The 61,657-nt window shown below is 50.7% G+C and overlaps 3 protein-coding genes across 6 annotated transcripts in view; 1 reads left to right on the forward strand and 2 right to left on the reverse strand.

Moving 5' to 3' along the window:
* Window positions 1–3,793, forward strand: part of Dazap2 (DAZ associated protein 2) — a 4,855-nt gene extending 1,062 nt beyond the window's left edge. The window contains exons 2-4 of one of the 2 annotated variants that reach the window (XM_052748986.1): window positions 303–421; window positions 987–1,155; window positions 2,399–3,793. In XM_052748986.1, coding sequence (XP_052604946.1) covers window positions 303–421; window positions 987–1,155; window positions 2,399–2,721 — 611 coding nt within the window. In that variant the 3' untranslated portion in view covers window positions 2,722–3,793. Of the gene's footprint in view, window positions 1–302; window positions 422–986; window positions 1,233–2,398 lie in introns of both variants that reach the window. The other variant, XM_052748985.1, reaches the window with a different exon arrangement.
* A 1,077-nt stretch (window positions 3,794–4,870) lies between these two features.
* Smagp (small cell adhesion glycoprotein) lies at window positions 4,871–21,751 on the reverse strand. 2 transcript variants are annotated; one of them, XM_052748988.1, is made up of 4 exons: window positions 21,092–21,751; window positions 20,200–20,268; window positions 6,061–6,141; window positions 4,871–5,502 (listed from the first exon to the last, which is right to left on the reverse strand). In XM_052748988.1, exons 2-4 carry the CDS (start codon window positions 20,231–20,233, stop codon window positions 5,321–5,323), a joined length of 297 nt encoding a protein of 98 aa, XP_052604948.1. In that variant the 5' UTR covers window positions 20,234–20,268; window positions 21,092–21,751; the 3' UTR covers window positions 4,871–5,320. The 2 variants fall into 2 exon arrangements, with proteins under 2 accessions (XP_052604948.1, XP_052604949.1); XM_052748989.1 differs by lacking the exon at window positions 21,092–21,751 and adding an exon at window positions 20,786–21,082.
* Window positions 21,752–29,775: 8,024 nt separating this feature from the next.
* On the reverse strand, window positions 29,776–59,881 carry Bin2 (bridging integrator 2). 2 transcript variants are annotated; one of them, XM_052748991.1, is made up of 12 exons: window positions 59,756–59,881; window positions 51,595–51,675; window positions 46,608–46,662; window positions 46,267–46,361; window positions 45,716–45,811; window positions 42,561–42,668; window positions 42,256–42,341; window positions 40,254–40,329; window positions 39,439–39,521; window positions 35,744–36,458; window positions 30,759–30,833; window positions 29,776–30,127 (listed from the first exon to the last, which is right to left on the reverse strand). In XM_052748991.1, exons 1-12 carry the CDS (start codon window positions 59,834–59,836, stop codon window positions 30,098–30,100), a joined length of 1,581 nt encoding a protein of 526 aa, XP_052604951.1. In that variant the 5' UTR covers window positions 59,837–59,881; the 3' UTR covers window positions 29,776–30,097. The 2 variants fall into 2 exon arrangements, with proteins under 2 accessions (XP_052604951.1, XP_052604950.1); XM_052748990.1 differs by having other exon boundaries at window positions 35,744–36,461.
* Window positions 59,882–61,657: the final 1,776 nt, after the last annotated feature.

Consider the following 61,657-nt stretch of genomic DNA (forward strand, 5'->3'; position numbering starts at 1 on the left):
CATTGGGGCAGTCTGGCTGTAGTCCCCTGCCCCGATTGGTGGCCCTGTTTACAGATTTGTTTTTATTTAAGTTTGTGCCTGTGTGGGGGTACGTGAGTGTGAGTGCAGGTGTTCACGGAGGCAGGGGCTAGAGTTGAAAGGAGGCTGTGAGTGTCGTATGTGGAGGCTGGGAACAGAACTTGGGTCCTCAGGAAGAGCAGCACTGAGCCATCTCTCCTGAGCCATCTCTCCTGAGCCATCTCTTCTGCCACCCCCGCTTCCAGTTTGATAGACAGCACCCCTCGCCCCCTCTTGTATTCCAGGTCAATATCCAACACAGCCTACCTACCCTGTGCAACCTCCTGGGAATCCAGTGTATCCTCAGACCTTACATCTTCCTCAGGCTCCACCCTATACTGATGCTCCGCCTGCGTACTCAGAGGTACTGCAGTTTCTAGAGTTTTAACTAGTTGACAGCACTCTTGGACCCCCTTGTCAGTCTTTAAACCTGACTCCACAGACAGGAGGATGTCTGAAACATAAGTTGGGAATTAGTATTGGAGTTGAGTGTGTTACCTGCTTATGTTATGTGACACATGTGAAGTTAAGCTGAGTTTGGGTCCCTTGGGCCCAGTGTGGCAGCAGATGACCCACGAGACTATTGTATGCCCGTGACTGTAACATAGTGTGTAATCTACACAAAGAACTGCAAATGGGCCGTGCATGGTGGTACAGGCTGGTAGTCCCAGCACTTGGGAGGCTGAGGCAGGAAGATCCTGACTTCAGGGCTGGGGGTGTAGCTGGTTTGGTGGGTGCTTGCTTAGCATGCACTAGGCCCTGGATTTGATCCCCAGCACTGTGTGAACTGGGTTTGGTGGCATGGACTTGCCATTCCACCAGTCAGGAGTTCAAGGTCACCCTCCACTACATAGTAGTCGAAGGTACAGGAGATGGTTTCAACAGGACTCGATAAAATAACATTCTGTCTTCTCTTCTGCTTCCTTTAGCTCTATCGTCCAAGCTTTGTTCATCCAGGGGCTGCCACAGTCCCCACCATGTCCGCTGCGTTTCCTGGCGCCTCTCTGTATCTGCCTATGGCCCAGTCTGTGGCTGTCGGGCCCTTAGGCTCCACAATCCCCATGGCTTACTATCCGGTTGGTCCCATCTATCCACCTGGCTCAGCCGTGCTGGTGGATGGAGGGTATGATGCAGGTGCCAGATTTGGAGCTGGCGCTACCGCTGGCAACATTCCCGTGAGTATGGCCTACCTGGGAGCTCAGCCCTTGTGTTCTTGGACTTTTTGAAGTCTTCATTCTCCGCCATCCCTGGAGAGCGGTGGTCAGGGTTGGCACAGCACCTGCCATCTCCTAGGCAGAAAGTGGGTGAGGGCAGAACTGTGGCCGGTCAGGGCATTCACCGGACAGGTCCTTTGGTCTCGAGGTCAGTCGCTCGTTTGTTTTCTTGCCTTATTAAGATACTGCTAGCTAGCCGGGTGGTGGCGGCACACGGCGCCTTTAATCCTACTAGGTGGATCTCTGTGAGTTCAAGGCCAGCCTGGTCTACAGAGTGAGTTCCAGGACAGCCAGCACAGAGAAACCCTGTCTTGAAAAACAAACAAACAACCCCTGCTAGCTCCTTTTTCATTGCTGCGGGCACAGTGAAGGCACAGGACTCCTTATTGAGTCCATACATACTAATGTCTGCCACAAGGGTGAAATTTACTAGGAACCCGGGTGATTCCAAAGGTAGAATCAAAGCCCTAGTAAGTGGGTACTAGTTACCAGGTCCTCCTGCTCATGCTCCAGTGTGTGTGGTTTGTAGTTAGCTGGTTCTAACAAAGACCATCTTCTCAGGAGCCACATTCTAGGTGAAGTGGAGTGGTGTCAACAGTGGCTCTTCAGTATTAGTGTTGTTGAGGTGTAACCCCCACAGTGGTAGAGCATATGCTCAGATGTAGAGTGCTCTCCCTCTCCTGGACGGCCCACAAGAGATCCTGTGGGCTGTTTTTGGCCATTTTGGAAATGTGGGGTGAAGTGGTTCTCCCCTGAGAAGGACGGGTCTGGTGTTCCAGGCTGCCTCTTAGGGCAGGAACCCTCTGGTTAGTGACAGGCTCCTTTCCTGTCTGTGTCTGGATTCAGAGATGTTGACCTGCTCTAGAACTCAAGCTGTCGCAGAATTAGCTCCTTAAAATGCTGGTTGCTCGGTGTGGTGGCACATGCCTATCATCCCACAGTGGGAGGCTAAGGCAGGGGTCAGCCTGGGCTACACAGCAAGAAGCAGGCAAGTCAGGGTTGCACACGGAGACCCTGGGTCAGCCCACCCTACCCCCTGCAAAAAAAAAAAGTGGCCAGTTGGCACACTGCCACCCTCTGGGCGTCTGTTTCCCCTGTGCCCACTGTACCCTGTGCTTGTCTTCTAGCCTCCGCCTCCTGGATGCCCTCCCAACGCTGCCCAGCTTGCAGTCATGCAGGGAGCCAACGTCCTTGTAACTCAGCGCAAGGGAAACTTCTTCATGGGTGGCTCGGATGGTGGCTACACCATCTGGTGAAGAACCGTGGCCACTCCTGTGCCGGGAAAGACATCACATACCTTCAGCACTTCTCACGATGTAACTGCTTTAGTCATATTAACCTGAAGTTGCAGTTTAGACACATGTTTTTGGGGTGTCTTTCTGGTGTCCAAACTTTGAGGCACTTTTCAAATTTAATAAAGAACCATGTAAGGGTAGCAGTCCCTCCCTAAAGCATTTTGAGGTAGGGAGGCATCCATTCTTCAAGTGAATGTGAGTGAAGCAGCCCGAGGCTCTTCGTTAATTCCTCTGGAGTAATACTGTACCATACTGGTCTTCGCTTTTAGTAATAAAACATCAAATTAGGTTTGGAGGGAACTTTGATCTTCCTAAGAATTAAAGTTGCCAAATTATTCTGATTGGTCTTTAATCTCCTTTAAGTCTTTGATTTATAGTAGTTGTTAAATGAACCGCACTAGCTGTTGGCCTTTTCCTTCCCAGTATCTGCCCACCGGCCCGCCCTGTCCTTGGTCTCCGTCCCTCCCATCAGTCTCCATTGAATCAGTGGTGCAGGACAGAAAGCCAGTCACCCACCCTTCTCGCCTCACACCTGTCCCACTTGCCATTTTTAACTTGTCTTTCATAAGGATCCTCTGAAGCCCTCTGTGCCCTGAGCACAGACCCCATTTCTTTGGGTTTTGTATAGCTCCAGGAGAAGGTGAGGTACCTTTAAGACCCGCCTCATAGACCGACTCTGCATCACCACGAACCCAGATTTGCTGTGGTACCAGAACCTGAACTTAAACAACAGTTCTCAGTGCAAACTGTCCCAGAAAAGTTTCTTTAAAAGTGACGGGCAGAGGAGATGCATATCACAAGCTTGGCTTTGAAGCCAAACTAAGGGCGTTTCAGATCAAAACCTGGTTTTCATTTTCTGAGTGTCTAATGCAGCCACGCAGGTTCCCAGAAGTTTCCTGTGAGGGGTTAGTTAGTCGGGTCACGTGAATGCCTCGCTATGAAATGACTTGAGTCCAGTGAGATCTCATTAGGATTAATATTTCAGGGATCCTTAATATTTTGATTTGTTTTCTGAGATTGGGTTTTATTTTATTTTATCTGATATTTCAGTTCATCTAAATCTTGTGTTCTGTACATGTGATGTTTGACTGTACCATCGACTGTTATGGAAGTTCAGCGTTGTCTGTCTCTCTACACTGTGGTGCACTTAACTTGTGGATTTTTTATACTAAAAATGTAGAATAAAGACTATTTTGAAGATTTGAATAAAGTGATGAAGTTGCATTACACCGCACTCTAGGTATTCTTTACTTAGCATGTGTTCACATGTCTTCATGTATGTCAGGTCTTCATACCCCACCCAGGAACCAGCGAGGTGCTGCCGGGGCTCTATTTTAGTGGCGTCTGTGAAGTGAATGGAGATGTGCAAGGCTAGGTTTCAGGTTCGACTGTTCTCATGAGCTCCATTAGAGGGACTCTGGGATTCCAAACATAAATTTAGAAATCAAAGAGCCATGCTGGTCATGTTGGCACTTGACTTTAATCCCAGCACTGAGGAGGCAGAGCCAGGTGGCCCCTGTGAGCTCGAAAGCCACCCTAGTCTACACAGTTCTCTTGCTCTTAAGTTTTCATCAAGGACAGTATCTTAGTGTAGCAATCTGTACACTTCAGGGTAATTCCCCGATAGTAGCTCCAGAGTTCTATGTGGAGAAATATGAAAACAAGCTAGCCAGTCTAGAGACTGAGGAAAGGTCTGCCTATAGTTTTTGTCAGCCTGGGATAACTAGCAAGACCATGTCTCCAACTCACAAAGCAAAAGCCAACCAACCTCCACTGCAGCTTCTGCAATCTACACTAGAATTTAATACCTCAGAATGGAGGCTAGCTTAATTCCAGAGTATTCGGGGAGCTTGGGTTGAAAAGAGCCTGGCCAGGCAGTGGTGGCGCACGCCTTTAATCCCAGAACTCTGGAGGCAGAGGCAGGTGGATCTCTGAGTTTGAGGCCAATGTGGTCTACAGAGTGAATTCTAGGACAGGCACTATACAGAGAAACCCTGTCTTTCTAAAGAAAGAGCTTTACTGGTGGGAAATGTAGGTGGCCAGGTTTTTCCTGGTTCCCTTTGTAGATACACAGGGATCTGGGAAATTGTGGACCTTGCCAGGATTAAGGTCAAACCCACTTAGTTCTCATGTGTTTCTGATGGGACAGTTGATGCTTCTCTGGGACAAACCCCTGAGATAGTTCTGGGAACTTGAGAGTTCTTACTGAGAGACAACACATAACAGACGTTAAATAAGCAAAGAAAATGCTGTAAAAAGTTTAAGCAAAAACAAGTCAAAATTTAGTTCTTGTAAATGAAAATCTGACTTTCATAAATTTAATCTGGATAAAAAAACAGTAAGTTTGAGGCTGTTGGGGGAAATGGTAGGGCTGAGATCAAAGGAGTAACATTCAGAAGCCTACCCCTCCTGCCCCATCCCTTCCTGTGGTGTCTAGCCTCCAGGAAGCTACACTGAGGCTATCACTAGGCAACCAGGAGGGGACAAAGTGGACCAGCCTGTGACCTCCCTCTACATCTCCCAACTCAGGCACGACCTCGCGATGTTGGCCAGTTGTGAGCACTGTCCTTATCAAGGTCCAGCTATGGGTGTCATAAGCAGCTTTCTCCATGTCCCTGGACCCTGGAGTCAGTGATGCTGGTGTTGGGGGCTGTGTCCAGGGAGGTGACTGGATTTGCCATCTCACTTAGTGCCACTCACTGGCTTCAGAGCAACGTTCCCTAATTACAGAGCGAGTGTTAGTGCTGGGGGCCATTAGATGAAGTACTCTTCCTTCTCTCGGCCCTTAGCTGAGTCAGTCTCCATCTGGAGGACGGCGCTGGGCTCACCGCCTTCAGCAGGCTCGTAGGTCACGTAGCTGCCTTTGTTCTTGTACAGGTAAAAGAAGATCAAGGTCACCACCGAGAGCAGGGTGAGGAACACCACAGTGATAACGACTGGGAAGGGAGAGGGAGACATGTTTCAGCACATCACTGGGTCACCTGAGTTAGGCCATCACTTCCAGCCGGGTCCCCTCAAATCCAGCTTCCCCAGGACATGGCATTCCAGAGTCTCTTGGTATTTAGTTACCGACACACAGTGTATGGATTTCTGACAAAACTCAACTCCCTCCCAAACCAGTTCCTGATGATCAGGCTAGAAACCAGGGAAATACATAACTCACGCCAACAGGAAGGGTGTTTTAAATACCCAGCTTCCTATGAGAGTTTCTCTGGTTTGCCCCGCTCTTCCTCACCCACGCAACAAACCACATGTACCCTCCTTCCAACCCACACGCTCCAGCTGAGCGTCCACATGCACCAGAGTCTGCTCATGGCCACTCCCAGCCTGTCATTGGTCATGTCTCTGCAGCTTGCACAGCTCTGCATGTGTGAGACCTACATGCCAGAATGAGCCCCATAATGGAGTTGGTCCCTGATGTGGTTTTTGGGGAAATCGTAGCTGTCACACTGGGTTCCAGGGTGCCCCTTGGGTTGGCACGCTGACTTTGTTACCTGCAATGAGTGCTGTACTGGCCTCTTCAGCTTGTGGGGACATGGTCTCATGGGCCTGGAGGACTGGCGTGGTCATCAGTTCTGGGAAGTCAGGGGGCAAAGGAAACAGTGAGGCCCTTGTCTTGCCATTCTGTTACTTCACCTTCGCTGTTCAAAAGCTCAGCTAGTCTCAGAGAGATGGCCCAGTGGTTAAGAGCACTGGCTGCTCCTCCAGGGGACCTAGATTTTATCCCCAGCACCCACACGGTGGCTCATCATCATCTGTAACTCCAGTTCGAGAGCATCTGAACTTCCAGCCTCTGGGCAGCAAGCACACAAGTAATATACAAACAGACACACAGGCAAAACATTCATATACATACAGATAAAAAAAGTTCATCAACCAGTGTCTACAGAAACTCCAAACAGAAAATCCTGGACACAGAGATGAAAACAAACCATTTCCAAAAGACAACATCTTGATGAATTTCTCTCTGCCTAATACAATGGTTAAAAACAGGTTTGAGCTGGGCGTAGTGGCACACACCTTTAATACCAACACCTGAGAGGCAGAGGCAGGTGGACCTCTGTGAGTTCAAGGCCAGCCTGGTCTACAGAGTGAGTTCTAGGACAGCCAGGGCTACATAGTAAGACAATGTCTTGAAAATCAATCAATCAATGGGTTGCTGGGAGTGGTGGCGCATGCCTTTAATACCAGCACTCAGGAGGCAGAGGCAGGCGGAGTTCAGAGTTCAAGGCCAGCCAGCGTTACACAGGAGAGGGGGTTAGTTCCTGCCAGGTGTGGTGACACATCTGTAATCCCAGCACTCAGGGCTAAGAATGACTGTTCAAAGGCCTCCTGTGCGACACGGAGTTCCAGGCTAGCCCGTCCTGGACAGGGAAATCCTGTCTCAAATACAAAACAAAGAGAATAGGGGCTTTTGAGCCTGGACTGATTTTCAAATGTGATCTCTGTCCTTAACAAGCTGTACACCCTTGGGTAAAAAAAATAATCACCTCTGCCGGCACCACTTGGGAGACTACAGTACCTAGTTTATAGGGTTGTAACGTAGTGACCTAAGGATATAGCAGTCCAAGGAATGCATCAAATCTTGTGTGTATATGCATATATTTATATCATGCATTATCAGTGTATCTATGTGTCCTACAGACTCTTTAATCTTGTGTGTGGGGTGTACTTGTCTGTATGTGTGCACATCTGTGAACTTTAGCACATGCATAGCACGGTGCCCTTATGACAGTTGACGGACAAGTTCTGGTATCCGTTCTCCCTTTCCTCTTTGTTTGGTACAGTCTCTTGTTGCCTGCTGCCTAGGCCAGGCTAGCTGGCCTCCTGAGGATTCGGTCTCCATTTCCCATCTCACAACAGGAGTGCTGAGACACCAGGTCAACGCCACAGCCAGGAGGCATGGTGGCGCTCACTCTTAATCCCAAAATTTAGGAGACGGAGGCAGGTGAACCTCTGTTAGTTCCAGCCAGCCAACGCTAGTGAGGACCTGTCTAAAGCAAAAGAAATATTCGCTGTGCACCTGGCTTTACCCGGGTTTTTGGGTTCTGGGGATCTGGACTCGGATGCTGATGCTTGTACAGCAAACACCTTGCCCACCAAACCATCTCCTCAGCCCTACATACCTGTTTAATAAACATTATTTTTAAGTAAAATACTACTACCCTGCCCCAAACCTTTTTGTTGTGGAATATTACTTTAACTATGTAAAGGTGTGTTACATTTGTTTATACTGCATTTGTTTAATCATGTAAAGATGTGTTGCTGTTTCACCTTGCCTGCCTAAGGCACCTGATTGGTCTAATAAAAAGCTGAACAGCCAGGCCGGGCGGTGGTGGCGCACGCCTTTAATCCCAGCACTTGGGAGGCAGAGGCAGGCGAATCTCTGTGATTTCGAGGCCAGCCTGGTCTACAGAGCGAGATCCAGGAAAGGCGCAAAACTACACAGAGAAACCCTGTCTCGAAAAACCAAAAAAAAAAAAAAAAAAAGAAGCTGAACAGCCAATAGTTAGGCAGTAGAGGGATAGGCGGGGCTGGTGGGCAGAGAGAATAAGTAGGAGGAGGAATCTAGGTTGGAGGGAAGAGAAGGGGAGGAGAGAACAAGGGAGGAAGAGAGGGAGACGCCCACGGCCAGCCAGGCAGCCTCCAGCCAGCAAAACACAGAGTAGGACATACAGAATGAAAGAAAGGTAAAAAGTCCCGAGGCAAAACATAGGTGAAGAGAAACAGGTTAAATTAAGTTATTAGAGCTAGTGGGAGAGGTGTAAGGTAAGGCTGTGCATTCATTCATAACTAACACTAAGTCTCAGTGTCTTTATTTGGAAGCTGGTTGGTGGCCCAAAAGCAAGCCTGCTACACCTTGTATTTCTAGGAGAGGCTCTGCACTTGGAACGGGGCTGTTCCCCAACACTGTGTCCTGTACCCTACCCTGTATCTGTCTGCATGGCCCTTAAGCTCCAAGGCCCAAGTCATTACTCAGGGTCAGGACATTACTAAACTGTGGTCTGAAAACTTATGGACAAGTCTTTTTAAAGGTCTAGGTCACTAGGTAGCCCCGGCTGGCCTGGATTTGTTCCACAGTCCAGGCTGACCTTGAACTCGCAGAGATCTGCCTGCTTCTCTTTCCCCAGTGCTGGGATTCAAGGCTCGTGAAACCACATAATCTTTTCCTAATTAGCATTTTGATGGAACTGCTGGAAGAAGTAACTTGGTAAAGGTCACTGCAGGAGAGAGGTATCCAGGGGAGGACAGGCTGGTCAACTCTGGAACCGCCATTTTCTTCAACAAATAGTTTATTGATCCTGGCTAGTGCTTGAACCTATAATCACAACCCTCAAGAGCCCAAGACATGGGGTTCCTAGTGAGTAGGGGCGGGGGGGGGGGGGGGGGGGGGGGGGGGGGGGGGGAGGAGAGAACGCAGAAGGATGGGCAGGTACAAGCAAACCAGCAGTACTGTCCCATCTGGCTTTGCCGGAAACCACGCTAGGCATGCTGGGAACAGAGCAGAGCAGGACCAGCTCCACAGTGCTCACACTCTACCATACCCCATTGGGTCACATCGTTGTTCTGAACTGCAGAAAGTCCAACAAAAGAGCACACCCCAGGAGCACAGGAGCACCAGCAGGAAGGGGCTGATCCGGTGTTCCTGCCGGGGAGACCTCCAAGGAAGCAATCAATATTTGACAGCACCAGGATTGGGACTGAAGTGACTATTCTCAGCAGAGCCCAGGTTCAAGGAACAGGCAGGAACAGGATTCCTGTTTAGAGCCTGATGTGGTACCACTGTGCACGGGGAAGTGACATCAGCCGCTGTGAGCTGGGCCAAAACAGGTCCAGAGTGCTGAGGGTTCTTTTTTCACAGAGGCTAACAAGAGCCTCACGAATTGCCCTTCCAAGGCCAGGCCAACCCTTCACTTTTTTGGGGGGAGGTCAGGTTGGGATGGGGGCAGGTGGAGTGAGACAGGGTGTTTCTACAAAGCCCTGGCTGTCCTGGAACTCACAGAGGTCTGCCTGCCTCTGCCTCCCGAGTGCTGGGATTAAAGGCGTGCGCCACCACCGCCCGAGATCCGCCTAATTTATGAGAGGTCAAAGACAACTTGAGGGAGTTGGCTCTCCTACCACAGGGATCCAGGAGACTGAACTCGGGTCACTGGGTCTGGCAGCAAATGCTGTCATCCCCATGGGAACACCTAAAGAGCTGGGATGAAGCTCAGTTGTAGTGTGCACACGTGTGCGTGTGTCTGTAACTCCAGCTCCAGGGGATCCAACACCTGATTCTAGTCTCTACAGACACTCATAAGTGCACACACATGAAAGTGTGCATGCATACACACATGCACATACATTTTAAAAAAATCATGTTAATAGCGTTCTTAAACTATGGCAGCCAACAAAATGGCTCAGCAGGAAAAGTCAGCCTGGTGACCTGAGTTCAAAGCCTGGGACCCTGTAAAGGCTTTGAGAGCAGTTCTTTATTCTCACCCTCCTGCCTCCACCTCTGGAGTACTGGGATTGAGGCACCATTCCATGCTTGTTTTTATGGAGTGCTGGGGGGCGAAGTGGGGTGGGTAAAACTCAGGGTTTGTAAAGACTCTACCAACTAAGTAAGTACGTGCCCTGCCGTAAGGTTTTTAAATGTACTTTTTGTTAAAACTTTATTTATTGATTTAGAGGCAGGGTCTCACTATGTAGTCGCTGTGGGCCTGGAACTCAAGAGTTCCTCCTAGCACGTTAGGATTAAAGGCGTGTGCCACCATGACTGACAGATTCCTTTTTTAAATGAAGATGGTCTCTATTAGAAGTGAAACAGGCCGGGCGGTGGGAGGCAGAGCCAGGCGGATCTCTGTGAGTTCGAGGCCAGCCTGGTCTCCAAAGCGAGTTCCAGGAAAGGCGCAAAGCTACACAGAGAAACCCTGTCTCGAAAAACCAAAAAAAAAAAAAAAAAAAAAAAAAAAAAAAGAAGTGAAACAGCAGAGCAAGGTATTGTATGCCTTTAAGAGAGGCAGGGGCAGGAGGATCCCTGTGAGTTCAAGGCTAGCCTGATCTACGTAGCCAAGGCTAAATAAGGAGACTGATTTCAAACAAACGAAACAAAAACAGAAAGTGAAAGCTCTAAGATGAGGGGTCTCTCAGCCCAAGGGAGCGCTGGGAAGGACTGACCAGGACTCAAGGTTCAATGCTAGTCAACGTCTGTACGGAGGTTGCTACCGTACTTATTTGGAGCCTATTATAAAGGTCCAGAAGTGTTAATGGTCTACCCATTCCTGTGTTTCCTGTAATGCTCTCATTTCCAGTGTGATTTCAAAATGTGAGTCATTTAAAAAAAAATGCACATCAAGCTTTCTAGCAGAAATGTCCAGGTTAGAAGCTTCCAGAGACTCGAACAACAGCATCAGGAAGCTCCATGCAGCTCAAGGTGGCAGGCACATTACAAGGACAGTCTCAAAAGTGTTATGTGTGGACTTGAAGGTATCAGGTTAGAGAGAGAAAGCAGGATCCCGAGGCGGGTCTGTCTATCTCCAAATAGAGAATGGCTTTTTCAGCAGGGAGCAGCAGGAGTCACAGGACATGAGGAAGTGGACTGAGGAGAAGAGAAGCTGGGCGGGGTGTGGTGGCGCACGGGACAGTAATTCCAGCAACTGGGAGAAGGGCTGTGAGACGGGTGAGGCCAGTGTGGGCTACATAATGAGACCTTGTCTCCAAGTCAGGAAGAGGAGAAAGGAAACGGCCCAGGAAGCACAGACACAAAGGCTGAACGACAGCCGGGAGGCACTTACAGAACTCCTAACCGATCTCTGTCCCTGATGCAGGGGTTCTGAGGCGCCTGCGCAGACAGAGGCTGCAAACCAGCTAGCTTGGTGGGGTCAAGTTCCCAAGGCCTGCCTGCTTTGGGGGTCTGGAGGCAGCAGACACCAAGTCAGCATGGAGACCTCACCAGGAAGCTATTACAGACTTCTTAGGTTCAGAGTCCAGGTTGACAGAGAAATTAAAAAATTAAGCCAGGAGTGATGAGGCAGCACACTTAGAATCCATGCTGAGGCAGGAGGATTGCCATGAGCCCAAGGCCAGCTGAGGCTCCACAGAGAGGTTTTGTCTCCATGCCTAAAAAACGTGAATTCAATAACCAGGAGTAGTGGTGTATGCCTTTAATCCCAGAACTCAGGAGGCAACAGAGCTACGTAGTGAGACCTTGTCTCAAAGACATTAAATAAATAGAATAGAATAGAATAAAAAGTTAATTCAGTAAGAATTGAGTGATTGAGTGTGTACTCTGTGCTAGGTTCTGGTCACGGATCAATGAACAAAACAGGCGAATTCACCTAGCCTGTAAATCCACTGAGGAGCCGGTGACAGACGGCTTGGCGGGTAAAGGTGCTCGCTGCAGGGTGACAGAAATCTGATGACCAGAGTTTGATTTCTGGAACATGTATAAGAGGGCAGGAAAGAGCTGATTCTACAAAGTTGTCCTCTGACCTCCACAGGTGTGCATGGCACATGTGCCCACACACACTCATCATATACACACATACACACACACACACAATTAAGGTTTTCAAAAATGAAAATAAATCCATTGAAGTCCCAGTGCTCAGAAAACTAAGGCAAGAAGATTGAGAGTTCAAAACTAGCCTGGGCTAGATAGCAAAACCCTGTTTCCAAAAAACAGAAACAAATAACAATAATATCCCCCCCCCAAAAAAAAAACCCACCACAACAAAAAGCCCACCTCCAAACCATCACCTTCACAGGTCTCCTAAAATTTGAAAAGAGCTCTGACATGCAGTCTGGCTTCTGAGTATGCACTGATAGGAACAAGTGAATGATGTCACCGGATGCTCACAGTAGCGCTGCCTCCCAACCCCAGGGTGGAAACAACATCCATCAGCAAACAGATAAACAAAATGCAGCCAATGCAGACCTGGAGCTTTATCCCGACTTAAAAAATGCAAAGGGGGGGGGGAAGGGGGACGGGGACGGGACCTCTCAGTGCTTAAGAGCACTTGCTACTTTTGCAAGGGACCAGGGTGTAGTTCCCAGCACCCACATGGTGGCCCACAACCACCTGGAACTCTAGTTCTAGCTTCTGAAGGCGCGCACACACACATAAAATAAAAATTAAAAATAAAGGAAGGGAGGAAGGAAATCCCGTGTGTGGGACAACACAGATAGACCCGGACAACATGCTGATAAGCAAGCAAGGCACAAGGACAAACACTGGACAGGCCTGGTGGCGCACAGACTTTAATCCCAGCACTTGGGAGGCAGAGGGATCTCAGAGACAGAGGCCAGTCTGGTCTACAGAGTCCACGACAGCCAGGGCTGCACACAGGGGACCCTATTTGTTTTAAAGACAAATATTGTATGATTGCATTTATATTATTGATTTTGATGACCTGGAGTAATCAAACTCCAGAGGCAAAGAGACAGAACATTTAACAGGTAGAGTTTCAGTTTGGGATGTTGAAATGTCAATGGTAAACGTCCTTAAATGGCACAGACTGTAAGTTTAGAATAGGCTGAGGACAGAGTGCTCGCCCAGTGTGTGCAGGCTCTGTGTGCAGTTCCCAGCAACACACAGATACACACAGAACATTTTGTTACTACGATCTTATCACAGTTTAAAAACCCTCTCTTTGACGGGCTATGGTGGCGCACACCTTTAATTCCAGCAGAGCCAGGCAGATCTCTGTGAGTTTGAGGCCAGCCTGGTCTACAGAGCGATATCCAGGACAAGAACCAAAAACTACACAGAGAAACCCTGTCTCAAAAAGCCCAAAACAAACCAACCAAACCAACCAAACCCTCTCTTCATCAAATGTATGCTTTGTAAGGGTATGCGTAGGTGTAGTGTCTATCTGTGCACCATGTGCATGCCCAGTACCCATGGAGGCCTGAAGAGGGCTCTGGATCCAAGACTAGAGTTACAGAAGGTTGTGAGCCTCCATGTGGGTTCTGGGAATTGAACTCGGGTCCTTTAGAACGGCAGCCAGTGCTCTTAACCACGGATCCATCTCTCTAGTCCCCTTCCCTCACTTAAGGACAGGATGCATAGCCCAGGCTGGTTTCAAACTCATGATTCTCCTGCCAGCACAGCCTGCACAGGTGGTGTTCTGAGAAGCGCCGCGCCCCGCCCCGCCCCGCCCTGCATGTACAGACTACAAGGGAAGACCAGAGGGAGGCCCCAGGCTTTGTAAAGCACAGGTGAGCCCATGGGATTGGGGAAAGACAGAACACACCCTCAGGAAAGAAGTTAAAGGAATACGTGGTGGTTGCTGGTTCGAGGTATGTGGAAAAACAAGCTCGAAGAGGGTAGGGTGTGATGTGGGGAGGAGCTGCAACTTTAAATAAGATAGTTGGGGAATTTTCCCCAGAGGCGGCCTGAATAAAGACATGGAAGACAGTGAAGGGGCAACCATGCAGGCAGCTGAGACAGCAAGGTCAAGGTGAGGCTGTCTGTAGTGATGGAGGGCTGGAGTGTACACAGCATCTTAAAAGGGGCCACGGGGAGGGCCACGGGAGGGCCACGGGGAGGGCCACGGGAGGGCCACGGGGAAGGCCCAGCAGGGTGAAAGAGATGAAGGCACGGACCGACAGCACCTGGGCCTGTGGAAGCTGTTGCAGGGTCATTCCATGCCATGTGTGTTAAACGTTCATCTTCCACAGATCTTGTTAAAATCAGACTGCAGGGGCTGGAGATAGCTCAGCTGCTGAAGCACTGACTGTTCTTCCAGAGGACCCGGGTTTGAGTCCCAGCACCCACAAGGAACTTTCCGGAACTCCAGTTCCTGGGAGGTCTGACGCCCTCTTCTGGCCTGTGCAGGCACTGTGTGCACGTGGTACACACACTCATGAAATGCAGCAGAACATTCATATACAAGACACAAAGGTGAGAAAAATCTCCATTGTTTAAAAATGTAGACTATGCTGCAGTATATGGGGTGGAGGACCTTGGAATTCCAAACACTGCACTTTTGAAATCCTAAGAGTATCATATCCTGAAGAAGTTCAATCTGGTCCACTGGAAGATGTGCGTGTGTGTGAGCGTGAGTGAGTGAGTGAGTGAGTGAGTGAGAGAGAGAGAGAGAGAGAGAGAGAGAGAGAGAGAGAGAGAGAGAGAGAGAAGGGAAACCAAGTTCCCAGGCTCAGCTGACAGCCACTGTGGACTTTCCAGTCCACTGCAGCTCCATGCATGAGTGAGTGCAGGAGACACCATCACCAGAGCTGTGAGGAATTATAACCTGTTCGGATTTGTTTCGCCCGCCAGGTGACCGTTCTCTATTCCGGGTGTCAGGTGCTCGGCCCAACTCTTCCAAACCCCAAGCGGCTGCTGCCGTTCTAAGCAAATGAATGTCGGGCTGAGTTAGGAGGCAACACATAATCCAAACAGATTGATTCTAAGGGATCCCTTTGACTGCGGCTCGGAGGACAGGCTGGAAGTGAAGGTGAACGCAGACGCTGATGCCCACAGAACACCCAAATGGGGGAGCCTGTTCCTATCACCAGAAATCCTTGACTGGGTCTGCCAGGAACTCGGTGAGAAAGCGGCCAGATCTGTTTGGAAGCAAAACCCGACAGGATTGGAGGTGGGGTGGAGCTACACATCTGTGGTCTGAGTAACAGGAGGAGAGAGATGCTGTTACCTGGGATGGGGGCACTCTCAGGAGGTGCAGAGCGGGGACAGGACATGACTGCCTATCAGATATCCAAGATATCAAGACTAAATCTGGACTAGGTAAGAAGTGAAAAAAAAGCGGGCTGGGGATGTGGCTCAGTGGTAGAGGACTAGCCTACACTGTGTATGCCCCTTGGTCTGATCCCCAGCACTGTGAGAAACACATATATAAAATTTAAAAAGTCAGGGCTGGAGAGATGGCTCAGTGGTGAAGAGGACACAGGTTCAATTCCCAGCACAGCATCCACACGGCAGGCAGCTCACAACGGTGACTCCTGTTCCAGGGGATCCGACACCCTCACACAGACATACACGCAGACAAAATACCAATGCACTTAAAAATAAATTATAAAAAAATTAAAGTCATTAGCACACTCAGGACAGGAGGCTGGGGGAGGTCGGTGCACAGCAGCCTGATCAATCAAGCACCTGGACCTTCACAAGACCAGTGCTGGGTGAATGCAAAGCTGTGGTTTAGGGTAGGTTCAAGAAAAATGGAAGAAGGAACTGAAGGGAGAATATAAACTCTGTGTGTGCGTGTGTGTATTGCCAAAGGTCAACGTAGGTATATAACCCTATCTTATTTTCTGAGACAAGGTCTCTCACTGAACCTGATCTTAGGATTCAGCGGGACTGACTGACTAGCGAGCCCCAGCCCCAGGGATCCCATCTCCACCTCCCCAGCACCAGAATGACAGGCCCGCTTTTCTGGCTGTATCTGCTTTTTTCTGTGAGTGCTGGGGATCTGTTAGTGCTGGGGATCTGAACTTGGGTACTCATGCATGGTGACTGAGGCACCCCCACTCTCACCCCATGACTAAACTTTTTTTTTTTTTAAATAGCATTTTACTATGCAGCCTTGGCTGGCCTCAAACTCAGAGAGATCTGCCTGTCTCTGCCTCCCAAGTGCTGGGTTTTCTTTTTTCTTTTCTTTTTTTTTCTCGGAGCTGAGGACCGAACCCAGGGCCTTGTGCTTGCTAGGCAAGCGCTCTACCACTGAGCTAAATCCCCAATCCCAAGCATATACTCTTACACAGGTTTTCTGTAAAGGTGAATAAAGACATGGAGCTGCTGCGGGAGCCTGAGGGAGTTGATTGTTTTGCTTTTAGAATGGGGAAATGCCAGCAGGTCTCTGTATGGACTCAGGAATGACTCAGACAGAGCAAACAATTCATAATGCACAGTCAATGGGGTGTCTACAGCCATGTCCTTGAAGGGATAGAGAGGGATTGGCTGCAGACTAATCCACTGTCACAGAAAGCAGACAGCCTGGACAGGAAACAGGAAACAGGGAGATGGTGGAGGTGGACACCTTCAGCAGGAAACAGGGAGATGGTGGAGGTTCCTTTCTGGGAACTTTTATTTGTTCAAGATCATCCTTATGAGTGAGGATGGGGAGGGCTTATGGAGATTCAAAGGTTTGGCACAAGGTTTATCCATGATGGGTTGACCTAAGGTGCCCTGTTGACCTTAGTTGCCTTTGAAACAATATTGCAAACCAGGGCAGGTCTGTGGAGCCGCCTCTGAGTGCTGGTGGTACATGCACGCTCCATCACAACTGAGTGCTGGTGGTACATGCACGCTCCATCACAACTGAGTGCTGGTGGTACATGCACGCTCCATCACAACTGGCTATTTACGACTTTTAAGATGAAAACATCAACAACAAAAGTAATCTAAATCCAGAACGCCTGGCACCCAACGGAGGCACGTGGGCTGTGGGTGTGCCGGTGCCAGTGTGGGTTCTGCACCTGTCAGGCCCTTAACTTGGATCCCTAGTTCCTGTCAAGTTTTCCCAAAGAAAGAAACATGCCACTCTCCATCTCCCCTTCATAGTAGGCAGGCAGCCAGGGCAGAGGGCCACGAGCTCCAAGGCTCCACCCAGATCCGCTCACACACCTTTCTTTTTGTTGACCCAGATACTAGCTGATTTCTTTGTGCGTCTCGTCTCCAGGCTAGGCCAAGTCTCTTATCAAGGAGGTATCAGATCCGCCGCCACCTAAAGCTGCCAACCTGCTTATTTGCTCTAGACCTGCCCGGACAGGGGCCACTCCCACAATCCTCCTTTCCATGGGAACCCACTCTGGAATTCTGCCCCTCTCCCCTGTGCTCTGGTGGCCGGCTGGGTGAAGGAGGCCTGGGGAGCAGTAGACCATGAGGAAAGGACAGGACTTGGGAGCAGCTCCGACTTGGCACAAAGCTCTGTGCCTTCTGATCTGATGAGCTGCACCATGGGAAATCTTCTTTCTTTTAAACTGGGAAGTGTTCTTAATTGCTGAAAATTTCTTAAGTTCCTCAAACTCAGTTTCTGCTTTGATAAAATAATAAAGCCTGCTTGGTGCGTCGAGAAATAAGTTTGGTGAAGAGTGCTAAGTGTCTAGTACATTGTGAGGACCACCTGGGGGGAAGTGGACCACGAGGTGGCAAGGCTTTCCCGGTGGGGTGGGCAGGGCTCCCACAGCAGGGCTCCGTTCTGCCCTACTTGCCAGGGCTGACATGTGGTCCAGCACCTTGGTCCACAATCATCTCATGATTTCATTTTAATGACTTAAATTTCCTTTAAAATCAAGATAATGAGCTTTTAAATACTATTAAGATTGCTATATCAGCCAATTAATTATTCATTACAATATCTTCATCCATAAGTACTCATTATAAACATTATTATATTTTTGAGGGATGGTGGTTATTGAGACAGAGTTTCTCTGTGTACCCTTAACTGTCTTGGAACTCGGTCTGTAGACCAAGCTGACCTTGAACTCACAGAGATCCTCCTGCCTCTGCCTCCCAAGTGCTGGGATTAAAGGCAAACATTATTATATTAATGCTACCATAGTCTTATCCTGGTAAGGTTGAAAAACACACATTTTAAACTTTTTTTTTAAAACAGAGGAAAGAGTCCACGGGACAGAGGAAGAGCCTCATGGTGCAGTGCGGTCCAGCATTCCTGAAGGACTCCTTAGGGAATCCTGCCTGAGGAGGAGGGATGTGAAGGGAACACCACAGGAAGGTCGGGTGCCCCGGACTGGACCCTTGCGTCCGTCCCTGCAGGGAATCCTGCTCATTCTTCTTCTCTCTACTCCTGTGCTTGGATGCCTGTTTGCTCTGACGCAGTGAGCAGGGAATTGGTTCGTCCTAAAATTCCACCCCGCTCAGTTCACTTGTTGAACCAAGAACACAAATACACAACTCAACAACAACTCAATTAAAAACTGGGCAAGGAGCCAGCTCAGCAGGAGAGGGCACCAGCTGCCAACCCTGACAACCTGCGTCCCTGGAACCCACACGGTGGAAGGAGAGACCTGACTCTAGAAAGTTGTCCTCTGACCTCCACATGTGTGTTACAGCTTGTGTGAGCTGAGGAGGGGGGACATACATGAGCACATGCACACACATGTGCACAACATGAACAAATAAATGCTTAAAAAGGGGCGTAGTCTTGAGCAGACACTTCTCCAAAGACATCCGGGTGATCGCCAAGCATGGACATCACTAGTCATCAGGGAAACAGTCAAAACCACAATGAGATACAGCTTCACACACACTTGAGACAGCCAGTATCACACTCTCCTCAAGTAACAAGTGTCGGAGAGGACAAGGGAAAATCGAAAGCTTTGCACGCTGCTTGTGAGGATATAAACGCGGCTATGAAAACTGTTATGATGGTTCTTTTTTAAAAATATATATATATATATATATATATAATTGCCATATAACAACAACTCCACGTCTGGATGTACATCCAACAGGATGGAAAGCACACAGCAACCAGATAATCACTTATGCGCGGCTAAACAAAATATACACATACATGATGGCATGTTACTTAAGACTTAAAACGGAGGAGAGTCTGACACACGCTACATCATGGAGGACCCTTGCAGGCATTGCACTGAGTGAACTAGACACAAAAGGGCTGAACCGACCCTCATCTGGAGAATTTGGTGCACAGCTCCCGCCCCACTCGGTAGCCTTTGCCCACCCATCTAGAAGTCTGTTCTGTCTCTCTGCTCACCTCTTCTCACCAGATATGTCTGAATCGTGTGCCTCAGATTTACTAACCCCAGGAGAAACTGCCTTAGATTTGCCTTCCCTGGGGTTCTCCTTCCTGTCTTCAGATCAACAAAAGCAGTATCCCTCGAAGTGAACGTTTGTTCTCATGAAAAATGAGACTACATACAAGAAAACAAAGGGATATAGATCAAGGTGTGTTCCTCCCACGCCCTGGCTAGCACAAGGTGGAAACAATATGTAAATATCAGCCGTGGGCCAGACTCAGCCTGATTAGAAAAGAAAGGTAAGAATCAACTCACCACCTAAGATCCCTGCCCAACACACCTGAATTGTGCTAGAAGTGAATTATAAGGTAGGATCTCTTTTCCAGGGCTACAGGCCACCACCACCTGGCTCCCAGCATTTTAAACACTCCCCCACCCCACCCCTCTTTCTGACAAGGTCTTATGTAGCCCAGGCTGGACTTGAACTCACTACGTAGCTGAGGACAACTTGAATTTCTGGTACTCCTGCCACAGGCGGAAGCCATCACAATGGGTTCCATCTTGCAAGATTGATTCCATACAGGGGACTGAACCATGCTTGGCAAGCACTCTACCAAACTATATCCAAGCCCTCCCAGTTACCTTTACAAGATCCTTTTCCACCTTTAGCTACAGGGGTGAATGTAAAAAGGGCTCCTTTGGGCTTAAAAGAACGTATTAAGTCCAGGTTACTGTCAGAGCCTGGAACTGGCCAGGCCCAAACCTTAGAATAAAGCCGCACTAAAGGGCACACAACAGCTGAATCCTGCTTCCTCCGGGGGCCTTTTCCTGTATGAGCCCAGGAAGAAGGGAGGACAGTCTTCCAGTCTACACTGGAGCCTCGCGGAATTCCGGGACTGGTTCAGGGGTGGGGTGGGGTGGGGAATGAACAGTTCTCTTATCCCATTTATTCCATCGCTTACCTCCAGGAGAAGGCGTAGCCGGTAGGCTGGTCATCGCTGCCGAGGGGAGAGTATGTCGCAGGGTCAGCTCTGTGGGAAGAGCAGAAAAGAACGCGGTGGATGGGGTCCTGGGGTTGCGTGGCCTGGAGATCCCAGGAGGGCCTTTGGCGCCAGCTTTTCCCGAGTCCCTTCCCCCTGGATGTGTCCCCATTTTTCCTTTTGGTTCTCCCCGAGGATCTAATCAATTTCCATAAGCAAATCCCTCCCCGCGAGCAGATCCCCACCCAGGTGTATCTGGGACGTGTCACGTTGGCGACCCTTTCCCCAGGCCTGGGAACGTTAGCGAGGGTCGGCAACGGAGCAGCCCAGCGGGTTCCGCGCCGACGCGATCCGGGCACCTCGGCCACCTGTATGACCTAAGGCTTCCAGGGCCGGGAGCCCCGCAGAGCCGGCCACTGGGTCCGCCCCGCTCCCCGGGGACCCCGCGCGCCCCGGGCCCGCGCCCTCGCGGCCGTCGAGGGTCCCCGCAGCCGTGCGCTCCCCGGCCCGGGTCCGGTTCCAGGCGCGGCGGCTCCGGGGCTCCCCAGCTCCCCGGCCGCGCGCTCACCTTTCCAGTCCGACGGGCGGCGGGGCAGGGCCGGGCGCCGCGCGTCCTTTTGAACTCGCCGGGGTGGGAGCGGCCGAGATTCGCCCAGGCCGCGCCCGGGACCCCGCGCCGAGCGGCCGCCGAGCCCGGGCCGCGGTGGGTGGGACAGGAAGGAGCGCGGGGCCGCCCTCGGCAGGTTCCCCCGGGAGGAAAGGCCACTGTCCGGAGCCGCCCCTCCCGCGTGCCGGGCTCGGCGGGGGTCGGCACCGCCCGCGGGCTGGGGGCGGGGGGCGGCCCGCAGGAGTGCGGTCGGTCCCCCGCGGTTACCTGCGGTGGCAGGTCCCCCCGCGCGGATCCGCCGGTGTCCCCGACTGCAGGGTGGCTTCCCGGGAGCGCCTCCCGGGGCCGAGGCGCGCGGGCGAGCCCAGCGGGGCGAGCAGCCAGGCCCCACCTGCGCCTTCCGCGTGCGACCTTCGTGGGAGGCCGCGGAGCGCGGAGAGGGCGAGAGGTGTGGCCCAGGTCTGGGTAAGGATTAAAAGCCCCAGCGCAGCCGCTTGCCAGCTGAGTGGCTGTGGGCAAATTCCTGAACACCACGATAGTCGGGCTTCCTCATCCCTGAAATGGGGACTGAAAGTGGTCATTCCTGTCAAGCCATTTCACAAACCCTGGTTCTAGCCCAGGGCAAGCGTCTGCATTTAAATATTCATCCGTGCTGCGCTTAGCGGCCGCTTGACTCAACACCAGTGGCAGGAAATGCTCCAAAATTAACTAGAGGAACTGAGTGACTAAGAGGACGTAATTCTATATAACACGGGCTCTGGAGCTGGCCCCGCTGTGTAAGCTAAAACAAGTTACTTCTGATTCTCTTCTGGGGCAAAGCTGTGTGAATCCGCAGTGTTACTGTGGGGCTGGAACGAGTTGATGGAAGCCTCCCCTGGCACGTAATTATGTGCGCAATCAACATTGGCTACCCACTGAGGGTCGGACCTGACCAGTCACACCTGGCTCTCGTAAGCGTCTTTATTCTTTTTAAAATATAACCTTAAAATGTTTGTTTGGGGGCGGAGGGTAACTGGAGAAAGTCTGGGCGCTCAGCTTCCAGCATCCACAGGGCGGCTCACAACCATCTGAAATTCCAGCGCCCGGGAATCTGACGCCCTCTTCTGGCCTCCACCGGCAATGCAGGCACGCATAAAACACTGTTTGCTGGGGCTGATGGGGCACCGGCCTTGTAAGCTTGACAGCTGAGTTCCATCTTGGAAACCACGTAACTATGGAGGACAGAACCAGCTCCACAAAGTTGACCTCTAATCCCCACATGCATGTTTTGCCTGTGCGCACACATACATCGTGCACACACAAATGCTATTTTTCTTTTTTTGTTACTTTGTTTTTCGAGACAGGGTGTCTCTGTGTAGCTCATAATAAATAATTTTCAAAGGTTTACTGATACATGATTTTCCCGTAGGCATTTAAATATATTAAAAAGCATAAGACTGCAGGAAGAAAGAAGCATTCGATACGCACATGTTGAGCGCCATCAGACTTAGCATAGGGTGAGGAATTTGGTAAGTACTTGTGTGTTACGCTCTTGGATGTACCCTGTCCATCCAACTGTGTCATGGCTGTTGGTTCTCTGTGTCACAGGCTGGCCTCAGTGTCTGTCCTGCTGCCTCAGCTGTGGCAGTGCTGGGGTTACAGGTTGGCACATCACACCCAGCTCTAGTCCTCTTACCCAGACCGTCAGGGACTGGGGCATCTGTCGTCAGTCCTCTGTGGAGAGGCGTGGGGACAGATAATGGCTGTAGCCTCATGTGGACCTCCAGTGTTCTCCAAGGATGAAATGTAAGCTTCAGAAACTGGAGCAACCAGCCTTTTGTCCCTAGACCTCCAGGGACCTCGGGGCAGACAGGAGACAAGTGATATTCATCTTCACCTCATTTGATTGGCTTTTGTGTGCGGCTGCTGGGGTGGTGGTCTTCCGTGCGCTCGCCTTTTTCCAGGACAATGTCTGGATAAATAGTTTGCTTCCCAGCTGAGACTATCCACCCTTGCTAAACATATGGGCCTTTTCCCTGGCCTCCTTGGAGACTCTAGTTGGGTCACATGCCAATAAAGTGCCACGTTCACAACTGAGTGCATTTTCCACTCCAGCTGTGCCTCTGCTGTAGCAGCTCTAGACTTCTCCCTCCCAACAGACTGGAAATCCTACAACTTGGCTGTGGCCCACTCCCTGAAAGAGTTCCCATTGTCTGGGGAGGAGCCAGCCAGCAAGCAAGCAAAACCAAAACAAAAGCAAAAAGCAAAAGCCCTGTAACAGAAGGCTTGAGCTGGATTTTGCAGATGTTTTGTTTCTTTTTTTAAAGACAGGTCTCATGTTTCCCACAGTGGCCTCACACCTTACTACAGAGCATGTAGCAAAGGATGACTTGAATCTCCGACCTTCTTACCTTCATCTCCTGAGGACTGGGCTGACCTGTGTGCCACCATGTCTGGTTTATGTGGTGCTGGGGACCAAATCCAGAGCTTTGTGTGTGCTGGACAAGCACTCTACCAACTGAGCTCCATCTGCTGCCCCGAGGGTTTAGCCAGATGGTGTCTATGGAGGAACATAGGAGGAGCCTGCATCCCCAGCCTCTTTACCCTCCGATGGCCCCCCAGGTACACCTCGAAGTGGTGATTCGGAATGCCACAGGAGGCATGTTTTCTAGGGAAGCAAGTACAAGCCGGCAGTGGGGTCATTTGAAAACCTCTCTGCTGGGAAGCACACACACTCCCCCGACCCCTGGAGTACAGTACAGATTAGAGAGAGCCTGTGAAGGACATGGTTTTTAAACAAAAATAACAGGGCTTGATTTCAGAAAAATGATTCCTAAGGGTTTGGGTCCAGGAAACTGTGCCCAGATGGGGTTTTGACTCTCCCCGGACTCGCTTGCTCATCCTGGTGGCCACTGTGTACGTCCACAAGTTCATCACAGGGCAAGGAAGAACTGGCCACCACCCTGCAGGGGTGTCTGCAGGCTGATGGAGAAAGCCCGGCATATCTCTGCGCCCAGTCCTCTGGGTACCAAAGGGTTTGCAAGGCACTGATTAGGGAAGCATTTTCCTGATTGATGAAAAAATAACTCAGTTACCAGCCTCTCCCTTTGCTAGATTATACACTATACATGTAAGTAAAATGGAAACAATCACTCCCAAATAGAAACACAGACACACCTACTGGGAAATCCTGTACATACCTAAAATTCTGTGTCCTGTGTAGGGGACTGTGGGCCCCCTAGAACTAGTGTTAATAGCTCAGGACATAATTGATGTATAATAAACAGTCCATAATAGTCCTGTAGAGTTGGATAAGCCTCAACCCACATACATGCCCATTAAACCGCCATGACAGTAAAAATCACAGTGGTTTGTAATTACTATCATCTGTAAAAGGCTGGCCTCACCAACCCCACCACTTTCCTTATCATCATCGAAATCGTGATGTCATGCCATCCCCCGCCATTGCAGTGGCAGTCATGGTTCTTGTTTCCTTGCTGTGGAAAGGCACACTGTGCAGAAGGAACCAGCCCGGGTCCTTTCTCCACTGTACTGGAGGATCTGGAGAGGACATGGTCCAGGTAGGCGCCTGGTAGCTGCAGCCGCGGCCAGGCCAGCAGACCCCACCCTCTATGGATTCCATGGGCTGGGCTGGTCTTTCTTGCACCTACCTGTTCTTTCAGCCCTGTGAACTGCCCACCTGTCAAGGTATCCTCCATTGCTTCATTTTGTCCATTTCTTGCAACCGGAGGATCCAGATAAGCAAGCTTCCTTCTGTAGTCAGCTTCAGAAAGTGAAACTGCCAGACTCGCTTCTCAAGATTAACCTTGAATAACTTCTCAAAACTAGTGTTCACGTGTGTCCTCCTGTGACCACTGTTAACCTGCAGGTCTGCTCATGATCACCGTGTGACCTCCTGTGACCACTGTTAACCTGCAGGTCTGCTCATGTTCACCGTGTGACCTCCTGTGACCACTGTTAACCTGCAGGTCTGCTCATGATCACCGTGTGACCTCCTGTGACCACTGTTAACCTGCAGGTCTGCTCATGATCACCGTGTGGCCTCCTGTGACCACTGTTCACCTGCAGGTCTGCTCATGATCACCGTGTGGCCTCCTGTGACCACTGTTCACCTGCAGGTCTGCTCATGATCACCGTGTGACCTCCTGTGACCACTGTTAACCTGCAGGTCTGCTCATGTTCACCGTGTGACCTCCTGTGACCACTGTTAACCTGCAGGTCTGCTCATGTTCACCGTGTGACCTCCTGTGACCACTGTTAACCTGCAGGTCTGCTCATGTTCACCGTGTGGCCTCCTGTGACCACTGTTAACCTGCAGGTCTGCTCATGTTCACCGTGTGACCTCCTGTGACCACTGTTCACCTGCAGGTCTGCTCATGTTCACGTGTGGCCTGTGACCACTGTTAACCTGCAGGTCTGCTCATGTTCACTGTGTGGCCTCCTGTGACCACTGTTAACCTGCAAGTCTGCTCATGATCACCGTGTGACCTCCTGTGACCACTGTTAACCTGCAGGTCTGCTCATGTTCACCGTGTGACCTCCTGTGACCACTGTTAACCTGCAGATCTGCTCATGATCACCGTGTGGCCTCCTGTGACCACTGTTCACCTGCAGATCTGCTCATGTTCACCGTGTGGCCTGTGACCACTGTTCACCTGCAGGTCTGCTCATGTTCACCGTGTGGCCTCCTGTGACCACTGTTAACCTGCAGGTCTGCTCATGTTCACGTGTGGCCTCCTGTGACCACTGTTAACCTGCAGGTCTGCTCATGTTCACCGTGTGGCCTCCTGTGACCACTGTTAACCTGCAGGTCTGCTCATGTTCACCGTGTGACCTCCTGTGACCACTGTTAACCTGCAGGTCTGCTCATGTTCACCGTGTGACCTCCTGTGACCACTGTTAACCTGCAGGTCTGCTCATGTTCACCGTGTGACCTCCTGTGACCACTGTTAACCTGCAGATCTGCTCATGATCACCGTGTGGCCTCCTGTGACCACTGTTCACCTGCAGATCTGCTCATGATCACCGTGTGACCTCCTGTGACCACTGTTAACCTGCAGGTCTGCTCATGTTCACTGTGTGGCCTGTGACCACTGTTAACCTGCAGGTCTGCTCATGATCACCGTGTGGCCTGTGACCACTGTTAACCTGCAGGTCTGCTCATGATCACCGTGTGGCCTCCTGTGACCACTGTTAACCTGCAGGTCTGCTCATGATCACCGTGTGGCCTGTGACCACTGTTCACCTGCAGGTCTGCTCATGATCACCGTGTGGCCTCCTGTGACCACTGTTAACCTGCAGGTCTGCTCATGTTCACTGTGTGGCCTGTGACCACTGTTCACCTGCAGGTCTGCTCATGTTCACCGTGTGTCCTGTGACCACTGTTCACCTGCAGGTCTGCTCATGTTCACTGTGTGGCCTGTGACCACTGTTAACCTGCAGGTCTGCTCATGATCACCGTGTGTCCTGTGACCACTGTTCACCTGCAGGTCTGCTCATGATCACCGTGTGGCCTCCTGTGACCACTGTTCACCTGCAGGTCTGCTCATGTTCACCGTGTGGCCTGTGACCACTGTTAACCTGCAGGTCTGCTCATGATCACCGTGTGGCCTCCTGTGACCACTGTTCACCTGCAGGTCTGCTCATGTTCACCGTGTGGCCTCCTGTGACCACTGTTCACCTGCAGATCTGCTCATGATCACCGTGTGGCCTCCTGTGACCACTGTTAACCTGCAGGTCTGCTCATGTTCACCGTGTGGCCTGTGACCACTGTTCACCTGCAGATCTGCTCATGATCACCGTGTGGCCTCCTGTGACCACTGTTAACCTGCAGGTCTGCTCATGTTCACCGTGTGGCCTGTGACCACTGTTAACCTGCAGATCTGCTCATGTTCACCGTGTGGCCTCCTGTGACCACTGTTAACCTGCAGGTCTGCTCATGATCACCGTGTGGCCTGTGACCACTGTTCACCTGCAGGTCTGCTCATGATCACCGTGTGTCCTCCTGTGACCACTGTTCACCTGCAGGTCTGCTCATGTTCACGTGTGGCCTCCTGTGACCACTGTTAACCTGCAGGTCTGCTCATGTTCACCGTGTGGCCTCCTGTGACCACTGTTAACCTGCAGGTCTGCTCATGTTCACCGTGTGACCTCCTGTGACCACTGTTAACCTGCAGGTCTGCTCATGTTCACCGTGTGACCTCCTGTGACCACTGTTAACCTGCAGGTCTGCTCATGTTCACCGTGTGACCTCCTGTGACCACTGTTAACCTGCAGATCTGCTCATGATCACCGTGTGGCCTCCTGTGACCACTGTTCACCTGCAGATCTGCTCATGATCACCGTGTGACCTCCTGTGACCACTGTTAACCTGCAGGTCTGCTCATGTTCACTGTGTGGCCTGTGACCACTGTTAACCTGCAGGTCTGCTCATGATCACCGTGTGGCCTGTGACCACTGTTAACCTGCAGGTCTGCTCATGATCACCGTGTGGCCTCCTGTGACCACTGTTAACCTGCAGGTCTGCTCATGATCACCGTGTGGCCTGTGACCACTGTTCACCTGCAGGTCTGCTCATGATCACCGTGTGGCCTCCTGTGACCACTGTTAACCTGCAGGTCTGCTCATGTTCACTGTGTGGCCTGTGACCACTGTTCACCTGCAGGTCTGCTCATGTTCACCGTGTGTCCTGTGACCACTGTTCACCTGCAGGTCTGCTCATGTTCACTGTGTGGCCTGTGACCACTGTTAACCTGCAGGTCTGCTCATGATCACCGTGTGTCCTGTGACCACTGTTCACCTGCAGGTCTGCTCATGATCACCGTGTGGCCTCCTGTGACCACTGTTCACCTGCAGGTCTGCTCATGTTCACCGTGTGGCCTGTGACCACTGTTAACCTGCAGGTCTGCTCATGATCACCGTGTGGCCTCCTGTGACCACTGTTCACCTGCAGGTCTGCTCATGTTCACCGTGTGGCCTCCTGTGACCACTGTTCACCTGCAGATCTGCTCATGATCACCGTGTGGCCTCCTGTGACCACTGTTAACCTGCAGGTCTGCTCATGTTCACCGTGTGGCCTGTGACCACTGTTCACCTGCAGATCTGCTCATGATCACCGTGTGGCCTCCTGTGACCACTGTTAACCTGCAGGTCTGCTCATGTTCACCGTGTGGCCTGTGACCACTGTTAACCTGCAGATCTGCTCATGTTCACCGTGTGTCCTCCTGTGACCACTGTTCACCTGCAGGTCTGCTCATGTTCACTGTGTGGCCTGTGACCACTGTTAACCTGCAGGTCTGCTCATGATCACCGTGTGTCCTGTGACCACTGTTCACCTGCAGGTCTGCTCATGATCACCGTGTGGCCTCCTGTGACCACTGTTCACCTGCAGGTCTGCTCATGTTCACCGTGTGGCCTGTGACCACTGTTAACCTGCAGGTCTGCTCATGATCACCGTGTGGCCTCCTGTGACCACTGTTCACCTGCAGGTCTGCTCATGTTCACCGTGTGGCCTCCTGTGACCACTGTTCACCTGCAGATCTGCTCATGATCACCGTGTGGCCTCCTGTGACCACTGTTAACCTGCAGGTCTGCTCATGTTCACCGTGTGGCCTGTGACCACTGTTCACCTGCAGATCTGCTCATGATCACCGTGTGGCCTCCTGTGACCACTGTTAACCTGCAGGTCTGCTCATGTTCACCGTGTGGCCTGTGACCACTGTTAACCTGCAGATCTGCTCATGTTCACCGTGTGGCCTCCTGTGACCACTGTTAACCTGCAGGTCTGCTCATGATCACCGTGTGGCCTGTGACCACTGTTCACCTGCAGGTCTGCTCATGTTCACCGTGTGGCCTCCTGTGACCACTGTTCACCTGCAGGTCTGCTCATGTTCACCGTGTGACCTCCTGTGACCACTGTTCACCTGCAGGTCTGCTCATGTTCACCGTGTGACCTGTGACCACTGTTCACCTGCAGGTCTGCTCATGATCACCGTGTGACCTGTGACCACTGTTAACCTGCAGGTCTGCTCATGATCACCGTGTGACCTCCTGTGACCACTGTTCACCTGCAGGTCTGCTCATGATCACCGTGTGGCCTCCTGTGACCACTGTTCACCTGCAGGTCTGCTCATGATCACCGTGTGGCCTCCTGTGACCACTGTTCACCTGCAGGTCTGCTCATGTTCACCGTGTGGCCTCCTGTGACCACTGTTAACCTGCAGGTCTGCTCATGATCACCGTGTGGCCTCCTGTGACCACTGTTAACCTGCAGGTCTGCTCAGCACTCTCACGGCTGTTTTAAGCTCCTCCTCCCTCGCTGTGTTTCTCTGGTACCTAGCACTGTCACTCTGTCCTTGGCCGAGGAGGTCCTTATTCCATGCTCAGGAATGACCGTCCATGGGACCAAGAACAGAGGCAGGCTGGGCATGACAGCACACACCTGTAATCTTAGAATGTGGAGGTAGAGGCAGAAGAGCAGAGGTTCAGGGCCAACCTGGGCTACAGGAGACCCTGTTTCAAAAGATCAAGAGGAGGAAAAAAAGGCGAGCGAGAACAAAGGTAGCCGGGTGACAGGAAGGACGTGAGGGTCACTGTGTTCACACGAAGTTTGCACTGAAAGCAGGTGACAGGAGGACTGGACTCTGACTCCGCATCAGTGTCGTCCCCACCACGGTCCTGTCCGCACCTCCCCTCCTGTGTTCGCAGCTGCTTCCATCTGGCCCCGACTCTCCCGCACTGGACGGCACAGGTGACACCCAGCTCTGGAGGAGGGCCCTTTCCCGGTGTCTGCTCCTGGAGGAATTCGCCGGCATGGAGAGGCACTTAGACAAGCCTTCGGCCAGGAGGTTAGCGAACAGGGGTCAGATGTATGACTAAACCCTTCTGAACCCGGGGCAGGAATCATTACCCGAGTCTAAGTGGAAAACAGTGCTCAGGGCAAGACTCCACACTTAGTCATAATCACACTTTATTCAGTAATCTGAAAACCTTTCAGCTTTAAGTCTTTGCCAAGTGAGTGGATAGCTGGACATATGTCCTCCTCTGAGAATGTGTGGATATGCCTATAGATGCTTGGCGTTAGCATTATTACAGCCCTGCTTTTATTAATGCTCAAACCTTGAGTCAAGTGTTCCCTCTCCCTATGGCTGCTCCTCAGACTCCAGCGATGACAGGTCCGAGGCTAAGCAATCACACTGCCTGAGAACACAGAGTGGGTGTGGCTTGCGTCCTTGACTTCTCTGGGCAGATGGGGTTAGGTAGCTTAGTTTCTCTTCAGAGTTTTGCATTTTCACTTGTCAGTGCCTGGGAGGTAAATGAGGTTGCATTAGATGCTGCCCTACTCAGGAGGAGTAGAAACTCCACTTCTTTCTTTCTCTCTCTCTCTCTCTTTTTTTTTTTGGTTTTTTTCAAGACAGGGTTTCTCTGTGTAGTCTTGGTGCCAGTCCTGGAACTCTCTCTGTAGACCAGGCTGGCCTCGAACTCACAGAGATCCGCCTGGCTCTGCCTCCCCAGTGCTGGGACTAAAGGCGTGCGCCACCGCCGCCCTGCCCCACCTCTTTCTCTTGAACTCTACTTCATGCAGCACTGATGGCCTCTGCACAGGGTGGCGCTGTGGTGCTGGCTGCTGGGACACCCCAGGAAGGAGCCTCTGTGGTAAGACGTGCAGAGGAACCTGCCCACTACATGGACACCATTTACTGCGAGAACTGCTCGGGTGTTTCTTGGGACTTATAGAATCTGAGGCTCCATGTTATGTCGCCATTTCGGCTCACATTCCGAGTTACTGTGCTGCACTGTATATGTGAGTAAGTCTACGTCTGTTTTTGTATATTCTGTATAACATCACTTTTAAAGGAAGTGCTGAGGAGTGAACCCAGGGCTTCTGCATGCTGGGAAAGCACACCACTGCCTCGCTGTCCCCAGACCTCCTTACCTCTTCCTGAGGCTCGGGTGCTGTGATGCTGTTTTCTCCTGGATCCGCACAGAGGTGAGGCTCGGGGCCTTGGTCCTACGAAAGCAACGCTTCTGTCAGTGAGCGAGAGTTCAGTGTCCCCAGTCTCCCATGGAAGGTCCCCTGTGTCTTACACTTTACAACACATAAACAACCCAAAGGCCGTGCATCTGATTCCATTTCCCCGAGCCTGGAGCATCAGGATGAGCTTTTATCTGTGCTCTTGTACAGATTAAAAAAAAAAAAAAAAAAAGATTTGAAGGGCGTCATGACTTGCTGGCCAGAAAGTCAGGTCTTTGGTTCTAGATTTTGTTCCCACGACTAGACACACCTTGCAATTGTGACCTGTGTGGCTGCTCTTGCACATGAGGGAGTCTTCCAACCACTACGGTCACTTTGAGACCATCTTCAGGACCACACTGCAGTGCTCACTCGTAAGTGATCCTAACAAGTGGTCACAGATCAGCAGAGGCAAGAGGCTTAATAGTTTCTTTAGTGTGTCTGCACGTGTGTGTGTGTACATGCAATGGTGTGTAGAGATCAGAGGACTGGGTTCTCTCCTTCCTCCATGTGACCCTAGGTATCTAGGTCATTAGCCTCAGTGGCAGGCATCTTCACCTGCTAAGCGATCCTCCTGGTTCCTTGACATACTCCTTGAGGCAGGGTCTCTCTGAACTTGGAGCTCACTAATTTGGTAGACTGAGTGGTCACCAAGCACCAGGGCTTTTCTTGTCTCCAATTCCCATATGTCACCAGGTCCAGATTCACATGGTGCTGGGATCCCAACTCAGGTCCTCAGGCTTTACTTACCACAGAGCCACTGATAATGGGGACAGTGAGGAACCCGGGCCACAGACAGAACCGTAAAGAACTGTGTCAGGAGGATCTTCACACTTTAATGTCAGAACATGCTTTCTCCTCTGAGTGGGACACAGGTCACTGAGTGCTAGAGTACTTGCCTAACATGTATAAGTTCTGAGTTTGAGTCCATCAACTGAGTAATACACCACTATAAAACCCTCCTTTGAAGGACAGAGACAGCTCGGAGGTTAAGAGCACTGGCTGTTCTTCCAGAGGTCCTGAGTTCAATTCCCAGCACCCACATGGTGGCTCACAACCTTCTGTAATGAGATCTGGTGCCCTCTTCTGGCCTGCAGGTATACACGCAGACAGAGTACTGCATAATAAAACAAACAAGCAAAAAAGACCCCAAACACCCTCCTTTGAAAAACAGATGCAATTACTAGCCCCATGGTAGCTCACAACCTTCTACAACTCACTCCACAGGAGCTGACAGCCTCTTCTGGCTTGCATGGACACCAGGCGTACAAGTGGGGAATACCAGATATACATGTGGGGAAAACATCGGTTCACATGAAATACCTTTAAAAACTGTTTAAAAGGCTAGCCTGGACCACATGACATGCTGTCTCAACACTAATACTAATTACAGTAATTTTGAATCTTTCTTCTTCTCACGCACCGTGGATCACACCCGGAACCTTGCCTATGCTTAGGACGGTTTTCCACCAGTGAGTTGCACACACTCTCGTCTCGGAGTGGTATTTTTCAAAGTAGAGAAGTGAGACATGGCCATACTTCACCTGCTCAAACCTTGTTCTAACCCTACTATTTAGAACTGTCCAGTGTCCTGCACCTTTGTTACCCGGCACACTGCCACAGAAAAGCTTCCTATCTTGCCCTGTTGGGGCCTTCAGTGCTTCCTAAAGCCCAGGCTGAAGGCACAATCTGCTGCTGACTGAGTCAGCTGAGAGGAATTTATGTCCTCATCTTTGTTCTCACTTCACTGGGTTCTGAAAAAACCTGCAGGTCACAGTAAACGATGCAGGACGTGGCCCCTGCCACCCCGGATGACAGAGCCCCACAACGGCCCACCCCGGATGACAGAGCCCCACAACGGCCCACCCCGGATGACAGAGCCCCACAACGGCCCACCCCGGATGACAGGGCCCCACAACGGCCCACCCCAGATGACAGAGCCCCACAACGGCCCACCCCAGATGACAGGGCCCCACAACGGCCCACCCTGAATGCTAACCTGGACCCTGTCTCAGACAAAAGAGGCTCCCAAGGCAGCCTGGCCAAACTGCAGTGGAAGATGGGATTACTGAAGGAGTATCAGGAATCTCATTCTCTCCTCCCAGATATCCACGTGGCCCATGTCCTGGCCTTTTTCATGGTTCAAATGTCACCTTCTCTGGCCCACTCTCTTTAAAACTGCAATTTAGGCCCCATTTCCTATGTCCTTTCCCACTTAACATTTCTTCCTATCTTTTTTTGGGGGGGTTGTTTTTTTGTTTGTTTGTTTATTTATTTTTCTTCTGGAGCTGAGGACCAAACCCAGGGCCTTGCGCTTGCTAGGTAAATGCTCTACCACTGAGCTAAATCCCCAACCTCTTCCTATCTTTTTTTTTTTTTTTTTTTTTTTTTTTTTTGGTTTTTCGAGACAGGGTTTCTCTGTGTAGCTTTGCGCCTCTCCTGGAACTCACTTGGTAGCCCAGGCTGGCCTCGAACTCACAGAGATCCGCCTGGCTCTGCCTCCCGAGTGCTGGGATTAAAGGCGTGTGCCACCACCGCCCGGCCTCTTCCTATCTTTTATCACCACTAAATTTTATTAATTTCTTTCTGTTTTTTTGCCATTTAAAAACGTGCGTGCATGTGCGTGCGTGCGTGCGTGTGTGTGCGTGCGCGCGCGCGCGCGCGCGCGCGTGCGCTCCTGTATAAAGCCAGAAGGGCTGCAGACACCCTTCTCTATCAGCTCACTGTCTTCAGAGAGCCTTTCCTTAGACCCAAGTCTCACTGCTTTTAGGTTTGGCTGGAAGCCCCAGGGATCTTCCCATCATGCCCCACTTCCCCTCCCCTGTAGCTGGTCACAGGCTACATTTGATGCCCAGCCTGTTGTGTGGATGAGGTAGGTATCTGAACTCCAGTCTTCATGATTATACAGCAAGTGCTTTTAATTGCTGAGATGTTTCTCCAGCCCCTGATTTGTTTAGACGGGGTCTCACATAGTCCAGGGTGGCTCCAAACTCACCACAGAGCTGAGGGTGACCTTGAACTTCTGATCCCACTGCCTCTGCCCATGAAATACTGGGATTATAGGCCTGTGCCACCATGCCTGGTTAATGGAGCGCTAGGTACCAAATCCAGGGCTTATGTATGCCAGGCAAGCATCTAACTTAGCTAAATACCAAACCACTGTTCACTGTCTTAACCCATCTTCCAGAAAAGTGCCTGGACTGTCGTATGGGCTTGCTTGGTGACTGCGGCTGACCACAGACCACTTTTTCAAGGCAGCCCATCCTATTCTGTTTTCCTGTCAGCCTTTGTGTACCTCCCTTTCCAACATTTTTTCTTAATTTTTTTTTTCTCAGCCTCATTGCTTGCTTGCTTAGACTTTTTGAGGCAGGATCTTGTTATATGAAACCATCTGGCCTTGAACTGTGGAGCACTCTGCCTTAATCTTTCAGGTATCGTCACCGGGATCCAGGCATGTGCCAACATGCCCAGCTCCATCCTACTTTTCCATTTTTTATTACATTTGTTTACATGTGTATGTAGCACACAGGTGTCATGTTGGAGATGACTTCAGGAAGTCAATTCTCTCCCTCCACAGCAGGTCCCAGGGATTAAACTCCAGCTTTCAGAGCAAACACTTTACCTGCTAGTCCATCTTGTCAGCCCAGTTCTCTCTTCATTACGATAAGCTTTCCATGTGATTTAAATAGAGGCTGGAGAGACGGCTCAGTGGTTGAGAACACTGGCTGCTCTTCCAGAGGACCTGGGTTCAATTCCAGCACCCATATGGCAGCACACAGCTGTCTGTTACTCCAGTTCCAGGGAATCCAATGCTCTCTCTGGCACACAGGCACACACAAGTGGTATACAGACTTATAAGGGGGCATCTCTCTCTCTCTCTCTCTGAGACCATAAAAGGAGTCTCTATCCAGAGGATGTCAGCACCCCCTAGTCAGCCTCCACCACCCAAAGCCCCTCCGATCCCCTCCCTCCCTCCCTCTCTCCCTTCCTTCCTCTCCACATATGTGCACACCAGACAAGCACTTACATGTCCTACAGACTAACCTGTGTCCCCAGCCCATCTAGAATGTGGAGACCATGAAATAATGACTTTCCTTGGCTCTGGAGCAGTCTGACTGTAGCAAAGGAACGAAGACCCAATAGAAGCCAGGCCTGGTGGTGCACACCTGTATGGCAGTGCTTGGGAAGCAGAGGCAGGAGCACGCCTGTGTGGCAGTGCTCGGGAAGCAGAGGCAGGAGCACGCCTGTGTGGCAGTGCTTGGGAAGCAGAGGCAGGGGCATTGGGCATTCGAAGCCTGCCTGTTCTACACAGTGAGCTCCAGAGCTGTAGGCCAGCCAGGGCTATGTAGTGAGTTTCTGTCTAAAAAACCAAAACACACAGGGCTGGAGAGATGGATTGGCGGTTAATAGCACTGATTGCTCCTCCAGAGGACCTGGGTTCAATTCCCAGGAACCACAGAGCAGCTCACAAGTGTCTGTAACTCCAAGATCTGACACCCTCACACAGACATGCATGCAGGCACAACACCAATGCACATAAAATAAAAATAAATAAAAAATTATAAAAAACAAGACAAAACATAAAACAAACAAAAAGCAACTCTCTCGAAGAAGCCCACACCTGTGTTCTCAAGCGTTCTTAACTGTCTGAGTGTCCCTCTTTCTTAAACCTCATGCTTAAGCCAATATTAAAATATCTTTATTAAAGCTGGGCTTGGTGGTGCGTCTTCAATCCCAGCACTCAGGAGGAGAGGCAGGCAGATCCCCGTGAGTTCGAGGCCAGCCTGGTCTACACACCCAGCTCTAGGACACCAGAGCTACATAGTGAGACCCTGTCTCCAAAAAATGAAAGCTTAAAAAGCCAAACCAAATAAAACAGAAAAAGGGCCCGTGGGAGCCCCACTTGCCTGGACCGTGCTCGCAGGGGAGGAGGCACATGGCTCTTCGGGGCCTGGACAGCCGGTGCTTTCCTTTTCTACGGCCTCAGGGCTTCTCAGTGGCTTCTCGGGTGCTTCTGGATCGGAGGAAGCTTCTAAGGGAGCCCTGGGGCTGAGGGGTGAACCCTCTCCAGAGGCTGGAGGGCTGCAGGGCCCACTGCCCGAGGCAGGCCTGGGGCTCGGAGGGGCTTTGGGTGGTGGAGGCCGACTAGGGGGTGCCGACGTCCTCTGGATAGAGGCTCCTTTTTTGGTCTGCTCAGCTCCTTCACTGGAGGTGCGGGTGCGGAGGACTACTTCTGAGGGGGAGGTCTGCTCCATCGGGGTCTGACCTCTGCCCAGGGAGGGAGCTGGGGAACTCGGAGCTGGGGAACTCGAGGCAGCTTCCTCTGGGGATGCAGGAGAGGGTGGGGCCTGGGTGGGGCCATTGCAGGCTGGTAGAGGCTCTTCCTCCTCTGAAGAACTTGCTTCAGACTGGCCTTCCTCCACTTCCTCATCTTTTAAGGACTCCTTGCTCTCACAGCTATCCTCTCCATCTGCGGGGTCAGAGGTCAGCACTTCTCCTGTTGCTGAGACAGACTCACTCTCACTGGTCACAGAGAGAGCTGAGGGGCTGGTAGGTGAGGTCACAGGACTGGAGGCTGTAGAGGTTCGAACTGGGGGAGAGATGACTAAGGAGCGTCTGCTGCTGCTGTGGAAGGAAGGACATTCAGATTCAGACGGGTCACAGGACGGCTGTTGCCTAAATGACCACAATAATTATCACCCACGCAGAAGAGAGCGGTTTAAGGTGGAGAGAAAGTGGGCATCACTGTCGGTTACGCACATTAAAAATGAAGTAAAAAGTACCACAAAATTCCATCTGCCCCACAATCTCAGTTTTATACAAGTATAGAAAGAAAAAGAGACTGGATCAGGAGACCCGGAAAACACGCAGTTTGACCTGCTCCGACCCTGCTGTGTCCTGGGTGTGAGGGCAGGAGGAGGAGAGACTCTGGTTCAAATCCTGATGGGGGGGCTTTGTGTGATCCAAGGCTTTTCCCAACAGTCAGTTTAGAAGGCTGAAAACAAGAAGAGTTGCTATCTCTTCAGCATCCTGGGACAGCAATGGAGATGACAATAAATTTGGGGAGAATGGACGGGGACTCTGACTTTCAGTGCTGGAGAAAAGAAAAACAGTTTTTGTAACAAAAGAAAGTATGTCTACAAAGGTGTCTACACTGACCCATTGCAATTGTTTTTGAAGTCTCTAATCCTCCCTAAAGACGAGCCCCGTTCTTCCTCTGGTCACAAGGCTGGTCTCGCTGCCACCCTGAAGCCTTTGCCAGGAGCTGCACACAGGCCATCACTCCTCTTTGCCGATTCCCACTGGCTCAGTACCCAGTCAGCACCGCCTATGGAGACAGGCTTCCTGGGCCAGCACCATCTTGTAAACTAGGGAAGGCCAGGTCTCCTTTGCCGTGAGATCCCTAACACCCATATCAAACCTCATCACAGAAGGAGCTGAATGCACCTTCAAGACTTCAGTGAGAGCAAGCATCGTATTCGAGGGCCACTATTCACGATGAAGAACCCACGAAGGAAAAAGACAGAACACACAGAAGTGATGGAAGAATTCAAGGGAAAGATATTTACAATGCGTGGTTACAGGATTAGAATCCAGACCCTAGCAACAAAAACCCTAGGGAGATTGCTTTTTCAGAGAAGGTTAAACTGTTGAAAAGCAGGAAAAGAATCAACGGGGTGTCACAGAGCAGGAACCCTGAGCTCTCCAGCAGCCCCAAAGGCCACTCAGGAGAGCTAGCAATCTGGAGCTGCAAAGAATTCCATCTCACAGCCATGGCCTGGAAGGATGAAGGAGCATGAGGAAGAGAGACAGACAGCCAGTGGCTGAGAGCACCTGCGGCTCTTACCGAGGATCTGAGTTTGGTTCCCAGCACTCATGCCGAGGAGCTCACAACCGCCTGTAACTCAAGCTCCAGCGGATCCAAAAAGTGGGGGCGATCCCTTTGAAGGGCAACTTGGCAACATCTACTGAAGCTAATGAAGCCCTCTGACAGTGGCACATGGTAAGCCATGAACACCTGCACAGCGGCACATGATAAGTCATGAACACCCGCACAGCGGCACATGATAAGTCATGAACACCCACACAGCGGCACATGATAAGTCATGAACACCCGCACAGCGGCACATGATAAGTCATGAACACCCGCACAGCGGCACATGATAAGTCATGAACACCCACACAGCGGCACATGATAAGTCATGAACACCCGCACAGCGGCACATGGTAAGTCATGAACACCCGCACAGCGGCACATGATAAGTCATGAACACCTGCACAGCGGCACATGGTAAATCATGAACACCTGCACAGCGGCACATGGTAAGTCAGAAACACGCACACAGCAGCACATGGTAAGCCATGAACACCCGCACAGCAGCACATGGTAAGTCAGAAACACGCACACAGCAGCACATGGTAAGCCATGAACACCCGCACAGCGGCACATGATAAGTCATGAACACCCGCACAGCAGCACATGGTAAGTCACGAACACACGCACAGCAGCACATGGTAAGTCATGAACACCCGCAGAGCAGCACATGGTAAGTCACGAACACACGCACAGCGGCACATGGTAAGTCACGAACACACGCACAGCGGCACATGGTAAGTCATGAACACACACACAGCGGCACATGGTAAGTCATGAACACGCACACAGTGGCACATGGTAAGTCATGAACACCCGCACAGCGGTACCACCAGCTGGGAAAGCAAAGCCAGTGATGGGAAGTAACAGGATCCGTCTCTCAAGGAACATGAAGGACACAAGACAAGCTGCAGAGCAGTAGGACCTGAGAGAGCCCGTGAGGAGGAAAGACCACCCTGAGCAACCAGTGAGACCCCGCCTCAAACATCTGCAGAAAATACAGACGGAATAAGTCCATTTATGGAAAGTTTAAACGAGGCTGGCAGGGGGCTCTGAGGCTCGTGCTGTCCAGCCTGATGACCTGAGTCTGATGCCGGCCTCACAGGGGAGAAAGAGGGAACTAACTTCCACAAGTGTCCTCTGACCTCTCCAGGTACCTCTGTGGTGTTTTCTCTCACACACACACAACAAATAAATAAGTGCAATAAAATTTAAAAATGTGTAAATATCTTTCTTACATGTGAATATATATATGAAATAAAAGTAAGACACGCATAGACACAGCAAGGCCTGGATTTAGGATATGGCCACCTTCGGCGGAGGTGGGGCAGAATGGAAGGGACACTGGGGGCTTCAGCTATGTTTAGAGTAGTCCTTCTCTGTCCACCCCCTTCCCCATGACAAGGTCTCACTCTGTAGCACAGGCCAGCCTGAATCTCTCTGCATCACTATGTGGCCAGGATGGTCTCAAATCTATGACTGTCTTGGCTTAGGCTCCCAAGAGGCAGGAGTGTGCCACTGTGCCTGGTTACAGCAGCTGGTCACCTACGTTTGGTGGTAGGTATGTGATTGTTATTACTCTTCATCTTCGTTATATCTGAAATACTTGATGAAAAGACAAATAACTTCCATGGGCACAGAGTAAACAGCAATGGCCAGGAGTCAAGAGGCAGGCCTGGCGTGTGGGTGGGGACGGCTGCTGAGTCTGTCCAGAGTCCCATCGCTCACCTCGGCAGTCCCTTCACCACAAAGACTTTGCTGGAATGCTGCTTCTCCAGCTTGCTCATCACGTCGTAGAGACTGTGGTTCAGCTAGAGCCAGGAAGAAAGCAGAGATGCCAGACACGTAGGAGCCCATGGCATTCCCTCCCCAGTCAGCGTTCCCAATCAAAACCGCCCGGTCCTTGTCCAGCGGCCTTCATCCTCCAGCACTACCCGTCTGGCCCATGCTACTCCCTTCCTCCTTGGTTCCCTGTGCCCTGAGGGCAGCAAAAGCAGCGTTCTCAAGATGGGGTCTGACTTGAGCTTGTCTCAGGGGATTCAGGGAATGAAAGCTCATGTTAACATTCACTAAGCAAATCCTCAGTTAGCAGTAAACGGTGGAGGGAACCTGTGGCTGTCTGTGACTATAACATGGAAACAGTATAGAATCCATGTCCTATGGCTGCCTCTCACAGACACTGGTCCTCTTCTAGAGCGTCCACCCGAAAACATGACTCATGCTTCGACACCGCTCTCCCGACTCGCTAGCAACAGCTAGGGGCTTTACCGATTTGCTCTCCCGTCAGCTCCCCAGCACAGGCCTAACCTCGTGTCCATGCTGGAGCTTGGGTTCAGTCAGTTAAGGGAGATGGAGAACACGCTCTGATAGCGTGCACAGATGTGCACTTTAATAGCATTCAACACAATCATTTCATCAGGCGATAAAAGCCAAACTCTGTACCCCCAACATGAATATCTAAAGACACTGTGTAAATGAGGCCCACTGTGGGTTTACTAGAGAATCCCACTGAGGAGAATCCCACTGAAGCCGGGGTTTCTCACCTTGCTCATCTCTCTGTAGAACACATCTCTCAAGTTGGAAATGTTTTGGAAGACGGTCACGTAACAGCTGATCCGACTACAGGGAGACAAACAAGCATGGTTAAGGGCGGTGGGGGGCCCAGCTCGCCACCAACAGGGCTCCAGAGAAAGACATCCTGGATGCAGATGGTCTGGAATCTGGCTCATGGCAGCTGGGCCAGGAGTGCAGAAAGGTGAGGGGAGACAATATTAGCCCAGGCTGACACAGAAGTAATCTGGCTGGGTGTGGTGGCACATGCCAGCCCTTGAGAGGTAGAGGCAGGTGGATCTGAGTTCGAGGCTAGCCTGGTCTACAGAGTAAGTTCCAGGACAGCCAGGGCTACAGAGTGAGACCCTGTTTTTAAAAAAATAAAAATAAAAAAGTTATCTGTTTTGGGCTTCTGGGGTGTTAATATAGAAACGGCTGTAGAATTTTGTTTGATTTGTTTTTTTTGAGACAGGGTTTCTCTGTGTAGCCTTCAACTCACAAAGATCCATCTGCCTCTGTCTCCCCAGTGCTGGGATTGAAGGTGTGCGCCACCACCACCCGGAGCTTTGTAGAATTTGTAAAAGAGCTGTAAAAGTGTAAGGCTGCATAATTATAACCATTATAATAGGATCCATTCTTTTTCTTCCAGCAACACATGAATTCTATGTGTGTTCCGCCACAGAACCCCCCTATCTATGAATCTGGAAAGTTTGTATCTGTGACAGGACGAGACCAGGCAGAGCTCCCTCCGTCTTGTTCTTGCTGAGGCCGTTTCAGACTAATTAGATTCTGACCTCCCTGATGGAGAATCCCATGGAAAATTTCCCAGCTCTAGTCTGGGACCGGAGGTCAGGTTGTCCTAGCTAACTTACCTTAGCTCTTTGTGTGGAAACCCCCTCCAGCTAACCTCTTCTATTAACTGCTTGCTTCTGCAAACACCCTCCCCCGGCACCTGCTGAGCAAGATACCAGACATGGTTTCTGCCTTCAAAAATCCCATATTCTAGACACTCAGGGCTACCCCTGGGTCCCCAAACACCTGGGTGTGGTCCCAGCCAGCTGGAATAAAGGTTTTCAACTGGCTAAACTGTCTGAGTGGTCCTCTCTAGTGGGCTCCCCATAACACTTAGAAAGAAACTAGTGTTTCTACTCTTTAAATTTGGAGTCCAGGCAGTGGTGGCGCATGCCTTTAATCCCAGCACTCAGGAGGCAGAGGCAGGCAGATCTCTGTGAGTTTGAAGCCAGGCTGGTCTAATAAAGTGAGTTCCAGGACAGCCAGGGCCACACAGAGAAACCTTGTCTTGAAAACAAACAAACAAAAAATCAGAGTCACATAGGCAGTCAATGAAGGCTGTATCACAGCCTCTTAGCATGGTGGCCATGCCTGTGATCCTGGCACTTGGGCAGTCCAGACGGGAGGACTGAAAGTCTAAGGCCGGCCCGGGCTTCACAGCTAGACGGACTTAAGAAAGGCTACAGACAAACTAAGCATACAGTTCTCCTGCTGCAATCTTACGAAAGCGAACTTGGTGCAATGAGAGTAAGATACAGTGACGTTTCAGTCCGTTTCTCTTCCACTACGGAAGCTTTGAATCTAAAACACTTTGTCCTCCATGACGTGCTGGCACATTTGTTAGTGTGGGTCACCATCCCATGGTCTATGTGAATCTGGATGCCTGTGAACCATGGTGGTTTAAAACAGACAATGTTTTAATGTGCAATGAAGGCATGTCCTTGCCATGTGGGTGACAAAGCACTTTGCTAGACAAGATCTCTTCTACCCAACAAATACCTTGTCCTCAAACCCAGAAAAGCTGGTGGGGCAAGGATGGTTATCTGTGTCACAAGTCTAGAGCGATAAAGATGCTTGCCTAATCACACAGCAAATTAGTGGCAGGGCTGAGGCTACACCCACATCCCACCCTTGAACAGGGCTGCAGGTGACTTTGTGCTCCACTGGCCTTAGCAGCTGGCCATCTTGAACGTCAGTCATTACCTATTATACAGAACAGGCAGTTCCTCCAGCAGGTCCTGATTCAGATCTTCAAACACAGCCTGGGCTTTGCCAAACTCCTCTTCTGCCTGGGGGATAAAGAAGGGGCTAGAGGCTGTCTCCATCACCCTCACTGCCTCTCCTCTCCCTGCCCAGACTCAAGTCCTCCTCAGCCGCAGGACTCCGACTGCCCTTACAGTAACAGGGCAAAAGAAAGTAGATTTCCTTCAGGACACAGGGACCCATCATTCCTGCACTCATCTTGGCCTGCCACCACTCGGGGAGGGCAGGTTTTTGTTTGCTTTTACCTTGGAAGTCTTAGCCTCATCTTTCTTCTTAGCATTCTGCACGGCCTCCAGGTGGTGTCGGGCACTGTCATAGTCTACCAGTTTCCGGCCCCGCTTGGCAATTTTCTCCTAGTCCAGGGTGATGAGAAAGGGTATAGATGTGATTCACTTTCCAGTGGCCAGGATGTGTAATCGAGTACCAAGCAGAGAAACAAGATTCTTGAACTTCACCACTGAATTGTGTGACAGTTTCCCCCATGATCTCAGGAAATCTATCAGGGATTCTCAGACAGAGAAACCTGTATTAAGACTTAAAATTTCCTACAAGCCTGTCATAAATTGGTTCACCTTCCAGGAGAAACAACCTTGAGAATCCCACTAAACTGAAAGTCGGGATTCTGGGTTTTAGTCCGCTATGTGCCACTTACTTGCCTTGTGGCCTAGGGTGGGAGGCACCTCTTTTTGAACCTCGGTAGCCTCATCAACCCTACACAAACATTCCTTTAGAGACCAGATGCCGAGCATGGAATGCTCTAAGAGACCCAAGCACAAGGAAATCATAGTGTTCTAGGCAGTGAGAGTTTATGTAGTCTGTGCTGGGGAGCAAACCCCACCCTGCCCAGCTCATCTGTCAGAATTTGAAGAGATCTTCATGAGCTACAGCCTCCTCACTCCTGTTTCAGTTGGGCTTGCATGAAGTGCCTCTGGGATTTCCAAGATGAAAAGTAACTCAAAGGATTGGAGAGATGACTCAGCTGGGTTCAGTTCCCAGCACCCACATCAGGAGACTCACAACCACCCTAACTCCAGTTCTAGGATGTCTGGCACCCTTTTCTAGTGTTCAGGCACCTACGCTCACTGGTGTACATACTCACACCAATGTGTGCGCACACACACACAAATAAACAATCAAATAAATAAATAAATAAAATAAGTAAATGAATCTTTAAAAAAGGAGAAGGCTAGGTGTGGTTATGCATGAGTTTAATTTCCAGCAATTAGGAGGCAGAAGCAGGTAGACATCTGTGAGTTCAAGGCCAGCCTGGGCTACTCTGCTGGCTACTTTGAGGTCAACTTGACACAAGCTAGAGTCATCTGAAATGAGGAACCTCAGCTGAGAAAAATGTCTCTATAGATCCAGCTGTAAGGCATTTTCTCAATTAGTGATCAATGGGGGAGGGCCCAGCCCATTGTGGGTGGGGCCATATCCCTGGGCTGGTGGTCCTGGGTTCTATAAGAAAGCAGGCCGAGCAAGCCATGAAGAGCAAGCCAGTAAGCAGCAGCCCTCCATGGCTCTGCATCAGCTCCTGCCTCCAGGTTCCCGCCCTGCTTCAGTTCCTGTCCTGACTTCCTTCAATGATAAACAATGATGTGGAAGCGTGAGCCAAACCAACCCTTTCCTCCCCAAGTTGCTTTTAGTCATGATGTTTCATCATAGTGATAGTGACCCTAACTAAGACAGCTACATAGTAAGACCCTGTCTCAAAAAACAAAACAAACAAAAAGAAAAAAACAGTGATGTAATTAATTCACCTTCTGCTTGGACACAGAACAACAAACTATCTCATCTTATTTTCTGAAAAGCTTAAGTGTAAAAGTTAAGCTTAATCATTAACATGAATTTGGAAGCCGACGTTAGCTTCCTCTTAATCGAAAAGCAGCACAGTGCCAATGGAGTAGATGATTAATAAACTCAGTTGAATAAATAAAAAAAATCCTACTTCTGAGGCCAGAGAGATGGGTGCTGGCCTCCAACCCTGACGGCCTGAGTCACATGGCTGAGACAGTGTGGGAGATGAGAGAACTGACAACCAAAAGCTGTCCTCTGACCTACACTGTTGTGCTGTGGCACACACACCCACACCCACACATCCCCACACACCCACACACACCCCCACACACCCACACACCCACACACCGTGGCACACACACATACACCCTGTGGTAAACATACACACATATGCGTACACACACACATCACACATAGCAAATAAATGAATAAATGTAATAAATTTTTTAGGGCAGCTGAAGAGATGGCTCAGAAGTTAAGAGCAAACACTGGTCTCACGGAGGACAGGGTCTGGCTCCAGCACCCATGTCACGTGGCTTCCAAGCACCTACAGCTGCAGCACCAGGGGACCCGGCCTTCTGGATACTGTGGGCACCCACACATGTGACACACAGACACACGTACACAAGTAAAAACTGCAAAAATATTTTAAAAATTTGTTTTGTTTTTTTTGTTGTTGTTGTCTGTCTGTTTTGGTTTTGTTGTTGTTGTTGTTTGTTTTTTGTGACAGAGTTTTTCTGTGTAGCTTTGGAGCCTGTCCTGGAACTCACTCTGTAGACCAGGCTGGCCTCGAACTCACAGAGATCTGCCTGCCTCTGCCTCCAAGTGCTGGGATTAAAGGCATGCGCCACCACACTAGCCTAAATTCTAATTCTGCTTTCTAGAACACTTTGGGATGGACTGGGTTCTTTTCACCTGTCAGAATTTAAAGTATTTGAAGATAATATTAAGATGCCTCTAAGTTTCTTCTATACAATGGACATCTTTAGCTCCATTAACTGTTTCTCATATCTAAAAGGGATGCCCTAGCCAGGCATGGTGATATACATCTGTAATCTCAGAACTCAGAAGGCTGAGACAGGAGGATGGCAAGTTTCAGGCTAGCCTGGACTACATAGCAAGATCCTGTTTAAAGAAAATAAAAGAAATGAATGCTTTGGGGCAGGAGAGATGGTTCAGTAGTTAGGAGGACATGCTGCTCTTCCAGAGGACCCAGGTTCAGTTCCAGCACCCATGTCAGGTGGGTCTCAGCCGCCTGTACCTCCAGCTCCAGGTATCTGATACCTTTGACCTCCTGGGGCACTGTACCCATGTACACACACCCCACTCGAGCACTCAGGCAGACACATAATTGAATATAAGAAAAACAAATCTTAAGGTAAAAAAAGAGACGGATGCCTTGACCGAGTTGGATCGGGTTCACTCATCAATTGAGTCCAAAGTGTAATTTACTGAAATCTAATTGTAAACACAACCTCATAGGACCTGTCAGCCTGATCTCTTGTCTAAGCCTCTCCCAGCTCCATGTCTAAGAAAGTAAACCTGATGTGTTTTCTAACTAGTGTGGACTGTCTCCAACCCCGTCCCACTCAGCAGACTGAGTTACCTTAATGTCGCTGAACTGGGCCACATAATTTTCCATGGTCCTCAAAGCCTGGTCAGCCAGTTTCTCTTCATAGTCTTCCCAAAGGAGGTCATTGTTCTGTGGGATCCAGGCAGAGGGTGGTGAGCGCCTGCTTCTACGACCACCACCCACCAGAGAAACACCCAAATTCCCTCTGCAGAGAGCTCTCCTGCAGCACGTTTAGAATATCATGTCAGATTCTCCAGAAGAGAGATGGGTTCCGCCTAAGGAACTGCATTCAGAGGGTGAAGAGCAGGCCCTGGCCCCGAGCTTAGAGTACACCGAGCGAGCAAGCGAGCGGTTAACTGCACGCAGTTGTTTTTCATAAACAGCCCATCTTCAAGGAGGGGACATTTCTGTGACCTTACGGGAGGGAAGAAGGGAGAACCAGCTGCAATCTACTGCTTAGAGGTGCATGCTGAGCAACAGAAAGCGAACCAGCCATTGCCCTCTTTTCCAGGATACAGACGCTCAGCTGAGGGGAGACGGGAGCGCACCCCAGGGGAGGAGTGTCATGCCCAAGCTGCCCTTACCCCCACGATGGCCTTCAGCTCCTCATGCCCATCCCAGTCACTGCTGTAGACCTCCTGCAGGGTCTCTGACACTCTCTTTGAACTCTCATGCATCACTGAAAGGAGAGAACTCAGTCAGTCCTACCACCAGGTGTCCCAAAAGCAGATGATGTAATCACATGGTGACAAGTCAGAATGACGATTCTCAGTAAGAGAAGCTGGGTGGGGCTGGGATAGGAAGTCACTCTGAGGCCCACGGAGTCTCAGGGGTCAAGAGCAGCTGAGCACTGAGAACCCTGGGTCAGGCTGTTCTGCCCACCTCAGCCTGCCCAGCTCCTGCATCCTCCAGGCTGGACACTCACCTTTGACCGCACTAAGGAAGTTCTTCAGATCCTTGTACAGCTTGTGGCCTTCTGCCTGGAAGCAAAAAGCAGCGTTGGTAACTAACAAGATCTATTTGGAAGACCATGGAAAGTACGGTAAAGCCAGAGCTCACGCCTGGCATTTCTTCAGGGATTCCCAGTGACCAGAGCTGCCGTCCATCACTCTGCCAGCAAGCTGCAGGTGGTCCCTTTCAGGTCACCACATGAGCTGGACAGAGGAAGCCCCCGTGGCTTATCTTCTGCATTCTGCCTTTTCTCTCTTCCAAGGCACAAGAGCCTATACCCAAGGCCTGGAAGGAGTGTCCTGCCTGTGGCTGCTGGTTGGTGATCCTCACCGCCATCTGTACAACAGGCCCCTTTCTTCTCTGAACCTTCACACAGACACTTCTTGCCGCCCACGTGCTCTTCCTTCCCTTGCCTCCCTCCGCCCCTCCCCCAGGCCGTAGCTGACCTCCTCCTCTCCTGCTCACTCAAGCCCTCTGCCACTTACGTCCACCACCACCCCCCCTTGCTCTGGTGTCTGAAGTCTCTTTCTCTCTATTCCCCCCCCCACTTTTCTTTTTTCTCCACACAGGGTTTCTCTGTGTAGTTTTGGTGCCTGTCCTGGAACTCACGGAGATCCATCTGGCTCTGCCTTCCAAACGCTGGAATTTTTTTTTTTTTACCCTCTTTTTCTTAAAAAGAAGGGGAGCCAGAGAAGGAAGGTGGAATTAGATCTCAACCTGACGAATCAGCTGCAATTCTGACATCTGGTCCCAGCCTCTGCTTTGTTGTTGTTTAATGACAAAAATCTTTCCTCTTGCCAGGCAGTGGTGGCACACGCCTTTAATCCCAGCACTCGGGAGGAAGAGACAGGCAGATCTCTGTGAGTTCGAGGCCAGCCTGGGCTACCAAGTGAGTTCCAGGAAAGGCGCAAAGCTACACAGAGAAACCCTGTCTGGAAAAACCAAAGAAAAAAAAAATCTTTCCTCTTAGTCCAGGCTGACTTGAACTTGCAACAATGTTCCTGCCTCAGCTTCCTAAATAGTAGATAGTCTCCTCCTCGTCCTCATCTTCTTTTTAAATGATTCATTTTTAGTCTTTTTGATTGTCTGTCTGTCTGTCTGTCTAGGAGTGCGAACTTGAGTGCAGGTATCAAAGAGGCCCGAGGAGTCATGTCTCCCCGGAGCTGGAGTTACAGGAAGTGTAACCATCAGATGTGGGTGCTGGGAACTGAACCCCGGGTCTTCTAGAAGAGTGGTACCCGCTCGTCAGCACTGAGCTATCTCTCCAGCTTAAGTCCCTCCAGAAAAAAGAAACTAGGAGCCCCTGCCCCAGAAGTGTTTCTTCACGTTAAATAGCTCTAAATAAGGCTGCCCTTCTGTATCCACGCAGGAAATCATTACAACAGCTTGTATGTGTATTAATGTCTTGCTTGTCTGTATGTATATGTACTGCTTATGTCCAAAGATGCCAGAAGATGGTGTTGGATTCCTTGGTACTGGTGTTTTAGATGGTTGTAAGTGGCCATATGGGTGCTGGGATCCAAACCCCGTCCTCTGGAAGAACAGCAAGTGCTCTTAACTGCTGAGCCATCTCTCCAGCCTCAGGAAGTTTTAAAAAAATTATTTATTGCCAGGCAGTGGTGGAGCACTCCTTTGATCCCAGAACTCAGGAGGCAGAGACAGGCAAATCTCTGAGTTCGAGGCCAGCCTAGTCTACAGAGTGAGTTCCAGGACAGCCAGGGCTGCACAGAGAAACCCTGTCCCAGAAAACCCACAAAACAAGAGTGCTGGGATTATAGTTGCATGGCACTACATCCAGACTTGTTTCTTTAATGTGGGTTCTGGATATTGCCCTCAGGACATCAAGCCTGCCTGGCCGGTGCCCACTCAGCCATCTTGCCAGCCAGGGATCTAACTTTTCCTCCACGCTGACTTGAGGGCAAACCCCAAGCTGTGCTCCTCAGAGGCCTCCCCAGTTATTCCTCGCTGGACTGTTTACAGCCTCCTCCTGCTCTCTCTTCTCTCCTGCGTGAGTAAACTCCAGTCTCTAGGATCAAGAAAGAGAGGACGTGAAAGGCCAGATGGTTGACATCTGGAGCCTGACTTCCCAGGATGGGCGAGAACTAAGGTGTGCCCACTTCAAAGGTATGCTGCAGGCCAGCCTCTGGGTCAGAACAAACCAGCTCAGGGAACAGAGTATTTGAAACCTAAAAGATGTTATACATCAGGAAATACTTGCTGTGAACGTCTCGTTACTAGAAAGGCTAGTGAACTTTTAAATGAAAAGATAAGGGGAAAAAGGAAAATTCTATCTAATAACCGGTGCATCTGGAGGTCGGAGGGCAACGGTAGAAGGGGGTTCTCTTTGCTGTGTGGGTTCTGGAGACTGAACTTATGTCATCAAGCTTGGCAGCAAGTGCTTTCACACACAGAGCCATCCTGCCCGCTCAGCACTCAAGATTTTAAAGGCTTTGAAAGAGTTTTTGAAGTTATAAAAATTAATAAAAGGGTTGGAGATGGCTCAACATTTCAGATCGGTTATCACTGGTAACTAACGAGCCATCTCTCCAGCCCCACGTACCATTCTTTCTACACCCTGTTCTTTCTTCTGAAGAGATCAAGTACAGGAGTGAACACTGCGAGGTGGTGGTGTCAGAGGTGGGCTTCAGGACGGGGGAACCAGTGCTGCGCACCGTTTCATTTCTCAGACCCGGCCATCCTCCCTTGAATGTCTAGGCTAATTAACCCAGCCCTGTGTTCTCACTCGGCTGGGTGTCTGGCGTGTTGGCTCTGTTCTCAACTGGCAGGTTACTCCACTTCTCTGGCTTCAGTTCCCTGTCTATAAATGAGAGTAAAGCCACTTCTATCTCCAGATCTGCTGACCTCATCACGGCTGCCCTCCGAAACTTCGCCATAAAGAGCCTGAGTTAGTGCTTCCCCGTCATACAGACAGCCCCCACCCTCCGTTGATGGACCACTCTCTGTCTGCAGAAGCTCCACCAAAGCAGGCAGCTATGCAGACCTGGGTCCCAGCAGACTCGGGACTGAGGAGGGAAGGTCCTTGCTGGGGGCTCTCAGTCACTCAGCAGAACAACAGGAGATGGCACCCCCAAACCTTAGCGAGTGTTATCAGTACTACAAAGGAAAAGACAGCAGTACTTCCTGAGGAAAAACACCTCTTCCTGTACTGTGAAGGGAGGCCAGAGGGAGGCAATGAAACAATACTTAGAGAGGGTACTCGAGAGAGAGGGCTTGCCCAGTGTGCACAGAGCCCAGGTTTGCCCCCAGCACCATGTTAACCGACTGTGGTGGTGCACACCTATAATCCCAGAAGCCAGGAAGTGGAAGCAAGAGGATCCTCAGCTATATAGTGAGTTCAAGGCCAGAACGGGCTTCATGAGATACAGTCTCAAAACAAAACGATGGAGATCACTCTGGAACCTAGGCAAGTGGCAAGGCCTTAAAAGAACTGGGCAGCTGAGGGTGACGGCTGATATGGGGTTGAAATGGATGGGGGTGAAATGATCAAAACACAGTCCACACGAGTGTGTAGCTGTCAGAGAATGGATTTTAAATGCTGAAAATAAGGAGCTGACTCTTCACCAGTCATGACTCCCAGCTATTCATATCATACGTGAAAGGAGACAAGCAGACATGATGTGACTCCTGACTGGAGAATTTAAGGACACCTATGAATATTATTGCTACCAAACAAAAATGAAAACCTAAATCTAATCAAGCCTCCACATCTCTACATCCACAGAAAACAGAGGTAACAGAGCACATTCAACAGCCAGCAAAAAGCCGGGCACGGTGGCAGTGCACGCCTTTAATCCCAGCACTCGGGAGGCAGAGGCAGGTGGATCTCAGTGAGTTCGAGGCCAGCCTGGACTACAGAGTGAGTTCCAGGACAGCCAGGGCCATGGAGAGAGACCCTGTCTCAAAAAACAAAATTAAACAAAAACAACAACAACAAAACATCCAGCAAAACATCAATCACAGGCGACCATGGACAAGCTCTGCTCTCCACACACGCTTCAGGGAGGAAGGTGGAGAGATGTGGGGGATCAACACTGGCTGCTCTTCCAGAGGACCCGGTTCTATTTCCAGCACCCGGCCAACCAGGGTCAAGTAACTAAGAAGATTTTGGTGTAATCCAACCCCAAGAAGAAACAACCCTAAAATAATCTTTTTAGAAACTTCACACTTAACCATAATAGATTATATTTAGGTCTTATACACACAGGTATCGCAACTGTAGGATATGAAAAAGAATGGCTACAGCCTACAGAATCAATACTGTTTTAAAAATCATTTTCTTTTTTCTTTTTGTGTGTGTGTGTGTGTGTGTGTGTGTGTGTGTGTGTGTGTGTGTGTGTGGTGAGAGCCAAGGAAACACGGAGATCAAAGGACAACTTGTAGGACTCGGCTCCCTGCCTCCACCCTGTGGGTTCTATGGTTGAATCTCTCCAGCTTATGTTTGTTTTTGTATCTCAGGCTGGTCTTGAACTTGTGACCTTCCTGCTTCGGCCTCCCCAGTGCTGAGATTATAAGTGACCACGCCTGTTCCTTTTCTGCATATACTTTCTGATCTGTGCTCATGAATATACGATTTACAGGGAAATAAATGGGGCAGGGCTGCAAACGACTGCTGGAGCATGGTGTGGGCCCAGCAGTCCTGTGTTCCTGGCCTGTGACATTTGACCTGATACTCAATAGTGTTGGAAGTGCACCGCCATGAGATGCGAATAACTTGTGTATTATCAAGAACCTCAGCAGTCTCTGTGCTGAGGCATGCCCGAGAGCCACCATGCCTGGCTAATGCAGAGAAGAGTGGGCCCTTGCGGACTACACAGGGCAACAGCAAAGGCAAGTCCCATTGCTTCTCAGAGAAAAGGAGAGCAGCAGACTGATAAGATGCCTGCCTCTAGAGTCTTCAGGGACTCACCCTCCATACTTCCCTTCTCCACCCTCCAGGGTACCTGCTGTTGGTAGAAGTTGCTGGCACTTTGTTCAAATCGCTCATCTTTGGTTTCTACGGTTTTCCCCAATTTCTGCAGAACCTGGAATAAAAGACAGAAAAGCCACATGGTTAAGGTCAAGTCTCTTTTCTGTTGGTCTTGGGTGTAATTAAAGGTCCAGTCTCCCCTCCGCTCAGCGGGGTCAGGAATGTGACACACTGCTAACAAAAACAAGGTTTGGTTTGTGGTTCTTCTCAAAGTGGGAGACCTGAGGGAGGGAGAGGTGTCGTGTGTGTGTGTGTGTGTGTGTGTGTGTGTGTGTGTGTGTGTGTGTGTGTGTGTGGTGTCTGCCTGTTCATTCTCCTTCAGTCTCTCCTCTCTTCTTCTTCTTCTCTCTCCCCCCCCCCTTTTGATAAATAAGTCGTATCTTTCTGAAATCTCATTATTTCAGCAATGTGTTTTGAATGTTTGCTCTGGTGCTGGGCTGAACTGCACCTCCAGCCAAAACGTGATTTGTTGTTTGTTTGTTTTTTGAGACAGGGTTTCTCTGCGTAGCCCTGGCTCTCCTGGAACTCACTCTGTAGACCAGACTGGCCTTAACCTCAGAGATCTGCCTGCCTCTGCTGGGATTAAGGCCTGTGCTGCCACACCCAGCTCTTAAACTGATTTTAAAAGTGCACAGAAGAGGACTTTTCACTGAAACAAGATTACTAAGAAAATATGCCTGGCTGTTAAAGATAAACATGAGCCATGAAGATTCTTTTAAAAATCCCTCTTCCAGCCATTGTCACCGTTTCCTCTCTATGGATGAGGTTAGAGAGATGAGCAAGGGACTCTTCTCATGAAGGCCCCGTGGACAACCTTAAGAAACTCTGATACAATACACTTCAAGCCCAGCTGGAGATGAATGGTACCCATGTCTATCTTTCATCAACTAAGAAAGGAGAGTGCCAACCATCACTCCAGTCTCAGAACAAAGACCCTTTGTTCTCGCAGGGGCCACTCACCTATCCAGAAGTAAGAAAGGACTGAGGGCTGGGGCAGTGCTCAGTGGGTAAAGGACCTGCAGCAAGCCTGAGGATAATCTGAGCTGGATCCTCGGGACACACATAGTGGAAGGAGAGAACTGACTCCCAAAAGTTGTCCTGTGACCTCCACGTGTGTGATGTGGCACACACGTGCACACACCAAACAGATCCCCCAAGGTGGGATCAAGTTCTGCCTCTTCCTCTCACTCAGACTCCACCATGCCGCCTCTGGAAAACCCTATTCTGTCTGGTTTCGTTGGCACAGCCCGACACCGGGCATTTACTGTTTCTTCTCCAGCCCGCTGCACTAGGTCTTGACGATGCTACTTCATTTCCTCTAACAGTTCTTCCTCATCTGCTCCCTTTACTAGACACCCACGATGTGTCCATTAGGGACCACTGGTAACTCGAGCGTGGGGACAGTCCCTAGTGCTCTGACCCTTTGTAAGCTTCAGTTCTCCGCATTCCTCTCAGCAGGCTTTACTATGCAACAGTTTATTTTTTGTTTGTTTGTTTGTTTTAAGATTCCCAAATAAACTCACGAACTTTAGACCCACAGCTTCGGAACCTGCACGGGACCAGACTAGGCCCTCTGCATATGGGAGACAGTTGTGTAGCTTGGTCTGTTCGAGGGGCCCCTGGCAGTGGGATCAGGATCTGTCCCTGGTACAGGAGCTGGCTTTCTGGAGTCCATTAACTATGGTTAGACACCTTGCTCAGCCTTGGTATGGGGGGATGGGCTTGGTCCTGCCTCAACTGAATGTACCAGGGTTTGCTGACTCCCCACAGGAGCCCTTACCCTTTTGGAGGAGGGTGTGGAGGGTAGGTTGGTGGGAGAAAAGCTGGGGGGGGGGGAGTGGGAGGAGGGATGGGAGGGGGATCTGCGGTTGATATGTAGAATGAGTAGAAAAAATTCTTCAATAAAAAAAGAAAAAGAAGCCGGGCGGTGGTGGCGCACGCCTTTAATCCCAGCACTTGGGAGGCAGAGCCAGGCGGATCTCTGTGAGTTCGAGGCCAGCCTGGGCTACCAAGTGAGTTCCAGGAAAAGGCACAAAGCTACACAGAGAAACCCTGTCTCGAAAAACCAAAAAAAAAAAAAAAAAAAAAAGAAAAAGAAGATTCCTGAATAAGCCCCACTATTAATTGTTACAGACTTCATTCCCTTTCCTGAACATCCTAATGACTTCTCTACTTTATCTGCTGTACAAGTGTAAAACAAATGTAAATAAGGAAATGATAAACGCCAGTTCAAACCTTTCTCACACTAATCTCTACCTGCTTTATCCCGTCAACAAGTCCATCACTCACTCCCAAGTGCTTGACACTTTGGTACTTGCATGATTTTCCATTATTTTTAATTCTTTGTATTCATCTGTCTCTGTTCCCTTCTAAATCTCCACTCCTTGGATACTTACTCTGCCTTTTTCTATAGCTCAGAGCCCAGCAGAAGGCCATTCAGTCACTTTAGTAGAAAGGAGGTGAAACAGGTGTGTGGGCCTGGATGCGGGGTTTTGTTAGACTGAGACAGTAGAAAGACAGAGTGCAAGAGGGGTCCTGACTAACAAGTGAGAAAATCTGGGTGTGTGCAACTTCATACAGCTTCTGGGAGGGTGTGGCTCGTTCAGGGTGTGTTATGGGGAGTGGCAGGGAATGATAGGCTGACTGGGATCTCATTTTGAAGGGATTTGAATCACAGAGCTGTGTGCTTAGGCCTGTGCAGAAGGCTCTCTGTGGACACTCTGACCCGCCTCTGCAGTCTTATGGGAGAGGGGATTGGTTAATGTTGCTCACATCTCATGCTCTCTCTGTGGTGATTAAGATCAAGGGTTCTGCCGGCGATGGTGGCGCACACCTTTAATCCCAGCACTCGGGAGGCAGAGGCAGGTGGATCTCTGTGAGTTCAAGGCCAGCCTGGTCTACAGAGTGAGATCCAGGCCAGGCACCAAAACTACACAGAGAAACCCTGTCTCGAAAAACCAAAAAAAGATCAAGGCTTCTGCAGACACATAGTAACTCATACTATGGCCTTCCTATGGACTGGCTATAAGATAGTTCTGCCCAGGGATACACAGTGAAATATACTTTTGTCTTGAAGCTACTGAGGGATTAGAAGAGACTATGTATGTAGGCTGCTTTCTCTAGCTGCCTGCTAACTGTGTCTAGTTTGTTTTGTTTTGTTTTTGTCTTTTTGAGACAGGGTCTCACTATGTATCCCTGACGGTCCCAGAACTATGTAGAGGAAGCTGGCCTCAGACTCAGAGATCTGAACTCACAGAGCTCTGCCTGCCTCCCTCCAGAGAGCTGGGATTAAAGGCGGGCACCACCATGCCCGGCCTAGCTGGGTCTAGTTTTGTTTCCCTGCCTATGCACGGCAGGTGTTTCCTTTCCTTCAGCCACGTCTGTCTTTGTCAGTCTCTAACTCCACCTCACTCTTTACCCTCCCTAGATGTGAGGTCCCCATCCTCCCTGGCTCCACCCTCCCCCTCACCAACAACCAACACAGTTCTTCCCCCAGAAAGTTGCAAAACCACCTTGGTGGTGGTGGCAAAGTCCTTACTTCCTTCTGCTGCTCCCCCCTTCCTTTGTCCTCTCACTGTTTCTTAGGTGGGGGTGGAAAGCGAGAAAACTCAGTTTAGAGTCAATACAGAGCACCGCTAAAGGCGCAGGCTACAGACTTCATGGGGCAGGAGGCTGAGAATCTTCCCGCCATCACTTTTTTTTAAAGACTACAGCGCACACCTTTAATCCCAGCACTTGGGACTCAGAGACAATGGGGATCTGAATTTGAGGCTAGCCTGGCCTACAGAGCGAGTTCCAGGGCAGCCAGAGCTACACAGACAGCACCTGGAATTCCCAGGCGGTGTCCCATCCAAGTTCTAACCAGGATGGACAGCTTAGCTTACCAGATCAGATGGGACTGGGCGTGTTCAGGGTGTGGCCACAGACCCACCATTAACTCTTAGATGGAAAGGTGAAAGAGATAACCTGGAAATATTTATCATCTCTCTGGGCCTGAAGTCACTTGTTGCTATAGCAACAGGTGTCTGTGTTGGGTGACATACCGCAGTGGAGATGTTCTTAGACCCTTGAAGGAACAAGATGTGTATATATGCAACAGATGTCTGCTGAAAGAATACATTTGTATGCGTGTCTGTTAGAGTGTTTGAGACAGTCTTACCTTGTAGCCTAGGCTAGCCTCAACTTACAGTGACCCTCCAGTCTCAGCTTGTTGAGAGCTGGGATTACAGGTGTATACCACTACACCTGGCTAAATTCTACTTCATGATCAATTCCTAATGAAAGCTCACAATACCAATCCCTAAAGTCCTGTCCTGAGAATTCTACTCTAGTTAGCCTGGCCAGGCAGCTGACAAGCTAGATTTCAGATACTTGGAGAGCAGAAGTAAGGGCTAGCAAGTGAATGTGAGGAGATTGTGACACTTGGTAAATGTGGGCGGGACATGTTCCAGGGTCACCTGACCCATTCTTCTAACTTTTCTATAGAGCAGGAGGGACACACCTTTAAAATCCACAGCCTACTTCTTTGATGGCAAGAACCTTCGCCAGGAACCCCCGCCTAATGCAGTTTAGTTAATGCTGTCAATTGAGGTAATGTGAGTAGGGCTAAATGATAACGTGTAGTGTTACCAGACCTTTGTTTCAGGTGTAATGACTCTAATGGAGTTATGAAGAAAGTCTGCAGACACACACTAACTGGAGGCCCTCCCCAAGAGCCCTCCTGCGTTCCTTCAGGCTTTTCTCCCAACACTCTCCTGCTCCAGCTGCATTTCTCACTATTCGCCTAAAGTGATCTGCAGGCTCAGGTCATGCCCATGCTAGCCTCCCTCAGCTGAGGCTCAGGTCATGCCCATGCTAGCCTCCCTCAGCTGCAGGCTCAGGTCATGCCCATGCTAGCCTCCCTCAGCTGCAGGCTCAGGTCATGCCCATGCTAGCCTCCCTCAGCTGCAGGCTCAGGTCATGCCCATGCTAGCCTCCCTCAGCTGGAAGGTTCAGGTCATGCCCATGCTAGCCTCCCTCAGCTAGAAGGTACTCACACTATCGGAGGAACTACTGACCACCCACAGTTCCCATTTAAACTCAGCCAGGACTAGAAAACCTTCCACCCAGTCCTTGCCCTCTAAGTTCCCACAGATGTGTACATCTTAGGCAAACAAATAGACTCTAAGCTTCCGGCAGATAGGAGCTCCTCTAATTTACCTCGTAATGCCCTCTGGGTCCAGCTCAGCCTCCTGAACAAAGGAATCTATTGCAAATATTTGACACATTAAACTCTTGGGGATATAAGCTGAATAAATGTTAACAGGGAAAAGAACAACAGAGGAGTGGTTTTTAAAAATGCCCTTGCTTAGGGGAGAACCGAGCAGTCCGCCACAGAGAACTCACAGACAGGGAAGCAGCTGATGGAATGTGAGGATGCATCCTCATGCTGCATTCGGTGGGAACCGGAAAACAGAACCAGAAGGGTGCTTCATTCCATTGTGTTTAACAGTAGGCAGGTCTCGTCCCCCTTCAGAGGAGCATGACCCTGTGCAGAGTGTTTCCTCCTCAATCAGCTCCTCCACAGAAAGGGTCTGCGGGGACTGGGGCCGCACAGATGGCAGAGAGGCTCATCAGGAATGTGGCAAGGGGAAGAGGAGGTAGGAACTGAACTCGGGCCACCAGGCTGAGCAGCAAGAGCCGTGATCGGCCGAGCCACCTTCAGCCCAGGGTGTCTTCTTCACTGGGACAGTCTCTCTTTACCTTGCTCTCAGTAACTTTCCAATACTCAAGGACTCTAGCTCTCCCATCCAGGCTGTTCCTCCTCTAAGTCCAGTGTCTGCCTAGGCCAGCCCTGAACCCACAAACTCCCAGTCTCAGGTGCAGGCTACCTAGCAAGTTCCTCGGGGCAGACTTGAGTTTGCGCCTCTCTCCCTATCTCGTCAGGGTCCAGGACCAGAAGAACAGTGTGCTACCTGAATGACCGGTTCTACTTAGGAAATGCTTGACGCGGAAGCTCAGGGTTACCTCCTGTTTTCAACTTGGTCTTAGTATATAGAGTTTCATAGAGAACATCAACCTCCTTGTTTTATAGATGAGAGACCTGAAGCCAAGAACAGAACATTCCTTAGGGAAGGTTTTGGGATCGAGGCTTAAAGGAGACAAAGAGCTCTAAACCCAAACGTATCATGTTGACAACAGGCCAGAGGAAATCAGGCAAAAACAAGCGATGCCTGTGGGTTTAAAACATTTTCTCTTTTGTGGTACTCGGGATTCTGCTCAATAGGAAAGTGCTCTCACACGAAGCCCTATTTGCCAGCCCTTAATATATCACGTTGATTGGGTTTTGTCTTTTGGATTTTTTTTTTTTTTTTTGCTTTGTAGTTCTTCAACCACAGTGCAGCTTTCTCTAGGCACGCTCCCTGTCCCCCACTGATAACTAGACCTTCCCCCAAGCACTGTGCTCACATCTATCTATCAGATGTCTAGTTACACAGCCTCCAGAGAGGCCAAGTTTACAGCAAGTGAGGTAACAAAGGCTGGCCACACAAAACCTTTATTCTCCTCTTGTCCTTCACATGACCTCGAAAGACAGACCTATATAGAGCCCTTCCTCTCCCTCGTGGGGGTTTAACACCAAGAACTGCATCTACAACCATGTCCCACCAGTTTCCCCTGGCAATGGCCTGTGGAGAGCTGGCCGCCCTTAATCTTCTCCAGTGGCCAATGTGTCACCTCCAGACGGTAACAGATCTTACCACAGACGGTAACTGCTTCAAAGAGCGTGTACCCTTCTCTTTTAGCTTCTGCCTCTCTCCACAACCACCTTTTCTACTAGGGTGTTGGTAGGCGGTGGCTAAGCAAATGCTCCGGATGGTAAAATCAAAATACCTTTAAAATGCGTAGGGAAAGGGCTGAGATGGAACTCAGTTGGCAGAAACTCTGGGTTCAACCCCCAGCAGGCAAAAGGTGTGATGGCACACGCCTGTAATCCCAGGATTCAGAAGCTAGAGGGAGGCAGGGAGACTGGAAGTTCAAAGGCATAGTCAATTTGGGAGTACAAGAAACTGTCTCCAAAAATAAACAACTGAAGCGTGCTGAGAACAGTGGCTCACACCTATGACACACACACACATACACACACACACACACACACACACACACACACACACACACACGCAACTTTGAAGACTGAGGCTGCAGGATGAGCATCCTGCATTCAAGACCAGCCTGGGCTACATTTTAAGACCCTTTTCTCAAAAAACAAGCAAGTAAACGGTGAAGGGTGTCCCCATAACTCACTCACTCTCTCTCTCTCTCTCTCTCTCTCTCTCTCTCTCTCTCTCTCTCTCTCTCTCTCTGTTTGTTTGAGACACGGTCTCTTCATGTAGTCCTGGCTGTCCTGGAACTCGCTCTGTAGACCAGGATGACCTCGAACTCACAGAGATCCGCCTGCCTCTGCCTCCCAAGTGCTGGGTTTAAAGGCATGCACCACCACGCCTGGCTGTCCCCATAATCTGAATGGATAGGCAAGTTAAAGGGGTCAGTTGAATAGGTGGCCGTTTCAGGAAGGGCACACGGAGGTCCTGGGGCACCACCAAGGCAGAAGGGAAGGCCTAAGAAGCAGGACAGGCTACTGGGCACAGCTCCTCCTCACCCCAACATAGAGTCTCTTGTAGCTCAGGCTGGTCTTGAACTCAGTATACATACAGCCTAGGATGCCACGAATCGTCTCTCCTGCCCACTGGCTCCATTCACACCAGTTTAAACACCACTCAGGGGTGTGGGGAACTGTGTAGACTATCCTGGTCCTCGGTGAATCCCTGAAACAAATTAAGTGGGCCGACTCACAGGCACCGGGGCCGCTGTCACTTACTTTGGGGGCCAGGACCCTCCGCTGAATTCATCACCTGGGAAACGCCCTCCTTGCTTTACGGCTGGGACACAATCTGCGACCCCGGGGGCTACCACCACTTGTGCCTTCCTGCCGCCCTTTCTGGGCCGGGCTGAGGGTCGCAGAGGGCTCCGGGGGAACAGCTGTCTCCTCGGCTGCTGCTGCTCCCGCCTCGGCCCGTGTTCAAGGACACCCACTCCCCCTCGGTGTCTGGGCGCAGGACCCCTCTCCGGGCCCGGGCCCCCGAGGCCGGGCTGCCTACCTTCTCCTGGGCCCTGCTGAACTTCTTCTGCACTTGCTTGGCGAAGAGGCCCGCGGCTCCGCCCGCCTTGCCCTCTGCCATCCTGCCGGCTGCGGGGGCGCTGCCCGGTCCTGTGGTTTCTAGAGGCCCCCGAGAGGAAGTGCGGCCTCCCAGCATGCCTCGCGCCAGGCCCAGAGGGCGGGCCTTCACACCCTGCCTGCAGCCTGCAGGGCCTGGGCGGCCTGGACCACCCCACCGCCACCCTGCGAGGACCACTGGGCACGCCACCGTCCAGCTAACCACTGGGCACGCCACCGTCCAGCTAACCACTGGGCAGGCCACCGTCCAGCTAGCCACTGGGCACGCCACCGTCCAGCTAACCTCTGGGCACGCCACCGTCCAGCTAGCCACTGGGCACGCCACCGTCCATCTATCCACGGGGCAGGCCACCGTCCAGCTATCCATTGGGCATGCCACCGTCCAGCTATGCACTGGGCATGCCACCGTCCATCTAGCCACTGGGCACATCACCGTCCAGCTAACCCCTGGGCATGCCACCATCCAGCTAACCACTGGACACGCCACCATCCAGCTAACCGCTGGACACGCCACCATCCAGCTATCCGCTGGACACGTCACCATCCAGCTATCCGCTGGGCATGCCACCATCCAGCTATCCACTGGACACGTCACCATCCAGCTATCCACTGGACACGTCACCATCCAGCTATCCACTGGGCATGCCACCATCCAGCTATCCACTGGACACGCCACCATCCAGCTATCCACTGGACACGCCACCATCCAGCTATCCACTGGGCATGCCACCATCCAGCTATCCACTGGACACGCCACCATCCAGCTATCCACTGGGCATGCCACCATCCAGCTATCCACTGGGCATGCCACCATCCAGTTCCCTGCAAGGATCACTGGACACACCACCGTCCAGCTGCCCGGGAGGACCACTGTGGCAGACCACTGTCCAGCTCAAGTGCTTCCCCAGGCAACAGGCTGGCGTCCACGGGGGCATTTGGAGCTGAGAGGGCAGCTGGGTTGTTCGGAGGAAGCTGGCCAAGAAGGGATTGTTTACGGTGGACTTTGGTGGGTGCACAAGACCAGCCTGGAAACACTAGCCCTGGGGTGGGAAAAGAATGGCCCCATTGAACAGGGTCTTCGAATGTGTACCCTTGGTTCCCAAAAGCTGAAGAGGACCTGAAAAGGACTGAAATGAGGGGACAGAAAAGACGGAGTTCCACTCAGTGAGGATGTTTAGTGGACCAGAAACCACCGATGGACTGTATGGGTATTGATGCCGGGTGGCTATGTCTCAGCCTGGGTTGCAGTTTAGCCCGCTCTAAGCCTGGAAATAGTAGGGACAGGGTGTAGAAGGTGGGCAGAATCCAGATCTGGATTTGAAAGGAAGACTGGAAAGAGAGATAAGGTCCTCAGGAAAGGGGATGTCATGAATAAAGTACTGAGGAGGAGGAGCCAGCCAGGCAGTGGTGGCACACACCTTTGATCCCAGCCCTTGGGAGGCAGAGGCAGGCAGATCTCTGTGAGTTGGAGGCCAGCCTGGTCTACAGAGTGAGTTCCAGGACAGCCAGCTACACAGAGGGTCCCTGTCTCAAAAAAAAAAAAAAAAAGAAATAAGTAAATAAATAAAGTGCTGAGGAGGAGAGCGTGGGAGAAGCCTGAACTGGGCAATGGCAAGCAACACACACTGATGTAGAGGCCATAGCACACACACACACACACACACACACACACACACACACACAAACACACACACACACACACACACACACACACACACACACACACACTCATGTAGAGGCTCTCTCTCCTGTTGCAGGCAGGAGGATCTGCCTCAGACAGCTCCCCTGCTGTGCCGTCTACTCCCCCAGTCCTCCCAGCTGCTCT

Source organism: Peromyscus californicus, unplaced genomic scaffold, assembly GCF_007827085.1.
Source record: "Peromyscus californicus insignis strain IS unplaced genomic scaffold, ASM782708v3 Scaffold_20__1_contigs__length_68692818, whole genome shotgun sequence".
Lineage (NCBI taxonomy): Eukaryota > Metazoa > Chordata > Mammalia > Rodentia > Cricetidae > Peromyscus > Peromyscus californicus.

What these genes read in the sequence shown, in the direction of transcription:
- Smagp (XM_052748988.1), bottom strand. Translation starts at nt 20,233, where the DNA reads ATGACCAGCCTACCGGCTACGCCTTCTCCTGGAG. An exon ending in GGCTACGCCTTCTCCTGGAG is followed by an intron (nt 6,142 to 20,199) that starts GTAAGCGATGGA and finishes CTGACTTCCCAG; the next exon opens with AACTGATGACCACGCCAGTC. An exon ending in CAGTACAGCACTCATTGCAG is followed by an intron (nt 5,503 to 6,060) that starts GTAACAAAGTCA and finishes CTCCCTTCCCAG; the next exon opens with TCGTTATCACTGTGGTGTTC.
- Bin2 (XM_052748990.1), bottom strand. Translation starts at nt 59,836, where the DNA reads ATGGCAGAGGGCAAGGCGGGCGGAGCCGCGGGCCTCTTCGCCAAGCAA. An exon ending in CTTCCTTAGTGCGGTCAAAG is followed by an intron (nt 46,362 to 46,607) that starts GTGAGTGTCCAG and finishes CTCTCCTTTCAG; the next exon opens with TGATGCATGAGAGTTCAAAG. An exon ending in CACCCGAGCCTCAGGAAGAG is followed by an intron (nt 30,128 to 30,758) that starts GTAAGGAGGTCT and finishes TTTACCTCCCAG; the next exon opens with GCACTGACAAGTGAAAATGC.